Below are 60948 nucleotides of genomic sequence, written 5' to 3'. Positions count from 1 at the left end.
TTAGGGGGAGAGTAAATGGGAGTATGTAGTAAGGTGTATATAGGCTTATGTGTGACAGACTGACTTGATTTGTAAACTTTCACTTAAAGCACAATAAAAATTATTAAAAAAAAAAAAGATTGTAGATTGAGTCCTGCCTCATTAACATAACTGCCGCTAATCCCACCTCATTAACATCATACGGGTAGGATTTACAACTCATAGGAAAATCACATCAGATGACAAAATGGTAGACAATCACACAATACTGGGAATCATAGCTTAGCCAAGTTGATGCACATTTTTGGGGGACACAATTCAGTCCACAACAGGGAACAACATATCTAATCTCTAAAATATATAGAAAACGTCAGCAACTCAACAACAAAAAGACAAACAAACCCAATTAAAAAATGAGCAAAAGACATGAATAAACACTTTACTAAAGAGGGCTTTAAAAAAAAAAAAATTTTTTTTTTTTTTAAAGAGGGCATTCAAGAGGTCAACGAACACATGAAAGATGTTCACAATCTTTAGCCATTAGAGAGACGCAAATCAAAACGACAATGAGATCCTCATTCCTGCTAAAATGGCATTGATCAACAGAAAACAAATGCTGGCGAGGATGTGGTACTGTAAAATTGTACAACCACTGTGGAAAACAGTATCGCGATTTCTCAGAAAACTAGAAATAGAGCTAACTTATGATCCAGCATTCAGGCTTCTAGGTATATACCCTAGAGACCTAAGAGAAGTGGCATGAAGAGACATATGCACACCTATGTTCATTGCAGCACTATTCACAATAGCAAAAAGGTGGAAACAACCTAAATGCCCATCAAAGGATGAATGGATAAGCAAAATGTGGTACATACATACAATGGAACACTATGCAACCCTAAAGAATAATGAATGATAAGTCCTCAAAACATAACATGGATGAATCTGGAGGATGCTATGCTGAGTGAAATAAGTAAATCATAAACAAACAAATGTTGCATGATCCCACTTTCATAAAAAGACAAAACTATGTGTACACACAGAAACCAACATTCGTTGGTGGTTACCAGGGACGGATGGGTAGGGAGAGGGGAAATAACCCTTTAGAGTGTAGACACTTGTTATTTTTGGCAATGGGAAAAGTAACAAACATTGAATGTGGGTGGAGTGTGCACAGCTTGACCAAGGTGAATGATGTTGCTAAGAAGTACACACACACACATATAAAGGACGTATTTGGTAAATGCTAGAAAATATATAATTTTGCAACAGTAACAACAACCAAAAAATTTATGTGTGGTTACATATGTATACATATATGTGCATATAGTCATAGTATATGCACATACATGTGTGTACATGTATGTATGTTCATATATAGGGGACACAGTTATGGATACTTCTTAGATATAACCAAATGCCTCACGGGATTGGTTTTCTGGGTTTGAAGGCTTAGGACCATAGCCTCACAGGACAACTCAGCCAGTTAGCATAATATAGTTCACAAAGTTTATGTTCTATGTCCTAGTTTGGTGAGTAGCTTCCGGGATCTTAAACACTTGCAAGCAGCCATCTAAGACACAACTATCAGTCTTCTCATCTGGGGCAAAAGAGAAAGAAGGAAACCAAAGTCTCCAAGAATATATTAGTCTGTAGGACTAACAGTCTATACAAACCTCGGCCTCATCTATCCTGAGACCAGAAGAACTAGATGGTGCCCAGCTCCTACTAACAACCATTTTGATCAGGGCTACAATAAATGGATCTCAACAGAAGGGGAGGAATATGTGGAACAGAACTCAAATTTTTAAAAAGTCCAATTGAGACTAGAGGAGTCCCCAAGACTATTGCCCCAGGATACTACATAAACTTTAAACCAAAACTACCCCCCCTGAGTAGCAAATAATAGCCTTTTAGCTAAATAACAGATTGGCTCATAAAATAAAGAATATTACCAATGGGTACTGTACACCTTTAAAATATCATCTATATGCGACCAAATGGTCAACAGTCACTCTAAAGCAGAGATGAAAGGGTAAAGGGACAGGGAAACCAGATTACTGGAAGCAATACATCCACGAGGGAATTAATGAGAATGTTAACACATTGTGAAAAATGTAACCAATGTCTCTGAACAATGTGTGTAGTAATTGTTAAAGGGGAATCTAACCTGCTGTGTAAACTTTCACTGAAAACACAGTAAAATTATTTTAAAAAAACTCTATGGAGCACACATGAGGCTGCCATGAGCATCAGCTTGCCGTCAACTTCACAGCAAGTTATTTTATTAAAGACGAAGGTATGCACAGCCTATGACCCACCAACTCCATGCAGGATGTATCTTGTTGAGAAATCCTGGAACGTATAAATAGGGATATGTGTGTGGACCATTCAGGGCAGCAGCGTTTGTGATATAAAAAAAATTGAAAAGGACCGCAATGTTTATAAACAAGAGAATGGGTAACTCGTGGTGTATTCACAAAGAAGAATATTATAGAACTGTTAACTCTGAGTTAAAGCTGCATGTATCGATATGGAGATATCTAAAATACATAAGGTAGAATGGAAGATGCAAGTGGCAGAGGCGCGTTTACAGGACGATTTCATTTATGCAAAGCTGGTTCTGCCAGCACCTGGCCCAGATCTGAGCATGTGTTCGGGAGCGTTAAAATGACCTGAGAATTACTGCCATTATTACCATCATTGTAGACACGCTAAGGGTATTTTCACTCCCATTTTACTGATTGGAAACCGAGGTCCAGAGGAATAAAGAGTCCCAGTGCCATGTCATAGGGAAGACATGCCCCCCAAAGACCCTCCCTGCCCCGATCCACACACTCTGCACCTGACAAGAGGCCACACCCCGCTGGGATTTGCCACACAGCATGTCCTTCCCGATGAAGAACTTCTGGCCCCTCTTGAGGAGGAATCGGTATTTCTCATTGCAGACGTCATTGTGTACGATCTTGATAGCTATCTCTTGAAGGCTGTAGGGGGCAGGTGTCGATGTCCCTGAGGACGCTGTGGTCCCTGAGGAGAGAGAGATCCTGTCTGGGCATCCCGTAACTCTTCGGCCCAACTCCATCTTGGTGTAGTCTGAATTTGCTAATGTAGGAAGCAGGGCCACTTCCTGAAATGGTAATTTGTAAAGGCCTCAGCCCACAGCCTGACTTTTATAAAAGCCCCAGCTCATTAGAGTGACTAAGCAAGGGTCTCCCAGGGTGTCAGGGGATATCCAGGCCCTGAACGGGGACAAGGAGAGATTTCCCCACAGTTTCAGGTTCCATGAGCGGGTGGGGCTAAGCACTGCTCCATAGCTGCCCAACAAGGTGGCAAGATCCCAAAGTGGCTGGCTATGTGGCGCCCCTGGAAGGCAGGACCCCATAACCCTCCCCCAGATCTAGGACCTCAGGATTGCACCAACAGGGGACAGACCTCCAGGATTATGGGTTCCTCAAGATAACCAGTGTACAGGATGTCTCAGTACTTCCTGAAATGCAGCCTTTGTACAAACTGTGGACGGGGAACCCCATTAATGGCCAAAGAGTCATTTCCTGCCAATGCTGCAGGGTGGAGGCTTCGCCTTGCGTTTAACTTGACTTTGGGAGCCAAGGTCCATGCAGGCCAGGTGTGTCTTTTCCACTAGAGCACACTGTGTATATCTGCTTATCCACAGAGTTCAGGACAGTGCATGGCACAGGTAGGTGCTCGGGAAATGCCTGCTGGCTGAGTAAAGGAGTGGATAAAGGAACGGACTGCGGAGCCCATGGTGGGGTGGAGGATCTCTGCCCTGAGCAGGCGTGTGTCTTGGGTCTCCACCTGCCTTCACTCACCTTGTTTCCCTACATGTCCCCACCCAATCACCCAGCATATGGACCCAAGAGGTAGCTTGTGTCGGGCATCGGGAAGACAGATGGGCTGGATGTTGGGGGACCAGGAGATGGGGTTCTGGAGCTTCAGGAGGGCAATGTCCTGGGACGCAAGATTGCTGAAGCTCTCGTGGATCACGATGCGACTGATTGGGAGCTGAATGCCAGCTTCCGGGGAGCGTTGGTGTCCTACCCTCACAGAGTACTGGCTTTGGTTCCTGGATCTGCAGGGTCACAGGAGGAGGTAGACTGTCAGCAGGGAGGCTGGAAGTGGTCAGAGAGACAGGGGCGGAGCACAGGGCCACCCAGCCAGGCCCCCTCCTCCCAGAGCTCCAGATTCACCAGGCACCCCTACTCCCCCTCCCCTACCCCCCACAGAAGGCAAAGCCCAGGACCTGCTGGCCATTCTGACTGACCTTTGTAAGCAGTGGGCAGCCGTGAGGACCCATTGCTCGTGGAAGATGGAGCCGCTGCAGACGTAGATGCCCAGGAACAGGATGCTCACCTGCCATGGCCACTTGCCTTCCTCCACCACCTTCCCCTTCACCACCCTGCAGGAGATGTTGGTCTGACCACAGACCCCGAACAAGGGCACTAAGGAAAGAGTAGAGACGGGCTGTGCTAACCCCTCACAGATCCTCGGGCAGCCACAGGCAGCTCTCGCTCAGAGCCCTGCACACTGCAGACTGTCGAGGCAGAGTCACCTTCCAGCCTGGATACGAGCAGCCAAGGTCACATGAACATGTGGGGAGGGGCTTTTCCCACCACCCTGGAACTGGCAACCAAAGACCCAGAGGCAGCTGGTGCCCCACTGATATAAAATAAAGGCACCCCCAAACAATGGGGACCAGACAGCCTCTCCGGAGCTTGTTATGAGGTAGCCGAGCCCTCACCCAGGACTAATCCCAGCACCAGAGTTTATACAAACAGATGGTAGGGGGAGTGAGATCACCAGAGGGGAGAGCCGTCAGCCTGGGGTAAATGGCAGGGCTCAGCGGGCAGGGCAGCTTGAAAAAATGGACAGTGCTGCTTCACTGCACAGCCCCGGGGCCAGCTTCACGCAGACCACCACCCCGATCCACACAAGGAAGTGAGCAGTGATGCTGCTCCACATCCTCCTTGCCCCTCCCTGGCCCCCACAAGCAGGGGAGCTGCCCTGGAGGGAGGGGTGGAAGGGGAGGAGGCCACACTGAACTGGATATGAAATTGAGATTTGGCTTTTTTGTTTGTTTTTTTTTATTGTGCTTTAGGTGAAAGTTTACAGAGCAAAGTAGTTTTTCATTAAATAATTAATACACAGATTGTTTTGTGACATTGGTTGCCAACCCCACATGTCAACACTCTCCCCTTCTCCACCCCAGCTTTCCTATTTCAATTCGTCCAGTTTTCCTGTCCCTTCCTGCCATCTCATCTTTGCTTTGGGCTGGTGTGCCCATTTGGTCTCATACACATGACTGAACTACGAAGCACGTTCCTCACTTTGTGTTACTGTTTGCCCTAGAGACTGAGGTTTTAAACTGGGCTCAGCTTGTCTGTCATTTAATAACCAAGCGTCATTAAGGACAGGAAAGGGAGAAAGAAGATCCGGCAAGATTAAAGAAAAGAAAAGAGGTTCTCAGCGGTGGCCTACTGTCAAGTTCAGACTGGTCAATAAACTATGACACGTGGCCATGGACCTCTTCACAGAGGCGAAGCTGGACACAGGTTCACACTGTCACCAGCTTTCCTGATTACAGAAAATCTCCGTTTCCTTCTGAGCTCAGCTTGCGGGGCCAAGCAAGGACTCAGTGTCAGTGAGCAAGGCTTGCTCTTACCTGGGAGAGTCCGTAGGGGTGGAGGGGTGATGACAACAGCAAACAGACAAGGCTCTGAATCTCTGGCGACCCATATGTGTTAACAGGAACATCTATGCGCCCTGCCCTGTAGAAATCCCTCTGGAGTAACCAACTGTTGATGTCTGGGCTCATACCTACTGTGGGCTCCAGGCTCCTGGTACCATCAGGCATAAAGAAAGTGGCCAACTCCCTTGCCACAGACTTCAGTGCCTGGACACCTTTGACCTCAACCAGCAGCCTTCCACCGGGACCCCAAGGCTTCCTCACCGACCACCCCTCCCCTTCCACGGAGGACTCTGCTTTGCCCTCTCACTGCCCAGGCTGTCCTACTTTCTGTCTCCCCCAGGGGGAGCCACACTTCAGGCCCTTCTCATACACCTTTTTGTTTCAGATTACAGCCTGCCCATCTACACAGGGAGGAAGGAGGGAGTTTCCAGAGGCCACCCTTTCCTTTCTCGTAAAGCAGAGGCCTCACAGAGCTGAGTCTCTGCAGAAAGAACACCACCACTTAAAAAGCGATAGCTCTAGGAGGCAGGGTTGGGCTTCCCCTCTCTGCTCCCCATCCTCAGCGGGTTCCCCAGGTCTCTGAAAAGTGTACCCCTCAGAATTCAGGGCAGTGTTGACTCCGGTTCCCTCCCCCAAAACCTTACACCAGATTTGCAGGATACAGCCTGGAGATGCCAGCATCAGCTGCCAGCATCAACTACTGCAGCCAAATTTGGGGAGAGCCATGAGGGATTATTTGAAGGCTCGGAGTATTGCGGATCAACTCTTGTCATAGGCGCAGTGGCACCATTACACAGAGCCAGACACTCAGCAGCTCAAAGTGATTCCCTCACAGACCTGCCTGTACCCTGGCTTGGAGGCCCAGAATCAGAGCTGGGAAGCATCGCCATTTACAAGCTGTACTCTGATGTCATCTCTTGCACTCACACTTGGGCTTGGGAAGACAATATTGTCTTCATGACCTCTGTCCGTCTAAAGTCAGAGTTCCACACCCATCCCCACATCATCATAGGCACAGCGGTCAGTCAGCTACATGAAGCAGTATACACCCACAGCACCCTAAAACGTCAGGGATGCCTGAAAGCAGTATAGCTCATTCAGAGTAGAGAAGACCACCCCTTCATTCACTCATTCATTCATTTTGTGATACACTGTTCCAGGAGGGGAAGTCATACATTGGTGGTGAGAAAACAAAGTCCCTGAGCTGGGGAACACAACCCCACTCCCTCCCCGCAGCATGATGTCTGACACGCAACAGAATGGGAAGCTGGTAGGTGACCCAAGCTAGGGATGCCACCACAAGATTACGTGTGGTGATCAGTTAGGGTAGGAGTCTCGAGACCCTCTGTTGCTTGGAGTTCCAAACTTTTCACCCTCAAGAAGTATATTGAAATCTGGACTTGAGTTCTGACTCCATTACTTACAAGCCGCATAAGCTCTCTTGGCCTGGGTTTCCTGCATTGGAATAGGGATACTGGTAATGTCCACCTTACAGGGTATTGAGATGTGAAGCCATGTGAATGGGGCCTGACACAGGATGAATGGTCATTCACACATCACTATCTTCACCATCATCATGGCAAGTCCTGGCTCTCCTAAGATTTGCCTCCCAAACAAGCCCATGTGTTCCGTGGATGTTAGTTCACCCCCCTCCCATTCATAATAAGGCGCTTCCCTCCCGTGGTCATGGTCACCCTGCAAGTTGGAACAGCCCCCTTACCTCACACAGTCTGGTGAGGACATCCCCATTATGGATGATGGAACACTTCAGGCATGGGGACACTAACATAAGCACCCAGGCAGCAGACCCCTCCCGCCTCTCTCCCACATCCCCAAGCCCTACCTTCATGAAGTTTCTCATATCTGGCAGGAGAATAGGCAGATGTGAGAAGGCCCTCCTCACACCCAGACCCACTTGACATTGCAAGCAGGTGCCCAGCCTTTACTGGTCCTCATAATGGGACATGGGGGCAGGGTGGGCAGGAATCTCCACTGTGTGAGGATTCTAGAACTCATGGTTTGTTCATTCAGGGAAGCAGGGCTTCTGCCCCAGGGTTGGAGGCTCCACCTTTCGGGCAGCAGGATGCTGAGGAGGTGGTGTGGCCATGGCAAGGCCCCCCCAGGGCCATGAGATGATGCTGCTGCTGGGCACCTCACTGGATGGTGCTCCTGGTGCCAGGCCCTCAGCAGCACACCGATGCCCAGCCTTGGCCCTTGATGGCACCCCTGTACCTAACTCTGAGTTGGCCGATGACATTGCCACGTGTCTGGCCTGTGTCAGCACCTGGTCCCTGATGCCTGAGGCACCCCCAGTGCTCCTCCATGAAGCCTCTCTGATGGTTCCTCTGGAGGTGTGGAAACTGAGGCAGGTTCTAAGAGTGGAATGACTATTCCTGTACTGTGTGACTGAGTTGGGACTGGCTTTCGTTTTTCCCAAAGGGTCTTGTAGAGGGAGGCCAGGTGTGCATTTGACTTGGGAAGGTGGCTTCCCAAGAGGAAGGTGATGCCCGTAGCATCTTGCAGGCCCGGACTTCATGAATCAGCAGGAAAAATGACACCTTGGGATCCCTCCACACCATTCCACCGAGGTCCCCTCCCCAAGGACCGAGTGATCCCCACACCGTACATGAGGAACAGCTCAGTCTTGCTCCACCTCATTCCCAGTGTTGGTGAGGATGTGGAGTAACGGGGCTGCTCACACACTGCTGGGAGAGAAGAACCAGCACAAGCACCATAGGAGACTGTTTGAAATCATCTAGTAAAGCAGAAAGTGTGCCTACCCCACAACCTGGCAGTTCTTCCCTTGACTGTGTACCCGGGAAACAGTTGTACACATATGCAGCAGGAAAGACATCCTAGCTGTTCACATCAGCACTGTCAGGAAGAGCCCCAAGTGGAAACTTCCCAACTGTCACTGAAGGGAGGATGGATGCAAGAAACACTGGACAGCCATGAGGATGGGCCATCTACTGCTACATGTGACTATATGGTGAATCTCATGAACAAACAGTTGAGTGAAAGAAGTCTGGCACAAAAGGGTACATACTGTATGAATTTTAAAGACAAGCAAACAAACTATTTGTTGGCATACATGCTATGGTAGAAAATCAAGGAAGTAATTATCCTACAATCAGGTTTCCTCTAGGGGAAAAGAGGGATAGAGAGAAAGAGAGATCAATCTCCCACAATTTATATGTGTGTATTTATGTGTATGTGCCACAATAAAAAATTCATATGTATATGTACATATATATGTACACACACACATATATATCCCACAAACTAAAAAGAGAAGGAAACTCCAAAGAAGAGAGACCCTATCTACTCCTCTGCCTTTGTGGAAAACTGGAAAATAATAATTTTGAGGAAACAATCAATCAATAAAACAAAATAACTGAATAAAGATCAAGCATATCCATTATCACAACTCATGTGAACACATTACTCTTAAAAGACAAAGTCTTACATTGTATAGAAAATAAATTCCACTCGTATGCTACTTATTAGAGACACACCTAAAACAAAGTGACATGAAGCAGTTCATGGGAAAAAAGACATTAATCATGTTCAAACAAAAACAGAAAAGGCTACGTTAATGAGGATGACCCAGGACCGGGCAACATTTTGTTCTGCTGTACCTAAGGTCTCAATGAGTTGAAGTCAACTGGACAGCGGCTATCTATCTATATAACTCTTGGATCAAATAAGAAAAATAATGTGAAATTTTAAACCATAATAGAAATGAATGACAATGAGGTCAGTACATACCAAATCTTGTGAAATATGGCCAAAGTAAAACTCAGATGAAAATTTGTGGAATTAATGAACTAAGCATACCACTCAAGAAGTTAGAAAAAGAACAATAAAACAATTCCTCCAAAAAAAAAAAAGGAGAAAGTTGGAATTACTAATGCTAACTAAAGCTAAAAGGACTTATTGGTGTGGGGGTGCGGGAGGCAACAGATCTGATCACTAAACCCAAAAGTTAGTCTGTACCACTGAGGAGCAGACAAGTAACAGAACCCTCCACTCAAACAGGCTTTCAATTTCTGTCTCTTCTCTCTGGCTTCAGTGGTGCCTGCTTCATCCTAAATTGGTTCCCTTGTTGAAAATCAGTTGCCAGTAGCTAACATCCTCTTGCTTCACATTTGGAGAGAAAGTGCGCCAGTCTCTCCTCCAACGACGTCTTATGCTCACTGGGACCATCTAGGTCAGTGCCTGACTGAGGTCAGGAGGCCAGGGCACTGGAATATGCCAACTAGATCAAGCCAATGAGCAGACCAGCTGGGAGCTGGGAGTGCGGCAGCTTCCCCGGAAAAGCACGGGTAGCATTCAGAGGTGGGGGCTCCCTGACCAGGGATGGGGAAAGCTAGGGAAAGAGGAGAAGGAATGCTGTGATGCTAACCAATAAAACTCCACTACAGGGTCCTTTGAAAAGACTTAGGAAATCAACAAAAATTTGGCAGTTATGATCTTTACTTGTTAAGAAAAAGGGAGAGAGTACACATACAAATTATACTAGAAATAAAAAGGGACCACAAGGGTAAATTACATACTAATAAATCTGAAGTTGTAGGCTAAAATAAGTGATTTTGAAGGAACACATATAAACTAACTCAAAAAGAGGTGGGAAGCTTGAGTGGGCCAATAACTATAAAAGCAATTTTTATAGTCAAAGGTTTGTCTCCTGGACACAAGGTAATTACGAGCTAAGGAGACAGAAAGGACCACATAAACCAGAGACTACATCAGCCTGAGACCAGAAGAACTAGACGGTGCCCAGCTACAACCAATGACTGCCCTGACAGGGAACACAACAGAGAACCCCTGAGGGAGCAGGAGAGCAGTGGGATGCAGACCCCAAATTCTCATAAAAAGACCAGACTTAATGGTCTGACTGAGACTAGAAGGACCCTGGTGGTCATGGCCCCCAGACCTTCTGTTAGCCCAGGACAGGAACCATTCCCAGAGCCAACTCTTCAGACAGGGATTGGGCTGGACAATGGGCTAGAAAAAGATGCTGGTGAGTAGTGAGATTCTTGGATCAAATAGACACTTGAGACTATGTTGGCATCGCCTGTCTGGAGGGGACATGGGAGGGAGTTAGAAGCTGGTGGAACGGACATGAAAAGAGTAGAGGGAGGGAATGGGCTGTCTCATTGAGGGGAGAGCAATTAGGAGTATATACCAAGGTGTATATAAATTTTTGTGTGAGAGACTGACTTGATTTGTAAACTTTCACTTAAAGCACAATAAAAATTAAAAAAAATATATTTGTCTCCTAAAAAAGGCATCAGGCCTAGCTGGTTTTATGTGCACAACCTACCAAGCATTAGGAACAAATATTGCTGGTGCTAAGTAAACTGCTTTAGGGCATAGGCAAACACTAGAAAGCTTCTTAACACATTCTCAGAGGCTAGCACAGCAACGAACCAAATTTGAGCAAAGGGTAGAACAAAAAGGAAAACTGTAGGCCAATTCTAACATCGGGGCCAAAATTCTAAACAAAACGTCAGCAAATTGAATCTACAGGGTATTACAGCAGTTATGTAAGACATCTGTTGATCTAATAATATAACTCATCATTTGAACAGATTAAATAAGAAAAATCATATAATCATCTCAATAAATACCCAAAATGCATCTGATTAAATACAACAATTATTCCTATTAAAACAACAATTAAACAGTCCCATATGAGCCAGGAATAGAAGGAAGCATTTTTATTTTAAGGAAGAGTATAAGAATAATATGAACATTAGTAGCATTCCTACTAGAATGGATGTCTTCTGTTCACTATTGCATCCCCAGGACGCAGAAGAATGCCTGACACAGAGAAGACTGTCAAATATTTGTGGAATGGGTGAAAGGATGGAGTCAGGGTTGGCACATGTCCTCCTGCCATCACCACTACTATTTCACATTGTGCTAGAGGTCTCAGGCGATGAGATAGCAAAAAGAAATAAATGGTATAACTTTCAGAAAGGACAAGATAAAGCTGTCCCCATTTTAGGTAATCGATTACCCAAAAACAATCCAAGAGAATCAACTTAAAAACTATTTGAATGAACAAGATAGTTTTTCAAGGTGGTCAAAATCAAGATCACAATTTTGTAAAAACCCTTCTACAGCTTTACAATACTTAACATGTAGAATGAGAAAAAAATTGTAATGGGAAATGATATCATTCACAACATAACCAAAGTTGTAAAGTACTTAGGAATAAACTTAATAAGATATTTTTACAGATATCCAGGAATAAACTATAAAACTACCAAAAAGATATAGATGAAGAGCTGAAAGAACAGAGATGTCTATCATACCCCTGGATAGAAACTCAACGTTGGAGAAATGACAATTCTCCTCAAATTAACCTGGATAATATAATTCCAATTCAAATATCAATAGGATTTTTAATGAAAATTGACAAACTGATTCTAAAGTTTTATGAAAGACAATCTTTGCAGAATAGGCAATACTTTAAAAAAAAAAAAAGGAGAGCTTTTGTTACCATTTAAGAAAATATAACATAAAGCTGATCGAAAATACAGCACTGACCTGGGGACAGAAAGAAAAATCAATAGGGAAAAAATAGAGGGTTCAGAAACATACCCATGTATATACAGAGATTCTGCTGTTATAAATGTGGAAATTCAAATCAGCAGGAAAAGGATAGACTCTACAAGAAAGGGTGTCAGTGAAATTGCCTCTCCACTTGGCAATAGAATTAAATCCCTGCCTCACACCATACATAAAAAGAATTTTCAAATGGATTAAAGAGTTAAATATAAAGAATAAAATTATCAAAATATTAAAAGAAATACCAAAAGGTGGTTTTTATCATCTGGAGATGGAGAAGGCCATCCTAATCAAGGCACAAAACCCAGGAAGAAAGTAAAGATTGACTCATTTGACTCTGTGATAATTGTAAAAATCTTTGAGGCAAAAATTGCCCATCCATTCCACATATATTTAAAAAACAAGTGACCCACTGGCAAAAATATTTTTTAAATAATTGACAAAGGCTTAATATAATTCAGAAAAGATACAGACCTTCCCTAAGAAAAAGATAAGCAACCCAATAGAAAAATAGCTAACCTATATTAAACAGAGGATTCACTAGGAATAAAGTATTTTTTTAAACACATGAAAAGACATTTTCCAACGGGGGGGGATTAAAACAGCAATGAGATCATATTCTGCCATCAAATGGACAAAACTTTAAAATATTAATAACACCCATTTTTAGCAAAAGAGGAAACATTCATTCTCATATTCTGTAGATGTTGAATGTAAATTGGTTTAGCTTTTGGGAAGGACGAATTTGACAGTGCTCATTCAAGATTATTAAATTTGTCTTTCCCTTAACTCTCCTCCCCTGCGTCCCACTCCCAGGAGCACAGCTGTGAAAATGTTTGGGAAACGTCACCTCTGCAATGAAAAAGTCAGAAATACTCTAAAAACAGGTTAGTTAAATGCCAGATGTCACATTCACACAGAATACATGCAGTAGTTTAAAAATATGAAGAACAGCTCTAGGTACAGACATAGAAAGGTTTTCAAGTCATGTAAGTAAAAAAAAAAAATTATTAACAATACACATATTGTTGTGTTGCTAGTCACCAGTGAGTCAATTCTGGCTCACGGCAACCCCGTGTGTGCGGAGTAGGACTGCTCCGTAAGGATTTCAGGGCTGTGTGTGACCTTTTGAAAGCAGATCACCACACCTGTCTCCCAAGGGGCCTCTGGGTGGATTCAAATCGCCAGTCTTTCAGCTAGCAGTGAGGTGCTTAATGGTTTGTGCCAGCCAGAGACACTAATGACACGTAAGATTCCATTTTTTTTAAATTATAAAGGTGTTTTATATGAGTTTAAACAATGATTTCCTCCAGGGAGGAACACAGGATTGGCAGCGGGGATGTATGAGAGAGAGGTAACCTTTATATTTATTTATATACATTTCTGAATAATTTTAGTAGACCACAAGAATGTATTCAGATACTGTTTCTAAAGTTTCTTAAAAAGAAAAAATTTAAATTTTAAAATATTTTTAAAAATAGCTCTAGGTACAGACATAAAAAGGCTGTCAAGTCATATAAGTGAAAAAAAAAAGTAGGTTATAAACAATAACACGTTGTTGTTGTGTTGTTAGTTGCCATCGAATCAATCCCAACTCCTAGCAACCCTACAGGACAGGGTAGAACCGCCCCATAGTGTTTCCAAGGAGCAGCTGGTGGATTCAAACTGCCGACCTTTTGGTTAGCAGCCAAGCTCTTAACCACTGTGCCACCAGAACTCCTATTTAATTGTAAAAGAATTTTAAGAAAATTAAAAAAAAAAAAAAAAAAGTAGAAGGAAGTGCACCAAGATGAGAAGGGTGGATATCTCTGTATGAGGTGGTCCAGGGATGTTTCTTTTCTTTAGACTTTATTGTGTTTTCCTAATTTTCTACAATGAACATGTAAAAATCAGATTTAAAAAAAAAAAGAAAGCTGATTTTCGAGTGCTATATGTGGGTCCTTCCTACTGCTGCCTACAGGGCATGTTCCAACTGCGCCCTCACAGCATGCCCACTTGACAAATGAGGAAACTGAGGTGGCAGGCCGAGGTCCCTTCCTTATGCCCCAGCTCTAGTGCTACAGCAAAAATCCATCAGCTCTGACTCTGGGAGCCTGTGGGCCAGAATTAATTCCAGGAGGCCCTGCCCTCACATCTACCCCTACCCCCAACCACCAGGCCACCCCAGGAAAGAGAAGAGAACCAGCTCATGGTTACACAAGTTTAATCCCTACTATCTGGTCCACGATTTCAGAACCTTTCTAGGCCACACTGCCCTTCTCCTGGTCACCCGGGGCCCAGTCATCTGCCCCACCCCTCCCTACTGGGATGTGGAAGCAGGACAAATCCCCTGGGGCCACTCCTTCCCCACCCTGACTCTTACTGAACAGGGACACATGACCTTGGTCTAACCTGGATCTGCCCCCACTCAGCAGAGGGTACTGATAGAAAGCAGGAAGAGGAAGGAGAAGAAGGAGGAGGTCAGGGGCCCATCTGGGGCTGCAGCAGCCGGGACAGGAGTAGGAGCCACGTGGAGGCACGGGGGCCTGAGAGAGCCCTGTCAAGCTGCTTCTTGATCCATTTGCTGTATTTGGTGACACGGATGTACACGCCTGGATTCTGCGCTTTGGCACAGGCCTTTTCCCAGGACAGCACACCAGCCAGAATCCATTTGCCCTCGACTTCGCAGGCCAGCGGCCCCCCAGAGTCTCCCTAGGCAAAGAGAGAGGAGTGATAGGAGCTCCAGGTCCAGCTAGGGCCACTGGGCCCCACGGAACCCAGGATGCCCACCCTCTGAGTTCTGCTTGAAAGATTCTTTCCATCCTGGAGCCTCAGGTGGGAGAATCTCACTTCCTGCATTTCTTCCTTCAGTTCCTCAGTTGGGGTCCCATCCCAGGTGCTGACCACTGACTCCCACCCCAGAATATCAGCCAAAATCAAAGTCACAGGGGTAGGAAGGTAGAAGCAGAGCACTGCCTGGTGATGATAACAAAGAGGGAGGCCAAGGGGTCTCCTGCCTAGGAAATTGTGCTCCCCTTTCCCCACCCAGGAGTCATCCCCAACAGAAGGAGAGTTGCCGGAATCTCCCAGAAACTTACATAACACAAGTTTTCTCCATAATTGGTGGCACAGATCATGTCCTCCAGGACAAGGGGGATAATACGGGGGAAGAGGGACTTCTTGTGGTAAATCCGGTCACACCTCTTGTTGTCCATGATAAAGACCTCAGCCTCCTGCAACTCTGGGGTCAATGTGGAGTTGGCTGTGGAGAAGCCCCAGCGGGACTGAGCACTAACTCGGTGCTCTCATCCAGCCCTGACCTCTTCTCAGCGTCCGCTCATCTCCAACCTCAAGGCTCAGCCAAGCCATACCTTTTGACACCACCATGCCCTCCTTCACTTGATGCCTTCCCCCAGCAGTGCGAACCAGGTGCGGCAAGCCCCTCACCCTCTAAGGCTAGGTTTTGGGATCCCCTTCTCTGGGAAGCTTTCCCTTCAGAACAAAGTAGGCCTTGATCCAAGTGCTGGTGCAGACCCCAACCACATGGCTGCTCATCTCCAGCCTTGGGTTCTGCACCGGCTGTTCCCTCTGCCATCTGATTAACACTGGCTCCTCTTTCAGGCATCTCAGGCAGTCACTATGCCCAGAGCTCATCCCAGATCCTCCTGGCCTGATCTCAAGATAACCTGGCCAGGTCTTAGCCTCTCTTCTTCTAGCCTGTGCCCCAACCCCAACTCTGTTGCAAGCTCCTTGCAGGCAGGGCATGTATTCTCAATGTCAAGTTTGTCAAGTGAAGGAGTGAGCTGAGTCAGTGAAGTTATGAATCCCTGTCTCTGAGCTTCCAGAAGAGGCAAATGACCGTGCCCAGCCCAGGCACTGCTTGCTGGGCCTGAATGAGTGAATGAGGTGCCCACGTCAAGCACACAGGTATAAACTGTGGCAATGGATCCCATGTGAGGAGCAGCCCCAACACACCCAGAGAACCAGGGGCCAGAGGTATCAGCCACATCTTCCCGAGAGGCACCGTGGCAGGACCCAGGAGGAAAACACTGCACTTTCTGTGCTACCACGCAGTCCACTCCATCCTACCCACTCACCTGAGAAACGCTGCTTAATCTGGCCCCAGCCGGTGACCCAGCACTGTGTCCCAACCCTCAGGTGGAAGTTGGGCTCCGGCAGGCAGATGGGCTGCACGTACTCACTCAGGGTGGCAGGAATGTGAAGCTGGAGAAGGGCGACATCACCCATGATAAAGGTCCGGCCCCAGTACTTGGGGTGCAAAATGATGTCCCTCACCGGGATCAAGAGGACCCCGGTGAAGTCCACAGGTTGCAGCTTGGAGGTGCCGAGCATCACCGAGTACTCTTTGGTGCTGCAGGAGACACAGAGACCTGGAAGTGTCAGGTTCCCAAGCAAGCATGCACTCCTGCCTCCCCCAAGAACTCTCCCTCACAGAAGCCCTGCCCAACTTGCTCACTCATCGTGCCTAATGTGGCCTGGGGGCCTCAGCATCAGAGATGCGCCTGTCTCCTTACTCATCATTCAGGTCGATTTAAGGTTGCCTGGGCTATGCGTGTGTGAGCAGGCGTGTAGGTGTGGGAGTACACGGACGTCCTCATGTACAGGGGAAGCAGGGATGTGTGCTGGATTTTCCTCATTGCCATACTTAGGACACAGTCTTCGTTGCTTGGGCCTCATGCCCCAGCACACCTCCTGACCCCTGTGAGATCCTGAACTTGACTTTCCTGTTCCAGAAACCCCTCCTCCCCACCCCTCACTCCCCAGAGGAAACAAGGAAGCTGGGCTGGACCGTTGTAGCTCTGGGTCTCTGGGCTCTGGACGAACTCACCCTTGGATGCAGTGGGCGGCAGTCATCACCCAGCCGGGGTCAATGAGGGCCCCTCCACACACGTGTTCGTGTTTCACCCGCAGGCTCACTTCCCAGGGCCAATGGCGGCCCACGTCCGACCACCAGGGTTTGCCACAAACTTTAGGAACAACAGTGCCTGGGAGACACAGAGGCCACATAGAGGAGGATAAGAATGACCGAGACCAAGATGGCCCCCAAGGCTGATTTGCACAAGACTGTAAACTCAGGGACCTGCTCCATATTAAGGAGGGGAAGGCTGAGGATGAGGAAGGGCAGTGGCTTATCCAAAGGCACTGAGCTGGACAGAAAGTGACAAAAACAGAGATAAAAAGCATCAAGACAGAGACATAGAGAAATCACAGCAGAAGAGAGGGAGAGATACTAAACTACACAAGGAGCAATCAACACAGGTAGCCTGGGCTGTGCAGTGAGTATGCAGGTAAGTGAGAATGTACACAGACATTCTCATGTATGGGAAGGATGATTTAACTTTTAAAAAAAAAAAAATTTAAATCAATTTTTAAAAATGGATTTTATTTTTAAAATCAAGATTTCTCTACACCAGCATTCTTTTTCTTGACCTGAGTGGTGGTTACACAGTGTGTTCGCTGTGATAATTCCTTGATCTGGACACTTGTGATTTGTGTACTTTTTTGTATGTATGTAATGCTTCAATAAATCAATTTACTTTTAAAATCAATTACGTTTCTCTCTTCCGGCACGACCAACTAGAAAATATATTCAAAATAAGATACGTTCTCAGTGGCAAAACATTATAAGGTACTCAGGAATTATCTTTTTCTAAACTGCACAAAATTTCTGTGGTAATAAATTTAAAACTCCAATAAAGGACACCAAAAATGATCAGCATAAATAGAAAGACATTCCTTGCTCTTAAATAGAACAACTTAATATTTCAGATGTAATTTTTCCCAAAATTAATGTATAAGTTCATTTTCTAATAGTTAGAATTTTTTTTTTTTTAGAAACTTAATAAACTTATTCTAAAAGTGAAATAGAAAAGTAAAGGTCCATGAATAGCCCAGGCTTCGAAAATGTAGAACAAGGAAGGGACACTTGTCCAGCAGATATTAAGACACACATCAAAGCTATAAAAACAAAAACTGTGTGGTATTGACACAGAACAGAAAAATGGACCAATGTAAAAGAGAGCCTGAAATTGTTCCATGTAATATAAGAACTTAATATAAATAATGGAGCCACGACAATCGGTGTGTACAGGAAAACTACAACAACACAAAACAACAACCCATTGTTGTCCAGTGGCTTCCAACTCATAGCAACAGGGTAGAACTGCCCCTTAGGGTTTCCAAGGAGCAGCTTATGGGCTCAAACTGCCAACTTTTTGGTTAGCAGCCAAGCTCTTAACTACAACGCCACCAGGGCTCCAAAGGAAAACTAGCTAGCCATAAAAGAAATAAAAAAGAAACTGGACTCCTTCCTATAGCACTTCAAGACCTAAATGTGAATGGTAAAACTATGAAGTTAACAGGACACCATGTGACATGGCGTGGAAACGGACTCCTTAAACAAAACCTCAAAACATAAACCATAAAACTGACTAACTGGATTACCTTACAATCAAGGATCTTAGACCCCATGAACAAAGTTAACAGGCAGGTGACAGATTGGGAGACAATATTTGCAATATCTAAAATCAACAAAAGACTTTTAATAGGAATACACAAGGAACTCCAGGAAACCAACAAGAAAAAGGAAGATCAATAGACAATATGCAAAGGATGAAGACAAGCAATTTATCAGAAAAGGAAACTCAAAGGCCAACAGCACATTGAGAAATGCTCAAACTCTTTAGTAATCAGAAAAATGCGAACTAAATCAAGATGTCATTTCTTTACCTCAGGGGTTGGCCAAAAAAAATGTAAAAGTTAGATCATGCCACAGGTTGGTGGAATGTGGCAATATATACACCTTAAGGCACTGCTGATAAGAGTGTAGAAAACTAAAAAAAACTGGGCTGACCAAACTGGAACAAGGACAATGGATAAAAGCATGGTTGTTGTTGGGTGCCCTGGAGTTAAGCCCGACTCAGAGCAACCCCACGTGACAGAGTAGAATGGCTCCATAGGGTTTTCTTGGTTGTAACCTTTACAGAAGCAGATGGTCAGGTCCTTCTCCTATAGAGCAGCCAGATGGCTTGGAACTGCCAACCTTTCAATTAGCAGCCAAGTGCTTAAACGTCTGCACCATCAGTGCTCCTGAAAGTATGGTATCAATGTTGATAACTGTATTGTAATTATGTAAGAGAATATTCTTAGAAAATACACACTGGACTATTTGAGGAAAAAGAGCCATGCTGTAGTCTACCCTTCAACGATTCTGAAAAAAATTGTGTGTGTGTGTTCCTTTTACTATTTTTATTTTTGCAATGTTTTGTAAGTTTAAAATAATTTCCAAGTAAAAAGTTTTTAAAATGAGAGTTGAATGAAAACAGAGATGTACAGCACATACCGCTTACATAAATTAAAAATACATGAAATACATGCACACAAAACAAGAGCATACATTTTATAAGAACACACACAAACAGAAAGATCCTCACTGAACATATAAGTATAGCTGAGGGGGATGGGAGTGAGCATGGACATAATCAGGAATAGCTAACTTAATCAATCAACAATCAATAACAAATCAGGGTGGAGTCTTGGCAGGACCAGTGACAATGGAGACCCATGAACCCAAAAGCAGAAGCAGCCCAACTCTCCACTCTTGAGGTCTAAGGAAAAGGACAGGAAGATAGAGGAGCCAGGCTCTGCAGACCCAGCCACAGGGCCTAGGGGGCTCCATGTGCTCCATTTGGGTTTAGAGCCCAAAAGGGTTGTGTGTGGAAAAGGGTCTGTGTCAGATTCCTGGACACGTTAACTCGGGATGGGCCTCACACCCTGATGGGATACAGCCTGGGCTGAATAAGAGGCTCTGCGTTCCCACAGAAGGTCTGGATACTCTTTCCTGGGGACTGTTAGCTCTGTATGTCCTGGCAGCTACAGGTTGTCCTTTAGAAAGCAGACCTCTTAGACTGAATTCCTGTTTCTTACAGGCCCAGAAACACTATCTCTGTGATCCCTTTCAGAACAAGTGTGCCCCATATCTGGGCCCACGACCCACAGCTTTTCCTGCAGCAGGGGCTCACCCAACCCACCTGGCATGGTTTTGTCCTCTTTGTAACCTGGAGGAGAAAAGGGGACAGAGATGAAGAAAGAGGTCATAACAGGATGACAGGGAGGAGATGCATTTTTCTTTCTTTCATTCATTCATCTGCAAAATATTTTCTGAGCTCCCACTCTGTTCCCAACCTGAAGCCAGAGGCTGGAGAGAGAGATGTATCAGATAGAGCCTGCCCTTGAGGACCATACTGTCCAGTGTAGAAGACAGAAGTGAATGCCTAATCACCTACATGAGATCAATTCAGGAACAGGGCCATAGGTGTCCGGTGAGCTCAGAAGAAGTGGTGGACAGGAGAAGCTTCTGGAAGGAGGAGTTATTGTACAAGGACTTAAAGATGAGAAGGTAAAACACAAATTAAATGTGATGATGACATTCCTTGCAGAAGAAACACCATGGTGTGTGTCAGAGATTCCAGAGTTTGAAGGACATGGCCTGTGATGGTAAGGGATGAGGTCAGGGGAGGAGACTCTAGGGTCAACCATGGAAAGCCTCGCAAGCCAGGCCAAGAAGCCTGGACAGAACTCTTGGAGGAGGGAAGCCAATAGAGGTGTGCCCTGGTCAGGTCTGTATTTTGAAGGCAGAATAGATAGGATGGTGACCACACTGGGGGCAATGAGATCTCAATGAAGACTCTGTAGAACCCAGGCAAGAAATGAGGTGGTCTGAAACAAGGAAATGGCAGTGAGAACAGACAGGGTGAGTTGGATGTGGACTCAGGTAAAGGTTTCTGGTTTTGGAGAAGAGTGGATGCCATCCTCTGTGCTAGAGAAGTCAGTTTGTAGGAAGATGAGAGCTTCTGTTTTGGACCCCAGGGGTTGAGATGTTTCTAGGTCATTCAGGTGGAGATGTCCAGTAGGTAGCTGCGCATCCACACACATCATTTTGAGGCACCATCATATAAATGGCAGATCAATGCCCAGGGCTTGTGAGTTCACCCAGGGAGCAGTGAAGAAGGGAGGAACAAAGGGACCCAGGCAGTGCCTTGGGGAACACCAATACATCAGGAACACATAGAGCATGTGTGGTCTGGGAGGGGCAGAGGAAAGCCAGAGTTATCCTTGAGGTAGAAGAGAATCAGGAGACAATAGTCTGAGAGAAACCAAAGGACCAGAAAAAATGAAAAAGGAGAGAGTGGCAGAAAGGTCAGGGAAAATAAGGGCAGAGACATGGCAGGAAGGAGCTGAGGATTAAGTGGGAAGTGTGAAAGCATTGGCATGAAGTGAAAACTATTCTTTTGAGGAGACTGGCTGTGAAAAGAGAAGAGACAGTGGGGAAAGAGCAAACAGAAAGGGCAAGGATAAAGACCTAGGAGGAGAGAGCGATTGCCGGAGCACAGGACAGGGAGGGCCCGCAGTCAAGGGCACTGGTAAGCAGGTTGACGTGAGGCATGTGTCCTGAATCCTTAAACAAGTAGGTGAGGATGGTGCTGATGCAGTCAGGTTTGGAGGGGCCCCCAGGGGTTGGGGAGAGTCAAGGGAGACAGCACTCCAGGGCCTCCATTTTCGAGTGAATGAAGAGACTGCTAGTGAGGCGCACTAGGTTGAAAGACGGTTTAGGGAGAAGGCGAATTTGGAAATATTTGTTTATGTGGAAAGATGAGGAAGATGGATGAGCTGCCTCAGGGCAGGACAAGGCTGGAGACCAGGAATCTGCCTGGCCCAGAATGCATGCTCAAGTGAGGTCTCCAGGGGTGCTCAGCTGCCTGGGGAAACGGCCGAGAGCCTGGGGTGGACAGGTAGCCTGTGAGACACTTGAGGGTGCTGTGGAGAGGGGGGCTCGGACTTTAGGTGCCACGTCCAGACTGAAAGGGCAAGAATCGCCTGGGAGAAAATGCAGGGGTCCTTAGAAGTGCTGGTCCCCAGGAGCCTGTAGGGCAGGTGTGGCCCAAGGAAGGAGGCCAGAGGAGAGGGCAGAAGTTTAAAACCCATAGAATCGCCCTGGCGAAACCCTGGAGGAGAGGTGACGGGGGGGGGGGGGGGGGGGACAGAGACCCCGAAGGCTGGAAGAGACAGCCACAGCCTGGGACCCGTCCCCTGCCTTAATGCCAGGCCCTAAGCCGGGGGAGGAGCGGTGCGAGTCGGGGGGTTATGTGGGGGGAGGAGGGTGGAGCTGGGGCGGGGCGAAGGAGGCGGTGCCCGCCTCACCCAGGTTCAGGGGCGGCAGCAGCAGCAGCAGGAGCAGGAGACGGCAGTTCAGGACCAAGAGCCTCGAGACGCTGGGCCCGGCGCTGCGGCGGGACAGCGAGGCAGCCATGAGGCTCTGGAGATGCCAACTGCGGAGACAGATCTGCGAACTCCAGCACGTGACGTCGTCCCAGACACGTGACGGCACCCTGAGCACGTGACAGCACCCGCAGCACGTGACGGAGCCTCTGGAGTCCAGAACACTCCCCCAGGCACTTGAAGGCGTCCCCTCTCCGAGCCTCCCTCGTGACTGATCCTTGGAGCCGTGGACCTGTGATGGCGCCATCGCTGCCCTGTGCCTGTGATTGCTCCAGTGGTGGCTGGCCCATGGTGGTGCCCCCAGTGCTCTGGATCTGTAACAGTGCCCCCAGACCTGGCTGGGGAAAGCGCCCTTGGAGCCCTGGCCAGTGATGGCCCCCCTGTTATCCAGCCTTTGATCCCCTGGGCCTGGTACACTATAGAATTTCAGGATTAATATGGATTTGAGAATCAAGAAAGATGTGGAAAGTACAGGAGAGAAAAAGATCAATAACACTAAGGAATCAGGGAAGATGTCTTTGAGAAAGTGACATTTGAACTGTACCTAAAACTTGAACAAGAAGCTTTGGGGCAGACATGAGGAAAAAAGGGCATAGCAGAGACTTGGCCCTCTTCCACAGACCACTAAAAGGGTCCTTGTAACTGAAAGGAATGGCAGCTTGTGCCAGGCCTTGGGCTTTCACATGTGCCCCATGGGTGTTTTGCAGAAGGATGCTATCCTTGGATCTGCTAGGAGTGGCAGAGGATGTGAGCTGACCACCAAGATTCCTGCATCCCTTGTCTAACATAAGGCCCCCACTGAGGAGCGACTGGACTTCTGGGAACCACATTCCCCAGCCTGGCATCAAAGGGGGTCCACATGATGAGTTCCTATGGGGTGCCCCCTCACGGGGGTTCCTGCCCCTGCCCTGGTGTTGGCAGGAAACCGGGTGTGGTCTGCTGAATTCTAAAGCTGTCTCCCCTAGCTCCGGTCCCCAGGTTATTCAGTTGAACACTAATGTGAGCAGTGCGTTGAAGGAACTTTGCAGAGATCATTAATGTTATGGAGGACCTTAAAGAGAAGATCTTGGCTTCTCAACTTTGTTCTTCTAGAGTTTAGTGGAGAGTATAAATATTCCTTAGCTAAATAGGAAGCAAGTGCTCATCAGAGCCTGCTATATGCAACCTCATTCCCCAAATGAGCAGAGATGCAGAACACACCAGCGACTTTCCGAGTATTTATTAAGTTGGCATTTTAAATCTCCATGCTCCGTATGCCCCAACACAACTTGAAGTGTCCCTGGATGTGGCCACTAGGGAATAGAGGAAGGGGGTTCCAAGATTGGGTTGCCCCCGGAGATCATGCGTGACAGGCTGTTCACTCACAGATGGATCAACATGCAGGTACAGGGAAGATTCTCCCAGCCCCAGACAAGTGCCTCAGAGGTGGAAATCCCAAAATCCCTGGCCTGGCACCTCAGCAGGGGCATGACAAGCCTCCTTTACTCTCTTTGAACAATCCCAAGCTGACTGGTTCAACAAGGTCTCAGGGAAGAGCCCTGAAACCAGAACCAGGGTCTAATGATGGTCTCACCACTGATGATATCAAATCAAACCTTCCTTCTCTGGTCGGTGTTCTCCAAAAGGTCAAAGGACCACCATGCTCCACCTGGCAGGCCACCCCTCTCCATTCTGGCAGGCAGAGTGCTGGTATAAGGCTTGGGGGCACAGCCAAGGTTTAGACAGTTGATCAGCGCACCAGGCCACAGCACTTTCTGGGCTTCAACCTCACTGCCACCCTCAACTGTATGGATCTCCACAGGGTCAATGGATCCCAACTGGAATTTGAGGACAGGGCATTGAGAAGGAACTGGAGGTTGGAGGAGAGGCAAATTGGGAGACTCAGAAACAGGAGGGGCAAGGGCAGGTGTGGTCACAGGGTCATCAGGATGCCCAAGGGCAGCGCCAGAAGCAGGAGTAAGATGAAGAAAGCTGCTGGGTCCACAGAGGAAGCTTGACCCAACTTACTGGCGAGCCAGTCTTTATAGTAACTAATTTCCGTATAAACTCCAGGCATTCCTTTTCGACCACAGCCGAAGCCCCAGCTCACAATCCCCACCTGCATCCAGGTGTGGTTAAATTCACAGACCAGGGGTCCCCCAGAATCTCCCTGAAGAAAGAGAAAGAAACAAACTCCAGGGACGAAGAAGATCCACATCAGAGCAGAGCAGGTGCCCTGCAAGGCACTGAAGGGCAGGCACACCAGGGCTTCCCCAGGTACCCCACAGGCCCCTGGGGAATATGCGACCTGAGAATTGACATTTTTTAACAAAAAAAAGTACAAAAAAAATTATTTACAAACAAAAAAGGATATGTACATAGAAAAAAGGAGTGAAGTGCTTACCCAAGTACATTGCCTGTCACATAGAAAAACCAACCCGGTGCTGTCGCGTCAATTCCAACTCCCAGCAACGCTATAAGACAGAATAGAACTGTCCCATAGGGTTTCCAAGGAGCAGCTTGTGGATTTGAACTGCTGACCTTTTTGTTAGCAGCCAAACTCTTAACCACTGAGCCACCAGGGCTCAAAAAAATGGAACTTGTATTGTTAGTATTACCTGCCCATATCTCCCTACTCCCCTCCCCAGGCAGCATTAGCAGCTCTGTCCTGAAGTCAGGTCAGGCCAGCCCAGGACAGCCTTGGTGGCTGGTCCCCAGGAGTCCCCTTAACTTGAAGAAACAGTGAATGGTGGGGCTGTCAATAACCCAGGCTCCACTGCCTTGGGATGAGGAAACTTGGAGGGAACAATTGAAATGCAGAGATGGCAAGGGGCCCATAAAACCGACCTGACAGGAATCTTTTCCTTGGTCGCTATAGCCACAGATAACCCCTGCCGTGACATAGTCCAAAGAGCTTGCCAACATATACTGGAAAATCTCATTACATTTCTCATAGCGAATAACGCTTATCTCAGCTTCCTGAAGTATAAGAGGTACGTCCTGCGATTCATCTGCAGAGAGACAACTTAGCAGTGAGTAGATCTGTATAAGTGGGGCATGAGCCCCCAGCACCCACTCTGGGTCCTGAAACAGTGCATTCACACACCCCTTAGAGGAAGGTAGGGCAGTAATTGGTCCCATTTGACACAGGAGGAAATTGAGGCCCAAAGACGACATGGGGAAAGGAGGAGGTAAGAAGTAAAACCAAGACAGGAGAAGGCAGAATAGGTTAGAAGAGGGAGAGACATAACCAAGCCTCTGTCACTGTGAGTAGCAGTAACAATAGTGACAGGTGGCCTGTGGATCAGTCAAGCATCTTTTCAGAGCAGGATGACAGACTCTAAGACAGGTAGCACCCCAAAGGTACAATATCCAGCTTCTTCCCAGGGTAGCAGGTCCGACGGCCTCATGAACAGGGGCCCTGTACCTCTGCCTACACCCCCAGGGACAGGATGCTCCTCACCCACCAAGGCAGGTACCTCCAGTGAGGGGCAGCTCTGACTGGCAGACAGTTCATCATTCCCTGAGCTGAAATCCACCCTAGAGAGAATCCCACCATTTCTGGTACCCAGCCCCCAGGCCCTGACATACCAATAGAAATTTGTAACACAGTTGAATATTTAGTCCCTGGCAGCATCTTCTCAAGCCCACCCCGCTTACCCACGAGCTAGAAAATCTGCCTCCCTGTTCCTGCTCCTCCCCTCCTTTAGTTTGCAGGCCAACCCCAGGATACAAGGCAGCCTCTTCCCTGGCTCAGGTCTGCTATAGTCTTGCTTCACAGTCTCACCGCTTTCTTGTAGTTTGCCCCATCCGGTCACCCAGCACTCCGTATCAGCTTGCACCAGGAAAGCCTTTTCAGGGAGGCACACAGGCTGGATGTGCGAGGAGTAATTCACAGGGAATTCGAGCAGAGCAAGGGCAATATCATTTGTGATTCTTCCAATGAGGCTAAAATCTTCGTGGATTAGGATGTCTCGTACTGGGACAATGACTGCCATTCTTGAGTCATGATGCACATGGATGTCTCCAAGCTTCGCCGTGTATTCCATATGGCTGCAGGGAGATCCTAGAGGGTCTACACTCAATTTTCACACTAGCCACCTGCTTCCCAGCCTGGCCCCACCCTCCCATGACAGAAATACAGCCCCCTCCCTCCCTCTAAACCAACTTCTTCCCCAGATCCCTGATCATTCTAGACCAGTGGTTCTCAAAGTGTGGTCCCCTGACCAGCAGCATCAACATCACTTGGGAACTTGTTAGAAATGCAAATTCTCAGGACCCCACCCGTGACCTACTGAATCAAAAACTTTGGAAGCTGGACACAGGCAATCTGTGTTTTAACAAGCCCCGCAGGTACTTCTGATGCTCATTAAAGTCTGAGAACCACTGACGTAGCCAAATGATTCTACTAAGCCCCATTCCCTTTAAATATCCCTCCTTGTAAACCTTTGCCCACATGCTGGCTCCCAGCTGGCATTTCTCCCTCTTCTTGCCACTTAGCTTGAAAGTTTACCAATGGTGGCTTTGAAACTGATAGTGGGTCTTGACTTTCTAGGCTACCATGGGCTCTAACATCACCTACCTCTGGCTACAGCCCTCAGAGCAGGGCCTGTGACCCCCTTTTTTTTTTTCAGATAAGGAAAAGGAAGAACATGGAGGGGTACCGAATTGTCTCCAAGTCACACAGACTGACCAGGGGCCCAAGCCCTGAGCCCCAGACACTCACCCAAATATGCAGTGGGCAGCTGTTAGCACCCAACGATGGCTGATGAGGGAGCCTCCACATAAATGTACGTTATTAATCTGCAGGCTCACCTGCCAGGGCCACTTCTTCTGCACAGCGGGTAGTCCACCAACTACCCTCATAGTCGGATGGCCACATCCTGGAGCAGGTCAATGAAGGGAGGGGACTGAAAGTCAAGTCTCTGCTCACCACCACCACCACTACCACCACCCTGCCTGCCCAGGCAGAGAAGGGAATTTTCCAAATCCCCAGAGCAGGGCCCTGGCCCTTCAGACCCCAGGACAAGTCAGGGTGGGGTCCACTCAGGCCTCCAGGAAAGGATAGTGTCCACCTGAGACCCTCCTTCTCCAGGGAAGGGTCCCCCCACCCTGAAACCAGGCCTGTTCTTCGGGCAGGGCCTGGCCCAGAAACATCACCTGGAGTAAGTGCTGGCACCGGTGCGTGCAAGGTTGGTGATCGTCTGCTTGGGGTTGACAGAGCCCTGTAGAAGTCACCTGGGGTAACCGACACCAAAGAGGGGTCTCCCACGTTCCCACCGGACCCAGGGACCCCGAAGGATGGCTGAGCCCCGACAGGTGGTGGGCTCTGCGGCCTCGCTCCAGGGTCCTGGCGGCCCTCTCTCGAGGGGAGAGGGGAGCGGGAGCGCGGCACCGACCTGCCCCGAGCCCCCTCGGCGCCTGCCCGGGCCTCGCTGAGCCGGGGCTGAAGGAGCAGGAGCAGAACCAACAGAGCCAGGGGGCCGCCGCCGCCGCGGAGGGGGCCGCCCGGGGACGCCATGGGCACCGCCAGGGGTTCGGGCCTTCTCGTGGCACCCCCTCGCGGCCGCTGCCGGCCCTGCTCTCGGTTCTGGCGGGAAACTGGGACCAGGCGGTGGCCCGCGGGGTCGTCGGAGGGGCGGGCCAGCTGGCTGGGGCCGGGAGTCTGTGCTCTCACGAGTCTTCCCTCCTCTCAGCTCTTCGTGGACTCAATGATGGGGCGACTCCCCGCCGGTCAGTGTCCCCCGGCCTAGGTCCCCGGCCACACTGCAGCTTCCTAGCAGGTGCCACCCGACCACCGGTTGTTCACACAGAGATGCACCCACACCTCCCTGCTGCACCGAGGAGCTTCCTCAGGTTCAGATTTGTTGTTAGGTGCGGTCAAGTGGTTCTGACTCATAGGGACCCTAGAGAACAAAACACTGCCCAGTCCTATGCCATTCTCACAACCATTGCTATGTTTGAGCCCATTGTGGCAGCCGCTGTGTCAATCCATCTCATTGAGGCTCTTCCTATTTTCACTGACCCTCTACCAAGCATGATGTCCTTCTTCAGGACATGTCCTGATAACATGTCCAAAGAATATGAGAGAAGATTTGCCATTTTCGCTTCTGAGGAGCATTCTGGCTGTATTTGTTCCAAGACAGATTAGGGCCAGGCATTTCTCAGCACCTCCCTCTTCCACTTGTTCACAATAATAATTAAAACTCCTTAGCATGAATGTTGCAGTTATCACTAGCCACCGGGTTAGAGATGATAATGCTACCTTTTAAAAAATTACCTTTTTAAAAATCAACATCCACATGAAAAGGTGTTCATCATTAACTATTAGGGAAGTGCAAATTAAAACCACAATGATCACTACCTGCCTATCAAAATAGCTACAATAAAAAATAGTGACAACACCAAATGCTGGCAGATGCTGAGAAATATACATATATTGCTGGTGGGAATGCAAAATATTCCAGCAACTCTGGAAAATAGATTAGCAGTTTCTTAAAAGACTAAATATGCAATTACCAAATGACCCAACGATTGCACTCCTGGGCATTTATCCCAGAGAAATGAAGATTTATGCACCAAAAACAAACAAACAAAAAATCTGTACAAATGTTTATAGTAGCTATATTCAAAATTGGAAACCGTGATGGCGTAGTGGTTAAGTGCTACGGCTGCTAACCAAAGGGTCGGCAGTTTGAATCCGCCAGGTGCTCCTTGGAAAATCTATGGGGGCAGTTCTACTCTGTCCTACAGGGTCGCTATGAGTCGGAATCGACTCGATGGCACTGGGTTTGGTTTTCTGTTTTTATATTCAAAATAGCTGACATCTGGAAACAATCCTATGATAGAATAATGGCCTCCCAAAGATATCCAGGTCCTAATCCCCAGGACCTGTGAATATGTTTAACTTCACAAGGCAAAAGGGATGTGATTAAGTTAAGGATTTTGAGATGGGGAAATTACCCTGAATTATCTGGATGGGCCCAAAGTAATCCCGGGGTCCTTGTAAGAGGACGAAACACTGCCCTATCCTATGCCATTCTCACAGTCGTTGCTATGTTTGAGCCCATTGCGGGTTCAGAGTCAGAGGAGGTAGGACAACAGAAGCAGAGGTCAGAGAGAGAAATTTGAAAATGTTATGCTGCTGGTTTTGAAGACGGAGGAAGGGGCCCCAAGCCAAGGAATGCAGGCAGCTTCTAGAAGCTGGAAATGGCAAGGTAACGGATTCTTCCCTAGAGACTCCAGAAGGAACACGGCCCTGCCAACATCTTGATTTTAAGACTTCGGCTCTCCAGAACTGTAAGATAATACATGTGTGTTGTTTTAAGCCACTAAATTTGTGGTAATTTCTTACAGTAGCAATAGGAAACTAACACAAATCCAGATGTTCTTCAATGGGTAAATGATTAAACAAACTGTGGTACATATACACCGTGGAATACTAATCAGCAATAAACTGTGGTACATATACACCATGGAATACTAATCAGCAATAAACTGTGGTACATATACACCGTGGAATACTAGTCAGCAATAAACTGTTGTACATATACACCGTGGAATACTAGTCAGCAATAAACTGTGGTACATATACACCGTGGAATACTAGTCAGCAATAAACTGTGGTACATATACACCATGGAATACTAGTCAGCAATAAACTGTGGTACATATACAGCATAGAATACTAATCAGCAATAAAATGTGGTACATATAAAAAAGGAATACTAGTCAGCAATAAACTGTGGTACATATACACCATGGAATACTAGTCAGCAATAAACTGTGGTACATATACACCATGGAATACTAGTCAGCGATAAAAGGAATGAACTATTAATACACGCAACAACTTGGATGAATCACCAGGGAATGATGCTAAGGAAGGAAAAAAAAAAAAAAGAAAGAAATTTCCAAAAAGGTACATGCTGTATGGCTCCATTTTTGAAAAGACAAGATTTTAAAAATGAAGAACAGATCAGAGATTACCTGTAGTTAAGGAGATAGGTGTGGTTTTAAAAGAACGACACAAGGGGTCCTGTAGCAATGGAACTGTTCTGTGTCTTGGCTGGTGGTAGTGAATACATGAACCTACGTATGTGATAAAATGATACAGAACTAAATACCCACTCCTATGTTCTCCCAGTGCAGGTGAAACTGGAGAAACCTGAATAACATAGGTGAAAGGCATCGATGTCAATATCCTTGGTACTATGATCTCATCTCTCTGTATTATTTTTTACAAATGCATGTGAATCAACAATCATCTCAAAATAAAAGGCTTAATTTAAAAAAAAGTAAAACACCCAATTATACAGCATTAATAAGATTGACTTTTGTACATGGTATTGTTATTGCCCAATCTGAATCACAGAATCTTGACTTTACAAGCTAAGTGTGGTCTATTTGTTAAATCCCGCTAGCTTATTATTAGGAAAGCAAGTTATTTTCATTGTGGAAAAATGAGAAAAAACATTTAAGCAAAAAGGGAGAAATCTCATTATCTTAATAATTGGACACATACTTTTGGAGACCACCTTTTCATATAGCCAGATATCTTGTCAACAAATATATTTTAACAAATTCACAGGCAGTCTGGAATTAGGAACACCCAACTTAAGCATAGCTCCAAACCAACCTCCATAAAGCCTGTTATATTAAAAAGTCAAGGTACATACAATGGTTCATAATAACAAACAGGCCCTACTTTGCGTTGTACTTTAAAACATTATTATTATTATTACTGTATTATTATGTTAAAGATTTTTTTAATATTTTATTATCATGTTAAAGATGTTTAGGGTATCTGGAAGTGTTTCTTTAACGGTTTTTATGCACAGAAAGGTACACTATATACTACTGTATATACTAAGACAAACATTTGACTAACTGACATCAGATATGAACTGAATCTAAGAGTTCTGACTTACGTACAAATTTGCTTTAATGACAGGATTAGGAACAGAATTCATTCGTAATCGGGGACTGCCTGTACAAGCTAAAAAAATCAACATCAAGTCCAATTTGCCATCTTTTCCAGTCATCTTTAGGTGTTGCTAGTCCAGCCTTTGCTTATCTCAAAACTTATTAGAATGCTCCTTTTGAAGTCATTCTAAATTCTCTCCTTGAGAAGGAGTGTCCTTCAATGCAGTCTGACCTCAACATCCAAGTTCTAGACCTCAAGCCAGGTTCAGGCAACATTTCTCACAATCTCTGCTATTTTTCCTTCTCTGCAGTTGGTGAATTCTACCCAATGACAGCCTTATTAAAGAACAGTCTTGCTTTGTTTTTCAGCCACCAGAACCATATGGGAAGTTATAATATCTCTTTCATAGATGATAAACATAAAAAAAAAAATACTGACCAATAATTGCAATACACTATAATAAGTTTCCTAAATGAAAGGTATATTAGCTATCTTTTAAGCAACATCAAAATTTAAAATTTCCTCTGATGTAGCAACTCTGCTGGCAATGTATTCTATACCCCCCAAAATCAAACAAGTTGTCATTGAGCCAATTCTGATTCATGTCAACCCCATGTGTTTCAGAGTAGAACTTCCCTCCATAGGGTTTTCAACGGCTGTGATCTTTCAGAAGTAGATTGCCAGATTTTCTTCCAAGGTATAGATATTCCTTAAGAAAATATGCCAAGTATACCAAAATACATACATACAAGAAGGCCCTCTTGTAGCAACCATTTGTAATACCAAAACACCATGCTGTTGTTGTTGTTATAGTTGTTAGGTGCTGTCCAGTTGGTTCTGACTCATAGCAGCCCTGTGTACAACAGAACAAAACACTGCCTGTTCCTGGACATTATGCTTGGTAAAGTGGAGGGTCAGTGAAAGAGAGGAAGACCCTCAATGAGATGGCTTGACACAGTGGCTGCAACAATGGGCTCAAGCATAACAATAATTGTGAGGATACTGCAGGACCAGGCAGTGTTTTGTTCTGTTGTACATAAGTTCACTATGAGTCAGTACCAACTCAACAGCACCCAACAACATAACAACAACCAAAAGGTCAGTGGTTTGAACACACCAGTTGTTCCTCAGGAGAAAGATGTGGCAGTCCACTTCTGTAAAGACTACAGCCCTGAGAACCTTATGGGGCAGTTTTACTCTGTCCTATAGTGTCACCATGAGTTGGAATCAACTCAGTGGCAATGGGTTTGGTTTGAGCTGCCAGGCTGCAATCAAGACAACAGCCAGTGTTGGGTTCCCACTGGGAGGTTTGATTGGGGATGGTTCACTTCCAAGCTCACTCAGGTTGTTCCCTGAATTCATTTACTTGTGGATGTAGGACTCATGACAACTTGCTTCTTCAAAGCTAGCAAGGGGAGCAAGAGTCAAGAGTGAGTCTTATATATTGCAATGAGTGACGTCCCAATTACAGAGGGAAAAAAAAGCCAGACTCACTTTTAAAATGTCCTGAGTGGAGAAGTAAAAATTAATAATTTTATTAAATATTGACCCCTTGTTGTTGTTAGGTGTGGTTGCTTTGGTTCCAACTCATAGCGACCCTATGTACAACGCAACAAAACACAGCTCAGTCCTGCGCCATCCTCACAAAATTGTTGTTATGTTTGAGCCCATTGTTGCAGTCACTGTGTCAATCCATCTCTTTGAGGGTCTTCCTGTCTGTCTCTGACCCTCTACTTTACTAAGCACGATGTCCTTCTCTAGGGACTGATCCCTCCTGACAACATGTCCAAAGTATGTGAGACATAGTCTCGCCATCCTTGCTTCTAAGGAGCACTCTGATTGTACTTCTTCCAGGACAGATTTGTTCATTCTTTTGGCAGTTCATGGTACATTCAATATTCTTCAAATGCATCAATTCTTCGGTCTTCCTTATTCATCTTCCAGCTTTCACATGCATCCCCCTAAGTCCACATCTATTTAAGATTTTGTGTGATAAAATGGGAAGTATGGGACTAATGGACCACAACTACCACAGCCTCCACCAGAGTGAGTTCTGCACACCTAGTTGGTGTCTGACTACCACCACCAAGTGCTCTGACAGGGGTCACAATAGACGGTCCTGGACAAGCCTGGAGAACAATGCAGAAAAATTCAAACTCACAAAAAAAAAAGACCAAACTTACTGATCTGACAGAGACTGGAGACACCCTTTTAACTCAGAATTGAAGTCACTCCTGAGTTTTGCCCTTCTGCCAAAGATCAGACAGGCCTATAGAACAAACAATAACACACATATTTCAGTCAAGTATACAAGAATAAATGGGCACACCAGCCCAGGGCCAAGGATGAGAAGGCAGAAGGGGACAGGAAAGCTGGATGAAACGAAATGGGGAACCCAAGGTCAAGAAGGGGAGACTGGTGATACATCATGGGGTTGACAAACAATGTCACAAAATAATATGTGTCTTAATTGTTTAACGGGAAACAAATTTGCTCTGTAAAGTTTCACCTAAACCACAGTAAAAAAAAGAAATGGGAAGTATGCATAAAGTATGATATTGACTTAAAGAAAATGTGTGCAATTGTTTGAACTGTGAGCTGAACTAGCTGCTTTTATCATGGAACATCATTTTTACTTTAAAAGAATGACCAATAGTCAAACTCTGGTTGTTTAGACTTTAGTATTTGGAAGACATTTTCCCAAAAATAAAGTTAGAATCTGCAACTCTATTAAGAAAAACAACTGACACCATTTGCCACCAATGATAAAAATCAAGCTTTCAAGTGAAAGTTTGAATTTAGGAAAATTTGTATTTGCTACCATGAAATTTTCTGATAACAGTGGTGGTTATGTGAATGGATGTGATTTTGATATTGTATAATGAAATATGTCAACATTGGAACTACATGAACCAATATTTTCCAATTATTTTACAAAATTATGCTTGGATAAAAGATCCATTCAAAGTGCAAGATAGACTGATGGTCAAGGGGTTCAAAAACTTTCAGATTCCACATTGCAACTAACTTTAAAGAAACTACCACTTGTCAAGTTTTGGTGTAATATAAAACAATAAAAGACTATCTAAAGTTATTTGAAAAAACTTAAAATACCCCTCCTTTTCCAACGGCATATCCATGTGAAGCCAGATTTTCTTCATACATTTCAGCCGAAACAATAAATTGAATGCAGAAGAGAATGAGAATACAGCTGTCTTCTATTAAACCTGACGTTAAGGAAATTTGAAAAACTGTAAAACAATTCCACTCTTCTCACTAATTTTTTTTCTTTTGGAAAATAATTTTTTTCATAAGATAGGTCATTTATGTTAACATGTACATGTTTATTTCTTTTTTAATAAATTATATTTTTAAAAATTCTGTTTTAATTTCTAATGCAATCAATATTGATATATATAAAACACATAAACCAAATATCTAGAGTTCTCAAAAAATTTCGAGAATGTAAGAATATCCTAGGGGCCCTGGTGGTGCAGTGGTTAACAGCACAAGCTGCTAACTGAAAGGTCCGAAGTTCGAATCCAGCAGCTGCTCCTTGGAAACCTTATGGGGCAGTTCTACTCTGTCCTATACGGTTGCTATGTGTCATAATTGACTTGACGGCAAAGGGTTTGGTTTGGTTCTGGTTTTTAAGATGATCCTGAGACCAAAAAGTTTAAGATCTCTATTTTTTATCCATTTGCTATTTCATTGATCTCCACTCCTGTCTTTATTCCCTTCCTCTGCTTCATTTGAAATAATCTCCTTTCCTTTTTCTAGCTTAATTATGTAGAAGCTTAGATAATGGATTTAAAATCTTTCTTCTTTTCCAAATAAGTATTTAAAGTTAGAAATTTTCATCTGAACACTGCTTTAGTTCCATTCCACAAAATTTGGTATGTTATGTTTTCATTATGATTCAGTTCAAAACAGTTTCTAATTCTCCGTGTGGTCTTTTTTTTTTTTTTAAATAATATTTTATAGTATTTTTGGTGAAGGTTTACATACCAGTTTAGGTTCCCATTCAGCAATTTCTACACAAGTTGTTCAGTGACATTGGTTACATTCCTCACAATGCGTGAACATTCTCATTATTTCTGTTCTGGTTTTTCCATTTCCATTAATCTAGTTTCCCTGTCCCCTTACATTCTCATCTTTGTTTTAAAGTAATTGTTGACCATTTGATCTCATTTGGTCTCATTTTTTTAAAGCTACACAGTACTTACGGGTGATAGTCATTATTTTTCTGAGCCAATTTGTTATTCAGCTACAAGGTAACCTCAGGGGTTAGTTTCAGTTCCAGGTTTAAAGAGTATCTCAGGGTAATAGCCTTGGGGAGCCTTCCAGTCTCAACCAGTCCAGGGGGTCTGTTATTTTGTTTTTGTTTTTGTTTTTAGGAATTGGGGTTCTGTTCCACATTTTTCTTCCATTGTATCAGGGTCCATCTATTGTGGCCCTGATTATAACAGCAGGTAGTGGTAGCCAGGCACCATCTAGTTCTTCTGATCTCAGGGTAGATGAGGCCATGGTTCGTGTAGACTATTGGTCCTGTAGGTTAGTTTCTTCTTTGAATCTTTGGTTTCCTTCTTTCCCTTTTGATCCAGATGAGTAAGGACTAACAGCTGTATCTTAGATAGCCTCTCTCAGGCTTTTAGAACTGCAGACAGCATTCACAAAATTAGAATATATAATATAACTTTTGAACTATATTATACCAATTGACCGAGATGTCTCATGAGACTATGGTCCTAATCCTTCAAACCCAGAAATCCAGTCCCTCGAAGTACTTGGCCTCACGGTCTCTTTTTGATACATAGGTTATTTAAAAGTTTGTTGTTTGGACACTTGAGACTGTGTTGGCATCTCCTGTCTGGAGAGGGGATGAGAGGATAGAGAGAGTTGGAAGCTGGCAAAATTGTCACGAAAGGAGAGACTGAAAGGGCTGACTCATTAGGGGGAGAGCAAGTGGGAGTACGGAGTAAGTTGTATATAAACTTATATGTGACAGTCTGACTTGATTTGTAAACGTTCACTTGAAGCTCAATAAAAGTTAATAATTAATTAATTAATTAATTAAAAATAAAGAGGGAATATCAGTCAAGTGGAAATCAGAACAAAAAAAAAAGTTTGTTGTTTAATTTCCACAAGTTTGGAGATTTTTCGGATATTTGTTATTTTACTTCATTGTCATCAAAGACCATACACTTCATGATTGTCAGCATTTTACACTTATGGAGACATATCTTATGGCCTAGGATATGATCTTTATTGGTAAATGTTCCATGTGTACTTGAAAGGAATCTGTCTTCTTCAGTTATTAAATGTTCCATGTCAACAAAGTCAACTTGTTTAACAGTGCTGCTCTTCACTGCAAGTCTTCACTATTCTTAGTGATTTTTTTGTCTACTCATCCTATCAATTATTGAGAGTGGAGTATTGAAATCTACAACTATAATTATGGACGTGTCTATTTTTTCTTTCAGTTCTGTCCATTTTTGCTTCATGGATTTTGAAACTCTGTATTTAGACATATTTATATTTAGGATTGTTACATCTTCTTGATGAATTGTACCTTTTATCATTATAATATATCCCTGTTTATCTATGGCTACATTCCTTTTCCTGACATCTACTTTCGTGATATTAACATAACCACTTCGGCTTTCTTATTATTATATTCGCATAGTATATCTTTTTCCTTTTCCTTTTTTTAACCTAACTGTGCCTTATATTTAAAGTGCTTGTGAGGCCCCAGATAAGTAAAGCATTACCGAAAAAGAAGAAAAAAGTGGGAGGCCTCACCCTACCTGAATTTATAACATATTATACTGCCACAGTAGGTAGTCAAAACAGCCTGGTACTGGTACAACAACAGTTACATAGACCAATGGAACAGAATTGAGAATCCAGACATAAATCCATCCACATATGAGCAGCTGATATTTGACAAAGGCCCAAAGTCAGTGAAATGGGGAAAAGACAGTCTCTTTAACAAATGGTGCTGGCATAGCTAGATATCCATCTGCAAAAAAATGAAACAAGACCCATACCTCACACCATGCACAAAAACTAACTCAAAATGGATCAAAGACCTAAATATAAAAACTAAAACAATAAATATCATGGAAGAAAAAATAAGGACAATGCTGGGAGCCCTAATACATGGCACAAACAGAATACAAAACATTGCTAACAATGCACAAACACCAGGAGAGAAGCTAGATAACTGGGAGCTCCTAAAAATCAAACACCTATGCTCATCCAAAGACTTTACCAAAAGAGTAAAAGGGTTACCTACAGACTGGGAAAAAGTTTTTAGCTATGACATTTCCAGTCAGCGTCTAATCTCTAAAATCTACATGATACTGCAAAAACTCAACAACAAAAAAACAAATAACCCAATTAAAAAGTGGGCAAAGGATATGGATAGGCACTTCACTAAAGAAGACATTCAGGCAGCTAACAGATACGTGAGGAAATGCTCGTGATCATTAGCCATTAGAGAAATGCAAATCAAAACTACAATGAGATACCATCTCACTCCAACAAGGCTGGCATTAATCCAAAAAACACAAAATAATATATCCTGGAGAGGTTGTGGAGAGACTGGAACACTTATATGCTGCTGGTGGGAATATAAAGTTGTACAATCACTTTGGAAACCGATCTGGTGCTTCCTCAAAAAGCTAGAAATAGAACTACCATGCAACCCAGAAATCCCACTCCTTGAAATATATCCTAGAGAAATAAGAGCCTTTACATGAACAGATATATACACACCCATGTTCATTGCAGCACTGTTTACAGTAGCAAAAAGATGGAAGCAACCAAGGTGCCCATCAATGGATGAATGGATAAATAAATTATGGCATATTCACACAATGGAATACTGCTCATCAATAAAGAACAATGATGAATCCGTGAAACATTTCATAACATGGAGGAATCTAGAAGGCATTATACTGAGTGAAATTAGTCAGTTGCAAAAGGACAAATATTGTATGAGACCACTATTATAAGAACTCAAGAAGTAGTTTAAACACAGAAGAAAATATTCTTTGGTGGTTACAAGAGTGGGGAGGGAGGAAGGGAGAGGGGTATTCATTAATTAAATAGTAGACAAGAGCTATTTTAGGTGAAGGGAAAGACAACATGCAGTATAGGAGAGGTCAACACAACTGGACTAAACCAAAAGCAAAGAAGTTTCTTGAATAAACTGAACACTTTGAAGGCCAGAGTAGCAGGTGGGGGTTTGGGGATCATGGTTTCAGGGGACATCTAGGTCAACTGGCATAATAAAATCTGTTAAGAAAACATTCTGCATCCCACTTTAGAGAGTGGGGTCTTAAAAGCTAGCAAGTGGCCATCTAAGATGCATCAGTTGGTCTCTACCCACCTGGAGCAAAGGAGAAGGTAATTATGAGCCCAAGACACAAGGTAATTATGAACCCAAGAGACAGAAAGGGCCACATAAATCAGAGACTACATCAGCCTGAGACCAGAAGAACTAGATGGTTCCCAGCTACCACCGATGACTGCCCTGACAGGGAACACAACAGAGAATCCCTGATGGAGCAGCAGAGCAGTGGGATGCAAATCTCAAATTCTCATAAAAAGACCAGACTTAATGGACTGACTGAGACTAGAAGGACCCCAGAGATCATGGTCCCTAGACTTTCTGTTAGCTCAAGACTAGAGCCATTCCCAAAGCCAACTCTTCAGACAGAGATTGGACTGGACCATAGGATAGAAAATGATACTGGTGAGGAGTGAGCTTCTTAGCTCAAATAGACACATAAGACTATGTGGGCAGATCCTGTCTGGAGGGAAGATGAGAAGGCAGAGAGGAACAGAAGCTGGCTGAATGGAAGCAGAAAATACAGGGTGGAGAGGAGGATAGTGTTGACTCATTAGGGGGAGAGCAACTAGGAGTACATAGCAAAGTGTATATAAATTTTTGTATGAGAGACTCACTTGATTTGTAAACTTTCACTTAAAGCACAGTAGAAATAAAAATAAATGGATACCCAGAAAACTGTGGTCCTGGTCAGTGAGTTTCTGGGGAAAAAAATAAATGAATAAAGTGCATATCCTCCGCCAAAACTATTGCCCTGAGGTAAACTTTAAACCTTAAACCAAAAATATTCCCTGAAGTCTTCTTAAAACCAAGCGATAGTTCAGCTTAATTAGTAAAGAATGTCTGCCCTGAGCATTGTGTTGTTTTAAGATCTATGTGGGATCAAATTGACAGCAGCAACTCAAAAGATTAGATAGGAACCTTAGGGGGCAGTGAGTTTATGTTAATGGGAGAGGAACAACTCAAAAAAGGCAGATAAGAATGGTTGCACAGCTTGAGGAATGTAATCAATGTCACTGAATTGTACATGTAGAAACTGTTGAATTGGTGTACGTTTTGCTGTGCATATTCTTAACAACAACAAAATAAAATAAATTTTTTTTCAAATAAATAAAGTGTATTTCCTGTAGACAGTGTAGTTGGTTCTTTATTCCAGTCTGAAAATCTCAGTCTTTTTGTTGGGTTATCCAGACCATTTACATTTAGTGTAATTATTGATATGATTGAGTTTGTCTGATATTGGCCATTTGTTCTCTAATCCATTTGTTCTTCCCTCCATCTTCTTTTTCCAACTTATTTTGGATTAACTCTGACTTCCTTTCTCTCTTTCTGTGGATTCCGTTTTATCTCCACAAATGGCTTATTAGATACATCTTTTTGTTTTATTTTTTAGTGGTTGCTATAGTGTTTTCAATATAAATCTTTAATTTATCATAATCTGTCTTCAAATAATATAACACTTCTATATGATGTCATTTCTTAAAAAGAAATGTAAAGAGAAGTCTTTAACAAAATCAACATTTCTGGCCTACTTCATTCCTTTGTACAGACTCAAATTTTTATCTGATATTATTTTCCTTCAAGCTAAAGAACTTAAACATTTCTTGAAGTGTAAACCTGTTGGAAAGGAATTCTCTCAGCTTTTGTTCATTAGAGTCTTTATTTCATGTTCACTATTGAAACACATTTTTACTTCTTATGGGATTCTAAATTTACTTTTCTTTCAGCACTCAGAGATGATATTCTGCAGTCTTCTGACTTGTATTGTTTCTAAAGAGAAGTTTTCAGTCATTCTTATTTTTGTCCCTCTGTATGTAATGTATCTTTTTTTCCAGTTGCTTTTAAGCTCTATTGGTGGTTTTTAACAATTCAGTTATTATGTTCAGCAGTGTGGTTTTCTTTGTGTTTACCTTGCTTGGGGTTTGTTGTGTTTCACTTAGAAATGTAGGCAAAGTTTGGGAGTCTTAGTCCTTTCCTTATTCCTCACTACTCCTCTGACTACTCAAGATACAAGCACTTGGTAGTTCACAGCTTGAAATTTTTCTGTGTTTTGCAGCTGACGACCTGAAAGGAAGTAAAATGTGCCTGAAAGGTAAAGCCAGATTTTAAGGCTCATGCTGCCGGCATATAGGAGGAAACTTAAAGGCCATTAAGTGAAGATATAGCACCTGCATCGAAGATGTCATAACAGATAAATGTATGTTGAAGGACAGTCCTCCACCAGCATCAAGAAAGCCCTAAATTGTCCTTCAACTTGGAAGACTGCTTACAGCCTAAATTGAGAAGGTGTATCTCACTATGACTTTAAAGGATTAAGAAATCTGATCTGACAGGAGAAACTAAATATATCCTGAGGATGTTATTAGGGGTAAGAGTGGAACTGAGAAAAATTCTGACTCTTAGCAACTCTAATTTTTCAAAAAGGCAAAACAATTTGTTTTTTTATCTATACTCATGATATGTTATCACTTTTAACTGTAAGTCTGTCTTAATGTGAGTCTTCTGAAATTACCTGCATCTTCTGAAGCAGGTACAACCTTGGATGCCTGTTATTCAAGTGCAAATGTATTCATTTTTACTTTTTAGTTTATGATGCCAGTTTTCAAAGTAGCTTTCCTAAGTTACCCTCGTACCTTTATGTTGATCCACATTCTGCCCAACACTTGTTGCCACAGTTGCCAATTTTTGCCATCGTGGTCAGCACAAAATTGTATATCACTGTGGTTTTGAATAGCATTTCCCTGAAGGTGAGCATATTTTCATATCTTTATTAGATATTTTTGCCTCCTTTTGTTTTTTCATGACTTCTACCCAATTTTATATTGGGTTGCTTTTAAAATATGTTTTGTTTGAGTTTTTATATATACTAAACATCTGCCACTGTCGCTTCTCTGCTACTGCCAGTCCTCTGTGGCTGCCAGTGCTCTATCCATTCACAGTTTCAAAACCACTCTCACATTTTAAGTATCTGTTGGAGGGGCACCCCACTCTCTTGGTACCAAGTTTTGTCTTACTCATCTAGTGCTGATATAATAGAAATACCACAAGTGAATGGCTTTAACAAAGAGATTTATTTTCTCACAGTCTAGTAGGCTGGAAGTCCAAATTCAGGGCATCAGCTCCAGGGGAAGGCTTTCTCTCTCTGTCAGCTCTGGAGGAAGGTCCTTCTTATCAATCTTCCCCTGGACTAGGAGCTTGTCTGTGCAGGAACCCCGGGTCCAAAGGATGTGCTCTTCTCCCGGCACTACTTTCTTGATGGTATGAGGTTCCCCACTCTTTTCTTGTTTCCCTTTCCTTTTATCTCTTGTAAGATAAAAGGTGGCGCAGGCCAAACCCCAGGGAAACTCCCTTTACATTGGATCAGGGATGTGACCTGAGCAAGGGTGTTACATCCCACCCTAATCCTCTTTAACCACAGGCAGAGATTATGATTTATAACACATTGGAAAATCACAAAATGGAAGACAATCACACAAGTTGACACATATTTTGGGGGGACACAATTCAATCCATGACACACATAATGCATGGATGATTTTCAAAAGCAGTATTTGGATCATAAGAAGCCAGACCAAAAGAGCACTTACTGTATGATTCTATTTATGCAAATTTCAGTAGCATACAAACCTAATTTGATAGTAATCAGAACAGTGGTTACCTGTGGGAGAGATTAGAAACGGGCACAAAATTTGATCAAAGATTCTATACAGGAATCTTGATCTAAAGGGGGAAAACATAGAACATAATTTCAAATTTTCACGGACTCCAGACTTTCTGGAGCCATGGGGGCTGGATGAACCCCTGAAATTACTGCCTTGAGATAATCTTTAAACTTTAAACCAAAAATATCCCCTGAAGTCTTCTTAAAAATCAAACAATAGTTTAGCTTAACTAGTAAAAATATGTCTGCCTTAAGCATTATGCTCTTTTAACAACTATCTGTATGGAATCAAAGTGACAACAGCAACTCAAAAGATTAGATGGGAACCTTAGGGGACAATGAGTTTATGCTAATAGGGGAGGAACAACTAAGAAAAGGAGGGTGAGAATGGCTGTACAACTCAAAGAATATAATCAATGTCATTGAATTATAAATGTAGAAACTGTTGAATGGATATGTTTTGCTGTGTATATTCTTTTTTTTTAATTGTGCTTTAAGTGAAAGTTTACAAACCCCAAGTCAGTCTCTCATACAAAAACTTATATACACCTCGCTATATACTCCTAGTTGCTCTCCTCCTAATGAGACAGCACACTCCTTCCCTCTACTCTCTATTTTCGTATCCATTCGGCCAACTTCTGCCCCCCTCTTCCCCCTTATCTCTTCTCCAGACAGGAGCTGCCCACATAGTCTCATGTGTCTACTTGAGCCAAGGAGCTCACTCTTCCCCAGTATCATTTTCTATCCCGTAGTCCAGTCCAATCCCTGTCTGAAGAGTTAGCTTTGGGAATGGTTCCTGTCTTGGGCTAACAGGTCTGGGGACCATGACCTCTGGGGTTCTTCTAGCCTTGGTCGGACCATTAAGTCTTTTCTTTTTACAAGAATTTGGGGTCTGTGCTGTGTATATTCTTAACAATAACAACAAAATAAAATTTAAAAAAAGTAAAAAGAGGACAAGGTAACATCCTGGAATGACTGAATGTTCCCATCACGATTTGGGTGATGTTAACAAGGGCTATACATTTGTCAAAAATTCTTCCCTATAATCTGCACATCCTTGGTGTGTAAATTATGCCTCAATAAAGAAAGTAATAATGTAGAAATTCATTAAGAGATAATACAATAATTCACCAACATAAGTTTTTTTTAATAATTTTTATTGTGCTTTAAGTGGAAGTTTACAAATCAAGTCAGTCTGTCACATATAAATTTATATACACCTTTTTTTTTTTTTTTACTATACACTCCCATCTACTCTCATGCTAATGAGTCAGCCCGTTCCCTCCCTCCAGTCTCTCCCTTTGTGACCGTTCTGCCAGTTTCTAACCCTCTCTACCCTCGCATCTCCCCTCCAGACAGGAGATGCCAACACAGTCTCAAGTGTCCACCTGATACAAGTAGCTCACTCTTCATCAGCATCTCTCTCCAACCCATTGTCCAGTCCCTTCCATGTCTGATGAGTTGTCTTCAGGAATGGTTACTGTCCTGGGCCAACAGAAAGTTTGGGGACTATGACCGCTGGGATTCTTCTAGTCTCAGTTAGACCATTAAGTCTGGTCTTTTTATGAGAATGTGGGTTCTGCATCCCACTGATCTCCTGCTCCCTCAGGGGTTCTCTGTTGTGCTCCCTGTCAGGGCAGTCATCGGTTGTGGCCAGGCACCATCTAGTTCTTCTGGTCTCAGGATGATGTAAGTATCTAGTTCATGTGGCTCTTTCTGTCTCTTGGGCTCATAGTTATCGTGTGACCTTGGTGTTCTTCATTCTCCTTTGATCCAGGTGGGTTGAGACCAATTGATGCATCTTAGATGGCCGCTTGTTAGCATTTAAGACCCCAGACGCCACACTTCAAAGTGGGATGCAGAATGTTTTCTTAATAGAATTTATTTTACCAATTGACTTAGAAGTCCCCTTAAGCCATAGTCCCCAAACCCCCGCCCTTGCTCCACTGACCTTTGAAGCATTCAGTTTATCCCGGAAACTTCTTTGGTTTTGGTCCAGTCCAGTTGAGCTGACCTTCCCTGTATTGAGTATTGTCCTTCCCTTCACCTAAAGTAGTTCTTATCTACTAACTAATCAGTAAATAACCCTCTCCCACCCTCCCTCACTCCTCGCTCTCGTAACCACAAAATAATGTGTTCTTCTCAGTTTGTACTATTTCTCAAGATCTTATAATAGTGGTCTTATACAATATTTGTCCTTTTGCCTCTGACTAATTTCACTCAGCATAATGCCTTCCAGGTTCCTCCATGTTGTGAAATGTTTCACAGATTCGTCACTGTTCTTTGTCAATGCGTACTATTCCATTGTGTGAATATACCGTAATTTATTTAACCATTCATCCATTGATGGACATCTTGGTTGCTTCCAGCTTTTTGCTGTTGTAAACAGTGCTGCAATAAACATGGGTGTGCATATATCTGTTCATGTAAAGGCTCTTATTTCTCTAGGGTATATTCCAAGGAGTGGGATTTCTGGGTTGTATGGAAGTTCTATTTCTAACTTTTTAAGAAAACGCCAGATAGATTTCCAGAGTGGTTGTACCATTTTACATTCCCACCAGCAGTGCATAAGAGTTCCAATCTCTCTGCAGCCTCTCCAACATTTTTATTTTGTGTTTTTTGGATTAATGCCAGCCTTGTTGGAGTGAGATGGAATCTCATCATAGTTTTAATTTGCAATGATCGAGAGCATTTTCTCACGTATCTGTTAGATGTCTGAATATCTTCTTTAGTGAAGTGCGTGTTCATATCCTTTGCCCAATTTTTGATTGGGTTGTTTGTCTTTTTGTGGTTGAGTTTTAACAGAATCATATAGATTTTAGAGATCAGGCGCTGGTTGGAGATGTCATAGCTGAAAATTCTTTCCCAATCTGTAGGTAGTCTTTTTACTCTTTTGGTGAAGTCTTTAGGTGAGCATAGATGTTTGATTTTTAGGAGCTCCCAGTTATCTGGTTTCTGTTCGTCATTTTTGGTAATGTTTTGTACTCTGTTTAATGCCTTGTATTAGGGCTCCTAACGTTGTCCCTATTTTTTCTTCCATGATCTTTATCATTTTAGTCTTTATGTTTAGGTCCTTGATCCACTTGGAGTTAGTTTTTGTGCATGGTGTGAGGTGTGGGTCCTATTTCGTTTTTCTGCAAATGGGTATCCAGTTATGCCAGCACCATTTGTTAAAAAGACTATTTTTCCCCAATTAACTGACTCTGGGCCTTTGTCAAATATCAGCTGCTCATATGTGGATGGATTTATATCTGGGTTCTCAATTCTGTTGTGCCTGTTGTTGTACCAGTACTGGCTGTTTTGACTACTGTACCAACATAAGTTTTTAATGTTATCATTTTTTTTTAATGAAGAAAGAAAGAAAAAATGAGATATGGGGAAGTAGAAATAAAAAATATTTTAGTCTAAACAAGAAATGACTCTAAAAACCTATACTCATAACAATCAAGAAATAAAGTTCCAAATGATGTCAATTGAATTAGTTAGGATGCGGTTTTTCTGACACGAGAGTGGCTTGATTAAGAGAAAAATTTATTTCTGTCTTGCGTAAAAGTTTGTGATAGCAATCTTCCAAGTTCTAGAGAGTCAAGTTCCTTCTAAGCTGCTGTTTCATACCCTTAGCAAGTTCCTCATGTCTCAAGAGGGCTGCTCAAGCTCCAGGCAACACATGTACATTGCAGCCAAGAGAGAAGAAAGGGATGAAGATGGGTTTGTGCTCCCTTTAGGGACATTTCTCAAAATTCATACCCACTATTTCTGTTCCTATCTCCTTGGCTAGAAATTAGTGCCACACCTAGATATAAGGAAAGCTTATTAAGTGTAGTCTTTATTCTGAGCAGCTATATATCCAGAAGGAAGGGAAGGAGAGATACCAGGTGAGACAATTATCAGTCTCTACCTCAATCCATTTTCTTATTCACCTAATATTTACATGCACCTTCTTTCCATATGCAAAACACACTAAACCACCCCCCTCCACCTCAGAAGGCAACTCCAAGTTTCATGAACAGTGAAGAAAATCTGGAGCATCATGAGACCCTTGGATGATAAGGGAAATGAGCCAGTACAGACACAGTTAAACAGCCCAAGCTGTGTTGAGCTTGGCCTAAGGGATCTGGTGCTCAAGGTTCTACATACCTAGAGGGGGAGAAGCAGCAACTGACAGGAAGTGGGGGTTGCAGTTTGGGGTGCAATTCCCTAACCCCTCTTTTGCTTTCTGTCTCTGTTTTTCCCTCCTTCCCAGCTGCTAGCAAGTTCAGTTACAACACTCCCAGCTGCAGGGATGCTGATGGCTGTGACAGGAGCATAGGCAGCGGGATTCAACTGGTTAAAACCATCTGTCCAGCTCACATCAGGGTATGCAGGGGCCTCCCCTCTCTCTAGGATTTAAAAGAATTATTAACATCTTCCTCAGCTAAGTGTGAGATAACTTCTCTTCACTGTCCCCACACCCCAGGCCAGTAGAGATGCAGAACACACAGGCGACTCTCCAAGTATTTATTCAGTTGGCATCTTAAGTCTCCGCACTCCATATTCTCCAACACAACTTGAGGTGTCCCTGGGTGTGACCACTAGGGAATTGAAGAAGGGGATTCCAAGATTGGGTTGCCCCAGGAGAGCTCATGTGGCAGAGGATTTGGAAGTCCCAGGCCTGGTGCCTCAGCACGCACATGGCAATCCTTCTTCAGGATTTCTCTTTGAACAATCCCAAGCTGACTGGTTCAACAAAGTCTCAAGGAAGAGCCCTGAAACCAGAGCCAGAGTTTAATGCTGGTTTCACCGTCGACGATGTCAAATCAAACCTTCCTTCTCTGGTTGATGTTCTCCAAAAGGTCAAAGAACCACCATGCACAACCTGGTAGGTCACCCCTCTCTATTCCAGCAGACAAAGTGCTGGTGTAGGGCTCAGGGGCGCACCCAAGGATTAGGCAGGTGAACGGTGCACCAGGCCAGGGCACTTTCTGGGCTCCAGCCTCACTGCCGTTCTCAACTGTGTGGATCTCCACAGGGTCAATGGATCCCAACTGAAATTTGAGGACAGGACATCGAGAAGGAATGGGAGGTTGGGGGAAAGACAAAGTGGGAGACTCAAAAACAGGAGAGGCAAGGGCAGGTGTGGTCACAGGGTCACCAGGATGCCCAAGGGTGGCACCAGAAACAGGAGTACGATGTGGGATACCACTGGATACAAAGAGGTAGACCGGCTCAACACTGAGCCTAGCCAGTTCCTGTAGGCACTAACTTCCGTGTAGATTCCAGGCGTTCCATGACGACCACAGCCGAGGCCCCAGCTCACGATCCCCACCTGCATCCAGGTTTGGTTATATTCACAGACCATGGGTCCCCCAGAATCTCCCTGGAGAAAAAGGAAGAAACAAAACAAAGCAATGGAAGAGGATCCAAACAGAGTAGGCTGAATGCACTGCAAGGCACTGGGGGGCTTCCCCAGGTACCCTCACAGCCCCCGCCCCCGGCCTCAGTTTCTGTGAATTTATGATCTCGGAGATGAAAAGTTAATGGGAAAACTTTAATATCTGCTAAGAAATACTACTCTTCTCAGGTGCTCAGGTACGTAGGCACAGGACACATAACCAGTTGACCCTAGGACAGCAGTGCTGGCTGGTAAAATATTGACATTCTCTCATACCTGGTGGTTAAAGCCACTTCGGAGGCCCTGAGTGTCATTCTCTCCCAGCCCCTTCCTCTGGCCCTCCTTCCTCCAAGCCTACCCATAGGAATTGAAGGGCTAATGTTAGGCAGACCCACCCTAAAGCCTGCGTCCATTCTGACAGGTCATTTCCCAGGCCGCCACCCACTGCCAAACCAAACTCACCGCCATAGAGTCAATTCCGACTCATAGCGACCCCATAAGGTTTCCAAGGCTGTGAATCTCTACAGAAGCAGACTGCCACATCTTCCTCCCACACAGCCGCTCATGGTTTTGAACCACCGACCTTTTAGTTAGCAGTCAATCGCTTTAATCTCAGACCACAGTGGTTTTTAAACATTGTGATGACACCTGTGCCTGGTGGCCCCAAGTCCCTGTATCTGGCCTGAAGTCTCTCTAGAGGTCCTAAGCCATACAGCCAGCTCCTTCCATGTTTTAGGTCTCACCCCTAGACGTCCCACACACACACCCCAACCCAAACAGAACTAACTCCACATGTCCTCTCCCAAACCTGCACCTGTGTGCCCTGCCACTAACCCCCTCAGGCAGAAAGACAGGGTCTTCCTCAATGTCTCCCTTGCCCCTACCCCACCATGCAGTCAATCACCAAGAACCAATGATTCAACTTCAAGCACGCCTCTTTTACCACCTCACTGAACCAGGCCCTGCTCGGGACTCACTAACTTTGCCTGGACGATGAAAACAAACCCCGAGCCTACAGTCCAGTCACCACACAGCTCAGGGAGTCACTTCTCTTAAAGGCAAATCTGACTGTGTGCCCCCAGGCCTGCCTGGATAGAGTCTAGAACCTTGGCACACCATTGCAGGCCCCACATATTCTGACTCCAGCCCACCTCTCGGGCCACATTTGCTACCTCGTTCCAGATGGACGAAACATTCCCTGAATGTGACAAACTCCCACAGACCTCCGGGCCACTACACATGCTATTCCCTCTCCCTCCAGTGCAATTCTCTCCTTTCCAAGGAACGCAAGAATTCTCATCCGCTAGGACCTGGCTCAAATGCCCCCTCCTCAGGAAGGCGGGTTGGTGCAGAAGGAAAAGCATGGGCCTGGGCGCCATAGGCACTCAGAGGGGATTTGGTCTTCGGACCTCACCTTCCACATCTGCATAATAGGTATGATGTCGCGTTGCAGGGCTGTGATGCGGGTTAACTGAGATAACATGGGTAAAGGCTCACACTGGCACACTGAGTGCCACGGAGAAGCAGATCAATCAGTGGAGCTTATGTTACTAGTATTTATGCACGCCCAACTTCCCCACACCCCAACAGAGTCCCCAGGCAGTGAGGGCTGCTCCCTTTTGAAGGACCAGGCCAGGCCAGTTGAGGGGAGCCACTGTGGACTTCCCCCTGTGAATCTCCTTAACTTAATAAAGGCTGAACAGGGGAGCTGGCAAAGAACCCAAGCCATGCCAGCTGAGAATGAGGAACTTCTGAGGCAATCAAGATGCAGAGGAGGCAAGGGGCCCATGAACTGACCTGACAAGAATCTTTTCCGCCAGCTTTATAGCCACAGATCATCCCTTTCCTCACTACATCTGAAAAAGTTGACATGGTCTGCTTCATTATGTTATTACAGTTTTCATAGCGGATGATGTATTGGTCGACCTTCTGGAGAGTTTCTGAATAAGGACGCTGAGCTACAAGCAAAGAAAATCAGCAGTTTGTGGATCTACGCAAGTAGATCTACACAAGTAGAAAGTCCCAAGCATTCACCCCTGGAAGAAAGCAGGACAGTACGTATGGTCCCCATCTGACACAGTAGGAAACTGAGGCCCAAAGACGGCTTGGGGAAAGGAGGAGGTAAGAAGTAAAACCAAGACAGGAGAAGGCAGAATAGGTCAGAAGAGAGGGAGACATAACCAAGCCTCTGTCACTGCGAGTAGCAGTAACAATAGTGACACGTAGCCTGTTCATCAGTAAAGCGCCTTTACTTTTCAGAGCAGGATGACAGGCTCTAGGACAGGTAGCACTCCAAAGGTACAAAATCCAGCTCCTCCCGAGGGTACCAGGTCCAACAGCATCACAAACAGGGGCCCTCTGCCTCTGCCCACACCCCCAGGGACAGGATGCTCCCCACCCACCAAGGCCGGTGAGGGGCAGCTTCAGTGATGGGCAGCTCTGACTGGCGGGCAGCTCTGACTGGCAGGCAGCTCGTCATTCCCTGAGCTGAAATCCACCCCTGAGGAGAACCCTATAGCATCTGACTTTGTCCCCAGGAAACCTAGAAACACTCCCCAAACCAAAGAAAAACCAAGCCAGTTGCCATTGAGTCATTTCCGACTCATGGCAACGCCTCGCGTGCAGAGGAGAACTGTGCTCCACAGGGTTTTCAAGGCTGTGACCTTTCAGAAGCCGATCACCAGGCCTTTCTCCCCAGGTGCCTGGGTAGGTTTGACCTGCAAACGTTTCAGTTAATAGTCGGGCACTTAACAGTTTGCACTACCTAGGGACTGCCAGTCAGGCACAGTCCCCCCACAAATCTTCATAAGGGGACCTCGCAATGTGTTCCTCCTTCTCCTGGCTGGGCAGCTCCAGTTCCCCAAATAAACATCTTCCCTAAATGGCTGCCATCCAACATTTGTGCTCCCACAAAAGACCTCAACACAGTTTCTAGGGTCACCCACACTAACCAGGAAACTATTGCCCTGCTGTTAAACTGTTCCTTCCCACCACCACCCCAACTGCCAGGTAATTCTGCCTCCCTTTGTCCTTCATGCCTACTCCAGGGCACAAGGCTGCCTCCCCCCAACCCCAAATTTGCTTTCTGTCTGACAAATCTCACCGCCTTCTCCCTGTCGGCCCCATCCAGTCACCCAGCACCTGGTTCCAGCTGCCACCTGGAAAGACTCCTCAGGGATGCAGATGGGCTGGATGGTTGAGGTGAAATTCACAGGAAAGAGGAGATAGAGAAGGGCGATGTCATTTTGAACACTTCCGATTCTTGTGAACTCAGGGTGGACAATGATGTTTTGGACAGGGATCACCACACTGGTGTTGACTTCATCAAAGATACTCAGATCTCCCATCTTGATGCTGTAGCTGTAACGGCTGTGGAAGAGAGGACAGGCCCCTCAGAGAGACCTGGGAAGCACTCCTTATGCTTTTTCCATGAGTTTCAAATACTTCCCGACCTCTCCCCAACCTCCCTACCACCGTACCTCCAAGAACCTCTCCTTGATCTCTCTCAAAGTTGGTTTGCTTGCCGTCCCCACCTTAAGTACTCCTAGTAAAAAACTACCAATGCAGAGCCCCTCTCATTTTTATTGGGTGTGCTTTTTGCTTGTTGTTTTGTTTCATCTTTTGTCAATGTGCCAGGGCAATTGAACTCTGTGGGTGTTTGAGAATAGGACGGCTCTCAGAACGCTCACAACTCCACCCCTCACCTTAAAATACAGTGGGCGGCAGTCAGCACCCACTGCTCTGAGATGAGCGAGCCTCCACAGATGTGCTTGCGACGGACTCTCAGGCTCACCTGCCAGGGCCACTCCCCTGCTCTGGATTCCTCTCCTCCTACTATTTTCACATCAGGCTGGCCACACCCTGGGGTGAGAGAAATGTAACAAAAACTCCAAGAAACAGGCCCCATCTCCCCGAAGCCCTGGGCTGCCCAGGAGAGCACTCCGTGCCCCTAAACAGTCAAGTGTGAAGCCATGGCCTCTTAGACACCGAGCAGGTGTCCCAGGCCTTGTACCAGCAGACTCTACAAGCTGAATCATGTCGCCCTCAGACCCCACAGGGCTGCATCCACTCAGACCCCAGAAACTGGGCCTGGGTTCCCCCTAGACGCCCAGGCAGCACTGGGTCCCCGCTCTGAGCGCCTCAGCCCTCTCCTCCGGACTCCCCACAGGAAGAGTCACCCCGAAAAGCCGTCCCACTGGATCCAGGGACGTCGAAGGATGGCTGAGTCCCGACAGGTGGCGGATTCTGCGGGCTGGCTCCAGGGTCCTGGCGGCCCTCTCTCGAGGGGAGAGGGGAGCGGGAGCGCGGCACCGACCTGCCCCGCGACCCCTCGGCGCCCGCCCGGGCCTCGCTGAGCCGGGGCTGAAGGAGCAGGAGCAGAACCAACAGAGCCAGGGGGCCGCCGCCGCCGCCGAGGGGGCCGCCCGGGGACGCCATGGGCACCCCCAGCGGTTCGGGCCTTCTCGTGGCGCCCCCTCGCGGCCGCTGCCGGCCCTGCTCTCGGTTCTGGCGGGAAACTGGGACCAGGCGGTGGCCCGCGGGGTCGTCGGAGGGGCGGGCCGGTCGGCAGAGCAGGAACAGCAGATTCCCGCGCTGCGAGCTCTCCAGCCTGGGCGGGGACGGTGGCGCGCCCTCGGTCTCCCTCAGTTCCTCACTCCAGGCTGCGTCCCGCCGGAACCCGGCCCAGGACCGCGGAGTTAGAGCACTTCTGAGGACACTGTCAGAACTTGATAGGGACCTCCCAATTTAGGGTGGGCACTTAAAAGGCAGGGGCTTTCCGACGCTCCTGCCCCTTCTAGTGAGTTACCCAGCTTGGAGCTCGGGAGAATGGGCGGTCTGGGGCTCGCCTGAGGAACCCTAATTCCCCATACTGGCCCTTCAAGTCAGGGAGGGTTTCGTTCACCAAATCTAGATTTGAGGGTGGGAGACTATACAGATTAAGTACGTTATATAAAAGAGTAAACTTTTGTTCAGTCTTTGGGACACCTTAAAAAATTAGCCACCGCCCAATCCATTCTTACTAGTTCTGTGTCTGTTCTGGTAGCTCACCCTTTTGTCTTTGTTGCCTATGTGCTTCCACTTGGCCTCTGCCTTTCTGGGCTTCGTCATATCTGTTGAAATGGAGGGAGGGCACTTTTGAATTGCAATAATTCCCACTTTCATCCCTGGCCGAAAAAGGACAGCCATTACAGTGTGTCTCACCAATTTATTTTACAATGTCTTGGTGAAGGGGGTTTTCTCTTAAATCTCCCTTGAAGATCAGGGAAGTGGGTGAGCAGGTCATATAACATGAATCCATTACAAAGTTCTCATCTCCCTAACTTTGTATTCCTTTCTCTACATCAAACCAAGGAATTTCTGGCATACTAACTTCATTTAGTGTGGGCCACCACTGAGTTCAGGTTTAAAACAACCGGATAAACAGGTAGAATCACTCCTATCTGCCCACCAGCCACTCCACAGGAGAAAGATGTGACAGTCTGCTCCTATAAAGATTAAAGCCTTGGAAATCCCATGGGGCAGTTCTACCCTGTCTTATAACAGGGTTGCTATGAGTTGGAATCAACTCAACAAGGATGGATTTGGTTTTAAGGTAGAGAAGAACAGCCTTATCAAATTGAAGAAGGCACTGCCTCTGTTAGCAAGGGAGGTTCAGTGTGACTGGGGGTCAGGGTGTGCTAAATCTATCCAAATGTGCCTCATTTAAATTTTCGGGGTCTCTCTTTTCCCCAATCAGTCTCCTAACTTTTATGTAAGAGTTCTGATGAAGCTGTTAATTCAATTTATGTTTTAATTTAGCAACCCCAAAAATCAGAAACTATACCTTATTTTCAACTACATCAACCCTGCAGTTTCAAGAAATACAAAATTATTTTAGGTAATTCATAGAAGCTTTTAATCTAAGAAGCTAAATCCTGAAATCACCCTTTTCTTTCTTTAAAATCTTTAGTGTAGTAAGAAATAATCATCCCTATCCACAGTCCTTGTATTCCTCATTTCAACAATAATATTCATTGCAGCAGCCTTTTGTCTTTTAATGAAGTGTGAAAGGCATAGACTGCAAGCTAGTATAAGACTTTAGAAGTTCTGGAAGCTGCAGACACAAGACAAATTTGTACCAGTCCAGACTTTTCTCCACAAACCTCTGTCAGATGCTTGCAAGAAAGATTGAGGGCAGGGCAAAAGATCAGAGAAAGCTTCACTAACAGAGCAGGCCTAGAGGGGGTGAGCAGGAGGCATTGTGCGAAAAGCATGAAGCCTGGCCTGAATCCCTCTAATCTATCTTCCCTAAAAAGAAAAGAAAAGCCTTATGCCACTGGGGTAAGGGCAGAAAAACTCTGTAATCTTCAGGGTGCAAATGAAGATCTGTTGCAGCTGGGGGAAGGGAACATAAATAACCTCTACCCCTAAAGGAGGAGGAGGAAGCCATCCTAATCCAGACCTTTAGAGATCTCCTATGTTGAGAGAGGGGAAAAGTCACTGAAGAGGCCCCATCCCTGAGAGCCAGAAACACAGCACCTGCCTAAAACCGAGGCTGAACCAGAACAATAAAGAATACTCTACCTCCTTCCCACACACAGTACCAGGATCTCAAGTATCTAGGGACAAGTGGCATCAGTGTATTGCTGGAGGAGGGGTAAACACACAGAGAGACATCCTCTCTGAGGCATAGACACCAAGAGAAGACCTGTAGCTGAGACTGGAGCAGATACTTAGAAAAACTGTCCAGAAAACCAGCCACCACTGTAAGCAAAATATAACATTACAAGAATTTGAAACATGTTGTATATTAAACATAGCAATAAAATCTGACAAAACTGTCTCAATGGTCACCACTAAAGAAAATGCATGCCCATTTCTGGACATAGATATTGTTTACTTAAACCTCTACTGTTCTTCACTAGATGACCAGCTTTTAACCAAAAATTATGAGACACATATTGAAACAAAATAAATAAATAAATGAACAACACATTGTCAATAGACAAATCAATCAACAGAACTACTCAGATATGACCCAGACTTTGAAACTACCACGCTGGGAATTTAAAGGACTATGACAAATCTATTCGAAGGCTGCAGTTCAAGGGTCAACAAATGTTTTTGTAAACAGTCAGATGGCAGATATTTTAGGATTTACCGGCCATGAGGCAAAATAGAGGATATTATATGTATTTATATAATTTCCCCAAAAATTTTAAATAAAATTCAAAATATAGTAAAAATATATTACTGTATTACAATATTTTATAACAAAAGTAATATAGGTCTAATAACTTGAAGAATAGGAGCCCTGGTGATGCAGTGATTAAGCTCTCAGCTGCTAACCAAAAGATTGGCAGTTCAAACCCGCCACTCCATGAGAGAAAAGATGTGGCAGCCTGCTCCTGTAAATGTTTACAGTCTTGGAAACCCTATGGAGCAGCTCTACTCTGCCCTGTAGGATAGCTATGAGTCAGAATCAACTCGACGACAATGGGTTTGGTTTTGTTGTTTGTTGTTTTAATGAGAAAAATGACATTCTTTCTTAGGAGGCAACATTTTATTTAATCAAGATTCAAAGTTAATGTTCTCTGTTATCAAAATAATTGCAAATTTTGATCCATTATTGATGACATGTAATAATATTTTATGTATTTCATCTTTAAAAATGTCTGTTTATACAGATAAGTGCTGCCAAATACTGATATTAATGCATGAGCATATAGCATTAACTACGCATGTTCTTTACTTGGAATGCATTTATAAAATTTTACTAGAATCTTCTCTTGATATTTGCCTTTAAGCGTGTCATTACACTGCAGATTAATCACTTATGTTGAAATATAGGTGGAAGCTCCTCAATGACGTAGTTAAATTTCCTCTGCACTTCCATCAAGGTTCAAAAAATGCTTCTGGGACTGTAGTTTGAGCTCAGAAAACATACTGCAAATTTGTGTGGGAATGGAGATCTTGCTTCTTGTTTTAACTTTTGACAGCATTAGTTGTCATTGAAATGATTTTACCATAGTATACACAGCATTGTTGTTGTTGTTAGTGCTGTTTAATCAATTTCAACTCATAGCAACCCCAGGTGACAGAGTAAAACTGCCTCATAGGGTTTTCTAGACTCTTGTCTTTATGGGAGCAGGTGGTCAGGTCTGTTCTGTGGAGCCACTGAGTGGTTCAACTGCCAAACTTTTTGTTAGCAGTCAAGTGCTTAACCATTGTGCAACCAGGGCTTCTTTATAGACAGCAATAGGAAACTAACATAGGATGGGAGGGAGGAATTGAAACTATGCTGTTGTAAAGTTGGTCCTTGCACAACCTAAGAAACAGATAACATTATTTGTAGAAAGATTACAATTAAGTGAAAATACATCCCATACTCTCAAGAGCAACCATTAAAAATGTTTTAAATAACTACACATAACTCAACAGTGACGATAAAATAGAATCATAAAAGAACTCCATTAATCTAAAAGAGAGAAGAAATAGAGGAAAAGAGAAACAAAAGCTGGTACAAACAGAAAACCAGGAAGATGGTAGTCTTTAATCCAATCATACCAATAATTACATTAAATGTACATGTTCTACATTGTGCTAGAGGTCCTAGCCAGAGCAATTAGGCTAGACAAAGAAATAAAGGGCATCCAGATTGGCAAGGAGGAAGTAAAATTATCTCTATTTGCAGATGACATGATCTTATACACAGAAAACCCTAAGGAATCCTCCAGAAAACTACTGAAACTAATAGAAGAGTTTGGCAGAGTCTCAGGTTATAAAACAAACACACAAAAATCACTTGCATTCCTCTACATTAACAAAAAGAACATCGAACAGAAAATCACCAAATCAATACCATTCACAGTAGCCCCCAAAACATAAAATACTTAGGAATAAATCTTACCAAAGATGTAAAAGACCTATACAAAGAAAACTACAAAGTACTAGTACAAGAAACTAAAAAGGACCTACATAAGTGGAAAAACATATCTTGCTCATGGATAGGAAGATTTAACATAGTAAAAATGTCTATTCTACCAAAAGCCATCTACACATACAATGCACTTCCGATTCAAATTCCAATGACATTTTTTAATGTGATGGAGAAATAAATCACCAACTTCATATGGAAGGGAAAGAAGCCCCGGATAAGTAAAGCATTACTGAAAAAGAAGAACAAAATGGGAGACCTCACTCTACCTGATCTTAGAACCTATTATACAGCCACAGTAGTCAAAACAGCCTGGTACTGGTACAACAACAGGCACATAGACCAATGGAGCAGAATTGAGAACCCAGATATAAATCCATCCACATATGAGCACCTGATATTTGACAAAGGCCCAGTGTCAGTTAATTGGGGAAAAGATAGTCTTTTTAACAAATGGTGCTGGCATAACTGGATACCCATTTGCAGAAAAATGAAATAGAACCCGCACCTCACACCATGCACAAAAACTAACTCCAAGTGGATCAAAGACCTAAATATAAAGACTAAAACGATAAAGATCATGGAAGAAAAAATAGGGACAACGTTAGGAGCCCTAATACAAGGCATTAAACAGAGTACAAAACATTACCAAAAATGACGAACAGAAACCAGATAACTGGGAGCTCCTAAAAATCAAACACCTATGCTCACCTAAAGACTTCACCAAAAGAGTAAAAAGACTACCTACAGATTGGGAAAGAATTTTCAGCTATGACATCTCCGACCAGCGCCTGATCTCTAAAATCTATATAATTCTGTTAAAACTCAACCACAAAAAGACAAACAACCCAATCAAAAATTGGGCAAAGGATATGAGCACGCACTTCACTAAAGAAGATATTCAGACATCTAACAGATACATGAGAAAATGCTCTCGATCATTGCAAATTAAAACTACGATGAGATTCCATCTCACTCCAACAAGGCTGGCATTAATCCAAAAAACACAAAATAATAAATGTTGGAGAGGCTGCAGAGAGATTGGAACTCTTATACACTGCTGGTAGGAATGTAAAATGGTACAACCACTCTGGAAATCTATCTGGCGTTTTCTTAAAAAGTTAGAAATAGAACTACCATACAACCCAGAAATCCCACTCCTTGGAATATACCCTAGAGAAATAAGAGCCTTTACATGAACAGATATATGCACACCCATGTTTATTGCAGCACTGTTTACAATAGCAAAAAGCTGGAAGCAACCAAGGTGTCCATCAACGGATGAATGGTTAAATAAATTATGGTATATTCACACAATGGAATAGTACGCATCGATAAAGAACAGTGACGAATCTGTGAAACATTTCATAACATGGAGGAACCTGGAAGGCATTATGCTGAGTGAAATTAGTCAGAGGCAAAAGGACAAATATTGTATAAGACCACTATTATAAGATCTTGAGAAATAGTACAAATTGAGAAGAACACATACTTTTGTGGTTACGGAGGGGGGGAGGGAGGGGGGGAGGGAGGGAGGGTGGGAGAGGGTTATTTACTGATTAGTTAGTAGATAAGAACTACTTTAGGTGAAGGGAAGGACAATACTCAATACAGGGAAGGTCAGCTCAACTGGACTGGACCAAAACCAAAGAAGTTTCCGGGATAAACTGAATGCTTCAAAGGTCAGTGGAGCAAGGGCAGGGGTTTGGGGACTATGGCTTAAGGGGACTTCTAAGACAATTGGCAAAATAATTCTATTAAGAAAACATTCTGCATTCCACTTTGAAGTATGCCATCTGGGCTCTTAAATGCTAACAAGCGGCCATTTAAGATGCATCAATTGGTCTCAACCCACCTGGATCAAAGGAGAATGGAGAACACCAAGGTCACACGGTAACTATGAGCCCAAGAGACAGAAAGGGCCACATGAACCAGAGACTTACATCATCCTGAGACCAGAAGAACTAGATGGTGCCCGGCCACAACCGATGACTGCCCTGACAGGGAGCACAACAGAGAACCCCTGAGGGAGCAGGAGAACAGTTGGATGCAGAACCCACATTCTCATAAAAAGACCAGACTTAATGGTCTGACTGAGACTAGAAGAATCCCGGCAGTCATGGTCCCCAAACCTCCCGTTGGCCCAGGACAGGAACCATACCCGAAGACAACTCATCAGACATGGAAGGGACTGGACAATGGGTTGGTGAGAGATGCTGATGAAGAGTGAGCTACTTGTATCAGGTGGACACTTGAGACTGTGTTGGCATCTCCTGCCTGGAGGGGAGATAGGAGGGTAGAGAGGGTTAGAAACTGGCAAAATCGTCACGAAAGGAGAGACTGGAAGGAGAGAGCGGGCTGACTCATTAGGGGGCGAGTAATTGGGAGTATGGAGTGAGGTATATGTAAGCTTATATGTGACAGACTGACTTGATTTGTAAACTTTCACTTAAAGCACAATAAAAATTATTTTTTAAAAAGTGCATGTTCTAAACACATGAATTAAAAGACAAATTGGATTAAAAAAAGCAAGACCCAATTATATTCCCACTATAAACATAAAGACATAGATAGGTTATAGGGAAAAGAATGAACTATACTCTACAATGCTATAAAATGGTGGCATCAGGCCTCACCTAACTTCAGGAGGAGAGAGGAGAATCAATATCATCATCAGCCCAAGGCTGATTCCTATGAGGTGGAGGTCAGACATACCTCCACTCTCCAACTTTTTTACTTATTATGACACCAGCCACCCCTCCCAAAGCACTCTTTACTCTGCTAGGTTCAATAACTTGTTGCAATGGCCACACAGAACTCAGAGATCAATCTCATGATTATGGGGTTTATTAGGGAAGCAACAGCTTACGATTCAAGATCAAGATCAACTTAGAAGTAATAGGAACAACTCAGGATATGGTTCCTCCATCAGGATAGCTTCTTCTCAGTCATGCCTGCAAGCAGACCTCTGCCACCAGGCCCTCCTTGGGCCTGGAGTCTGCCCTTCTCAAGCAAGTTTTACAGCTCTTTAGCTCTGTGATAAGTACCTGAAAGGAACCTCACCCTGCCTGGAAGGCTCCTGCCCAAAGGCCCTCAGCTCTCTTGCTCTGTGGGTCAGCAAGCCCCTTTAGCTGCACCAACAAGTGCCTGGAGGCACCCCCACTCCACCAGCAATCCTCCTGCCCAAAGGCATTCAGCTCTCTCACTCCATGAGTGGCAAGCCCACTGTAGTTGCCTCACTCCACATGGCCCAAGAAGTTGACCACCTGTCTCGAGCCAGTCTCCAATTCTGCCGCCGCTGTTTCTCTGCCGCTGGACTCTGTCGTGCTTGCCACCGCTTCTCGCTATCTTGTGCTGATTCCAGTGTTAGAGCTCTCCCTATCTCCTAGGTCTAGGATCTTCTCAGCCCAGAGACCCTGGGTCCAAAGGACACACTCCGCTCCCGGCTCTTCTTCTTAATGGTAGTTAGGGCCCCCTATCAATCTCTGGGATTGGCTCTTTTTAAGCTAATGGGATGGCATAACTGGCCAATCCCCTTGGTGGGCCACAGGCACCTTATTTGCATAGTCCCACCTCTGCAAGTGTTCCATGCACTTTCTTTGCATTAGCAGACTGGTCAGTCCTCACAAGGATTCCACACACCGTATTTACGTAGTCCCATTCAATCATTTTATGGGAGTTACAAGACCATGGCTAGAAGGGCTATGTAGTAGAAATTCACTGCACCACAAATGCAAACACTAATCAAAAGAAAGCTTAGATGACTATATTAATATCAGGTAAAGTAAACATCAGAACAAAGGAACACTATCAAGAATAAAAAGAAACCTTCATTACAGAATGACAAAGGGGCCAATTCACCAAGAAGACAAAATTCTACCTTGAAAACCTTATGTTCAGTGAAATAATTACAAAAGGACAAATATTGTATAATCTTGCTCATATGAAATTACAAGAATAGAACAGTGTATAGAAACCAAAGCTTATTAGTGGTTACCAGGGGTGGGAGGGAGGTAGGAACATGGGATCCATTATTTAGGAAGTGGTTAGTTTTTGTTTCCGGCAATGGGAAATTTGGCAATAATTACAGGTGATGGTTGTACAACATGATAAATGTAATTGATATCACTAAATTGTACACTCAAAAAATGTTGAATTGGTAAATGTTGTGATACATATATATATATATCT

The 60948-nt window shown here is 44.4% G+C and overlaps 4 protein-coding genes across 4 annotated transcripts; all 4 read right to left on the bottom strand.

The window, feature by feature from the left end:
* Positions 1 to 1196: 1196 nt before the first annotated feature.
* On the bottom strand, positions 1197 to 7946 carry PRSS46 (Putative serine protease 46). Its single transcript, XM_064274247.1, has 5 exons — positions 7922 to 7946; positions 7410 to 7552; positions 4265 to 4464; positions 3813 to 4072; positions 1197 to 3009 (listed from the first exon to the last, which is right to left on the bottom strand). The coding sequence occupies exons 1-5, from the start codon at positions 7944 to 7946 to the stop codon at positions 2717 to 2719; spliced, it is 921 nt and encodes a 306-aa protein (XP_064130317.1). The 3' UTR covers positions 1197 to 2716.
* Positions 7947 to 14728: 6782 nt separating this feature from the next.
* On the bottom strand, positions 14729 to 22793 carry PRSS45 (Putative serine protease 45). The gene is made up of 6 exons (XM_003409902.3): positions 22469 to 22793; positions 20299 to 20325; positions 17097 to 17253; positions 16345 to 16619; positions 15346 to 15509; positions 14729 to 14959 (listed from the first exon to the last, which is right to left on the bottom strand). The coding sequence occupies exons 1-6, from the start codon at positions 22791 to 22793 to the stop codon at positions 14729 to 14731; spliced, it is 1179 nt and encodes a 392-aa protein (XP_003409950.1).
* Positions 22794 to 24458: 1665 nt separating this feature from the next.
* PRSS43 (serine protease 44) lies at positions 24459 to 27474 on the bottom strand. Its single transcript, XM_023548091.2, has 4 exons — positions 27252 to 27474; positions 26313 to 26578; positions 25373 to 25536; positions 24459 to 24695 (listed from the first exon to the last, which is right to left on the bottom strand). The coding sequence occupies exons 1-4, from the start codon at positions 27389 to 27391 to the stop codon at positions 24459 to 24461; spliced, it is 807 nt and encodes a 268-aa protein (XP_023403859.1). The 5' UTR covers positions 27392 to 27474.
* Positions 27475 to 47556: 20082 nt separating this feature from the next.
* Positions 47557 to 52949, bottom strand: PRSS42 (Putative serine protease 42). Its single transcript, XM_023548122.2, has 6 exons — positions 52862 to 52949; positions 52019 to 52501; positions 51545 to 51701; positions 50944 to 51209; positions 49638 to 49798; positions 47557 to 47825 (listed from the first exon to the last, which is right to left on the bottom strand). The coding sequence occupies exons 1-6, from the start codon at positions 52947 to 52949 to the stop codon at positions 47589 to 47591; spliced, it is 1392 nt and encodes a 463-aa protein (XP_023403890.1). The 3' UTR covers positions 47557 to 47588.
* Between the last annotated feature and the right edge of the window lie 7999 nt (positions 52950 to 60948).

This window comes from Loxodonta africana, chromosome 22 (genome assembly GCF_030014295.1).
Source record: "Loxodonta africana isolate mLoxAfr1 chromosome 22, mLoxAfr1.hap2, whole genome shotgun sequence".
Lineage (NCBI taxonomy): Eukaryota > Metazoa > Chordata > Mammalia > Proboscidea > Elephantidae > Loxodonta > Loxodonta africana.
This window is presented reverse-complemented; position numbering and strand designations above follow the sequence as displayed.

Excerpts from the sequence above, each read along its gene's own strand:
- PRSS42 (XM_023548122.2), bottom strand. The coding sequence starts at position 52,949 with ATGACGAAGCCCAGAAAGGCAGAGGCCAAGTGGAAGCACATAGGCAAC. Across the intron at positions 52,502-52,861 it reads CCAGAACAGACACAGAACTA|CCTGGAGTGAGGAACTGAGG; the intron begins GTAAGAATGGAT and ends GGCGGGACGCAG. Across the intron at positions 51,210-51,544 it reads GCCGCCCACTGTATTTTAAG|CCGTTACAGCTACAGCATCA; the intron begins GTGAGGGGTGGA and ends TCTCTTCCACAG.
- PRSS45 (XM_003409902.3), bottom strand. The coding sequence starts at position 22,793 with ATGGCGCCATCACAGGTCCACGGCTCCAAGGATCAGTCACGAGGGAGG. Across the intron at positions 17,254-20,298 it reads AGAGGACAAAACCATGCCAG|GCACTGTTGTTCCTAAAGTT; the intron begins GTGGGTTGGGTG and ends TGTGTCTCCCAG. Across the intron at positions 14,960-15,345 it reads ATGGAGAAAACTTGTGTTAT|GGAGACTCTGGGGGGCCGCT; the intron begins GTAAGTTTCTGG and ends CTCTTTGCCTAG.
- PRSS43 (XM_023548091.2), bottom strand. The coding sequence starts at position 27,391 with ATGAGGGTAGTTGGTGGACTACCCGCTGTGCAGAAGAAGTGGCCCTGG. Across the intron at positions 26,579-27,251 it reads GCTGCCCACTGCATATTTGG|CCATATGGAATACACGGCGA; the intron begins GTGAGTGTCTGG and ends ATCTCCCTGCAG. Across the intron at positions 24,696-25,372 it reads AAGGAAAAGATTCCTGTCAG|GGAGATTCTGGGGGACCCCT; the intron begins GTCGGTTTTATG and ends CTCTTTCTTCAG.
- PRSS46 (XM_064274247.1), bottom strand. The coding sequence starts at position 7,946 with ATGTCATCGGCCAACTCAGAGTTAG. Across the intron at positions 7,553-7,921 it reads ATCGGCCAACTCAGAGTTAG|ATATGAGAAACTTCATGAAG; the intron begins GTACAGGGGTGC and ends TTCTCCTGCCAG. Across the intron at positions 4,073-4,264 it reads GCTGCCCACTGCTTACAAAG|ATCCAGGAACCAAAGCCAGT; the intron begins GTCAGTCAGAAT and ends GTGACCCTGCAG.